At 46.2% G+C, this 69,106-nt stretch overlaps 16 protein-coding genes across 16 annotated transcripts; 11 read left to right on the top strand and 5 right to left on the bottom strand.

Moving 5' to 3' along the window:
* Positions 1 to 1,299: 1,299 nt before the first annotated feature.
* AOL_s00097g415 (uncharacterized protein) lies at positions 1,300 to 3,274 on the bottom strand (the record flags this gene model as incomplete). Its single annotated transcript, XM_011126248.1, has 3 exons — positions 1,300 to 2,406; positions 2,464 to 3,085; positions 3,150 to 3,274. The coding sequence occupies 3 exons, from the start codon at positions 3,272 to 3,274 to the stop codon at positions 1,300 to 1,302; spliced, it is 1,854 nt and encodes a 617-aa protein (XP_011124550.1).
* Positions 3,275 to 7,178: 3,904 nt separating this feature from the next.
* AOL_s00097g414 (uncharacterized protein) lies at positions 7,179 to 11,142 on the bottom strand (the record flags this gene model as incomplete). Its single annotated transcript, XM_011126247.1, has 6 exons — positions 7,179 to 7,271; positions 7,406 to 7,540; positions 7,620 to 8,192; positions 8,257 to 10,431; positions 10,493 to 10,849; positions 10,918 to 11,142. The coding sequence occupies 6 exons, from the start codon at positions 11,140 to 11,142 to the stop codon at positions 7,179 to 7,181; spliced, it is 3,558 nt and encodes a 1,185-aa protein (XP_011124549.1).
* A 489-nt stretch (positions 11,143 to 11,631) lies between these two features.
* AOL_s00097g413 (uncharacterized protein) lies at positions 11,632 to 13,978 on the top strand (the record flags this gene model as incomplete). The annotated part of the gene is made up of 3 exons (XM_011126246.1): positions 11,632 to 11,773; positions 11,835 to 12,002; positions 12,060 to 13,978. 3 exons carry the CDS (start codon positions 11,632 to 11,634, stop codon positions 13,976 to 13,978), a joined length of 2,229 nt encoding a protein of 742 aa, XP_011124548.1.
* Positions 13,979 to 14,231: 253 nt separating this feature from the next.
* Positions 14,232 to 15,485, bottom strand: AOL_s00097g412 (uncharacterized protein; the record flags this gene model as incomplete). Its single annotated transcript, XM_011126245.1, has 5 exons — positions 14,232 to 14,651; positions 14,742 to 14,958; positions 15,041 to 15,084; positions 15,161 to 15,210; positions 15,302 to 15,485. 5 exons carry the CDS (start codon positions 15,483 to 15,485, stop codon positions 14,232 to 14,234), a joined length of 915 nt encoding a protein of 304 aa, XP_011124547.1.
* Positions 15,486 to 16,966: 1,481 nt separating this feature from the next.
* AOL_s00097g411 (uncharacterized protein) lies at positions 16,967 to 18,064 on the bottom strand (the record flags this gene model as incomplete). Its single annotated transcript, XM_011126244.1, has 4 exons — positions 16,967 to 17,125; positions 17,211 to 17,398; positions 17,660 to 17,873; positions 18,008 to 18,064. 4 exons carry the CDS (start codon positions 18,062 to 18,064, stop codon positions 16,967 to 16,969), a joined length of 618 nt encoding a protein of 205 aa, XP_011124546.1.
* Positions 18,065 to 18,556: 492 nt separating this feature from the next.
* On the top strand, positions 18,557 to 19,746 carry AOL_s00097g410 (uncharacterized protein; the record flags this gene model as incomplete). The annotated part of the gene is made up of 4 exons (XM_011126243.1): positions 18,557 to 18,701; positions 18,821 to 18,832; positions 18,869 to 19,627; positions 19,688 to 19,746. The coding sequence occupies 4 exons, from the start codon at positions 18,557 to 18,559 to the stop codon at positions 19,744 to 19,746; spliced, it is 975 nt and encodes a 324-aa protein (XP_011124545.1).
* A 1,903-nt stretch (positions 19,747 to 21,649) lies between these two features.
* AOL_s00097g409 (uncharacterized protein) lies at positions 21,650 to 22,986 on the top strand (the record flags this gene model as incomplete). Its single annotated transcript, XM_011126242.1, has 3 exons — positions 21,650 to 22,191; positions 22,287 to 22,677; positions 22,747 to 22,986. 3 exons carry the CDS (start codon positions 21,650 to 21,652, stop codon positions 22,984 to 22,986), a joined length of 1,173 nt encoding a protein of 390 aa, XP_011124544.1.
* Positions 22,987 to 24,378: 1,392 nt separating this feature from the next.
* Positions 24,379 to 26,190, top strand: AOL_s00097g408 (uncharacterized protein; the record flags this gene model as incomplete). Its single annotated transcript, XM_011126241.1, has 6 exons — positions 24,379 to 24,497; positions 24,579 to 24,634; positions 24,792 to 24,905; positions 24,979 to 25,127; positions 25,189 to 25,926; positions 26,017 to 26,190. 6 exons carry the CDS (start codon positions 24,379 to 24,381, stop codon positions 26,188 to 26,190), a joined length of 1,350 nt encoding a protein of 449 aa, XP_011124543.1.
* Positions 26,191 to 27,121: 931 nt separating this feature from the next.
* On the top strand, positions 27,122 to 35,017 carry AOL_s00097g407 (uncharacterized protein; the record flags this gene model as incomplete). The annotated part of the gene is made up of 3 exons (XM_011126240.1): positions 27,122 to 31,105; positions 31,752 to 34,880; positions 34,958 to 35,017. The coding sequence occupies 3 exons, from the start codon at positions 27,122 to 27,124 to the stop codon at positions 35,015 to 35,017; spliced, it is 7,173 nt and encodes a 2,390-aa protein (XP_011124542.1).
* Positions 35,018 to 47,893: 12,876 nt separating this feature from the next.
* AOL_s00097g406 (uncharacterized protein) lies at positions 47,894 to 49,860 on the top strand (the record flags this gene model as incomplete). Its single annotated transcript, XM_011126239.1, has 4 exons — positions 47,894 to 47,997; positions 48,083 to 48,385; positions 48,459 to 48,692; positions 48,765 to 49,860. 4 exons carry the CDS (start codon positions 47,894 to 47,896, stop codon positions 49,858 to 49,860), a joined length of 1,737 nt encoding a protein of 578 aa, XP_011124541.1.
* Positions 49,861 to 53,517: 3,657 nt separating this feature from the next.
* Positions 53,518 to 55,076, top strand: AOL_s00097g405 (uncharacterized protein; the record flags this gene model as incomplete). Its single annotated transcript, XM_011126238.1, has 5 exons — positions 53,518 to 53,559; positions 53,908 to 54,002; positions 54,127 to 54,370; positions 54,437 to 54,464; positions 54,550 to 55,076. The coding sequence occupies 5 exons, from the start codon at positions 53,518 to 53,520 to the stop codon at positions 55,074 to 55,076; spliced, it is 936 nt and encodes a 311-aa protein (XP_011124540.1).
* Positions 55,077 to 55,638: 562 nt separating this feature from the next.
* Positions 55,639 to 57,550, bottom strand: AOL_s00097g404 (uncharacterized protein; the record flags this gene model as incomplete). Its single annotated transcript, XM_011126237.1, has 6 exons — positions 55,639 to 56,046; positions 56,130 to 56,500; positions 56,572 to 56,835; positions 56,906 to 57,089; positions 57,191 to 57,317; positions 57,453 to 57,550. The coding sequence occupies 6 exons, from the start codon at positions 57,548 to 57,550 to the stop codon at positions 55,639 to 55,641; spliced, it is 1,452 nt and encodes a 483-aa protein (XP_011124539.1).
* Positions 57,551 to 58,748: 1,198 nt separating this feature from the next.
* AOL_s00097g403 (uncharacterized protein) lies at positions 58,749 to 60,213 on the top strand (the record flags this gene model as incomplete). The annotated part of the gene is made up of 2 exons (XM_011126236.1): positions 58,749 to 59,375; positions 59,494 to 60,213. The coding sequence occupies 2 exons, from the start codon at positions 58,749 to 58,751 to the stop codon at positions 60,211 to 60,213; spliced, it is 1,347 nt and encodes a 448-aa protein (XP_011124538.1).
* A 1,797-nt stretch (positions 60,214 to 62,010) lies between these two features.
* Positions 62,011 to 63,048, top strand: AOL_s00097g402 (uncharacterized protein; the record flags this gene model as incomplete). Its single annotated transcript, XM_011126235.1, has 3 exons — positions 62,011 to 62,355; positions 62,436 to 62,615; positions 62,683 to 63,048. 3 exons carry the CDS (start codon positions 62,011 to 62,013, stop codon positions 63,046 to 63,048), a joined length of 891 nt encoding a protein of 296 aa, XP_011124537.1.
* Positions 63,049 to 64,395: 1,347 nt separating this feature from the next.
* AOL_s00097g401 (uncharacterized protein) lies at positions 64,396 to 65,697 on the top strand (the record flags this gene model as incomplete). The annotated part of the gene is made up of 4 exons (XM_011126234.1): positions 64,396 to 64,534; positions 64,597 to 64,724; positions 64,847 to 65,452; positions 65,557 to 65,697. 4 exons carry the CDS (start codon positions 64,396 to 64,398, stop codon positions 65,695 to 65,697), a joined length of 1,014 nt encoding a protein of 337 aa, XP_011124536.1.
* Positions 65,698 to 67,181: 1,484 nt separating this feature from the next.
* AOL_s00097g400 (uncharacterized protein) lies at positions 67,182 to 68,238 on the top strand (the record flags this gene model as incomplete). The annotated part of the gene is made up of 3 exons (XM_011126233.1): positions 67,182 to 67,349; positions 67,606 to 68,075; positions 68,145 to 68,238. The coding sequence occupies 3 exons, from the start codon at positions 67,182 to 67,184 to the stop codon at positions 68,236 to 68,238; spliced, it is 732 nt and encodes a 243-aa protein (XP_011124535.1).
* Positions 68,239 to 69,106: the final 868 nt, after the last annotated feature.

Below are 69,106 nucleotides of genomic sequence, written 5' to 3'. Positions count from 1 at the left end.
CGCAAGGCGAACTCCGATGCTTCAAAAAAAGTTCGGATGAAGACTACCTCAAAGCCGGCTACCGGAACCATAACCTGCGAATCGCGAAACTTCTAACCAATTAAAATGTGTCCTTTTGAAGTGGTTTTAAAAGATACCAAAAGGAGTCACGTCACAATAAGGTCTGGCGTCTTCCCGAGTGGCTGGCCCCATTCGCTCTCGTCTCGCCCATGGCTCTAGAGCGAGGGTCGGATGGGCATCAGCTGGGCAGCCAGGCTTAGCGGGGTATGGATACCCCGAGGTATCCTATCTACCTTAAAGCCAGGCTAAAATCACATAAAACAATGTGACCGAGGGGTGGTCACGAGCTGGTAAATGTAACATTTTGTTTCAGCCCTTTTCTCATTGATTCTCATACTATCTCCATTCGATGGTACTATTTGACGGAAAGATTATGGAACAAGTTCAACCGACGAACCCCTATAGGTTGGCTTAGTTATCCACATTGAAGAAAATAAAGCAGGAAAAATTGCCACATTTTATTTTTATTTATGCATAAAATGCTAATCTTTACATAGTAGGTTAGTTTCCCACCGCTATAGACGTCGACGAAAGAGCTGACAGCTAGGATTGTTATGGACCCACTTATAAAGCTTGGCCCAGAGCGCCCTCGGTTACACACGTGAATACTCTGTGTATTGTATACTTTGTATACCCCGCCGTAGAACTCCGGGATTTCCGGTGTCTGCCAAGTGGTGATATGCATGTTCGTTTTGATGAGTATGAGTCTATGACTATGGGATCCACTACTTTGCAGGTGATAGACATTGAAAGTTCTGAGAATTCCAGGTTTTGATCAGTAGAGTAAAGGTGTTGGCCATATTGCGTAAGGTGGATTCAGTTAGCACCAGTTAGAAGTTTGGGGGGTCAAAGGTCCGTTTTGGTCCGTTTTGATTCGTTTTGATTCAGTCCGCTCCAAGGGAACCTGGAAACAGGGGTCGTAACGCTAGTATAACCTACAAATGGAACAAAGCTAAATGGATATACAGATTAATGTGAAAAGTTTTTTTTTCCAAAGAAAGAGGCTAAATAACATAGTAAGAAAAATAATATACATGAGAAGGCCAAGCCGAATTTTAGGTAAGGAAAGATGCATTGGAGGGATATCGCTTGCTGTGCTGGAAACAACAAATTCGCCTAATAAAAACTCCGTAGAAAAATCACTATTAAACCCGATAAAATAGACAAGGTCCATGATTCCCGAACAAAAAGGTATTAAGAAGAAATTAAATCGGGGCTGTAATCGAAGACACTAGTAGTTTACCAGGTGAAGGATTCTTCATAGAAGTCCATCTCTACTCGGTGTAGCTGGTTGCGAACGGCAGCTCTGACAGAGTCCTGGAAAGGGCCAGGTCCGCAGACAGTTGCAGCAACGGTTCCGATGCTCTCTGCAACCTCGGTATCCATGATCTGATCGAAGTTTGGTCGTCCTGGTCGCAATTCCACAGAGCCAGTAGGCGAGACCTGAGTAATGTCTGCCTTGGGCCGTGTAATATAAACTAGGACCTTGAGAACTTCTCGTCGCTTGTCCATCGACAGGATCTCGCGCATGTAGGGTTCGATCCATTTAACTTGGTCGGTTGTTTTGACGACCCAGATAAGTGTGATCTTACGGGTTGCACAAGCGCCTGCCTGATATTTTTCGATAAGTTGTCGTACGTATCCGAGTTGATGTGTGATACCAATACCGCCGGCGAAAAGTAGTGTTGTACCATAGGATTCGAGTTGATGCATTCCTCCATATGGTCCTTCCACGAAGCCTCTCAGGGTGATAGTCCTATTTGGTGCAGCGTTGGCCTTCTCATAAAGTGTCTTAGTCATTCCTTCTCGGCGAGCGACAAGGAGAGACATCTGTGTTGTGGTAGGTCCGATAGTTGCATTCTTTTCGTCAATAGGGAGATCGCCCGATGCATAACCTTCCTCGTGTAATTTGTTCTGAATAACACCACCCTGTTTCGACACGTTCGAGCTCCAAGCGAGGGAGAATGGATGTGATTGCCAGTAGGAAACTGTCGGGAAGTAGATGTAGACATGTTGGCCAGGTTTGAAGGTCCATGGTCGGGCAAGTTCAAAAGTAACTCTGCAAGCGTCGCCGTCGAGTGCCTCCACCTTGACCTTGGTCATGCTCTTTGTAGAGATATTGCGATAGAAAACTCTAACAAGTCGGATGAAGCGGTCGAGGGACCAGAAAGCAATGGCCAAAATAATATATGGCAGTTGTGGGAGGTTGTCGATCTTTAGATGCATCCAGACGGTATAGAGAATGAGAATGGCCAATCCAATGTGAAGGACAAGGAATGTTTCATAGAAAGCATGTCGGACTGGTGATGGAGTAATCACGAATATCAGCGCAAAAGCGGCGACGGCCTATGCTCGAGTTAGATAACGATTTCAATGGGGAATTAAATAATATAGGAGACTTACGATCATTCCATAAAGAATGAACTCACTCTCAACCAAGCTCTTCTTCACACCCTCGAAGCCTTGGGCATCAACTTTGTTGATGAGCCAAGCTGCGGTGTGAGCAACAGATTGCAAAGCTGCAAGTCTTCCAAGACACCTGTGGATGATGTTGTACGTATCAAAGGAAATCTTGAGAAGTGGAATCAAAATGTTGTTTCTTCCGGCAAGCAAGAAAAGCGGAACCATGTTGACGACTGCTAGAACGCCAGTACGTCCACGGAATTCTGCAACTAGTTCACGCTTTGGCTTACTATAGTCAAGAAGCAATGTGCAGTAGATCACATTGGAAATGACATAGATACCCAAGATAACAGCGTGAAGTCTTGTAGGGAGAGTTCCAATAGTAATGGCCTTGCTTAGTTGAATTTCTGTGTTATGTCTGTGTTTCCAGATTGGTGCAAACCAGAGGTACTTCTTCATTTTCCAGCTAAAGGGGCTGGGCCTTGACCAGTATCTCTGGCTTCTCTGGCTGTTGTCTGTAGACATCAGGACAAGCAGTCTTAGATGCCTCATGGCATCCATAGATATTCTTACAGCGAAGAAGAATAGCACAAGAATGCATGATGTTGTGAATAAACCCTTGCTATAGGCAAATGTTAGATATTGCAACACGTTGATAATACTTTTGTCAAATGCAGCCAACTTACCTGAATTCGTCGTTCCACCACTGATTGACGCCATTAAGGCCCCATGTGTAGAAGTTGATATCATCGGGTGTGTCGTTTGGATCCTGGGCATCCCATGTTGTATGGCTCGCTCGTGGGAGAATCATCTTATACTATAGTAATACGACCCTTCAATGAGGTCGTAACTTGAAGGACTTGAAGTATGTATTTGGAAGGTTGATTGATGAGTCCAAATAGATATCTTGTTGCGAGAGCTAGAGTATTTATGCTTAAAAGGGATTGGCTTCGTCGTAGACCCTTATTGTATTGATGTAAGCTGTTTGATATGTGTAGACGATGTCGAATTGAAATAAGCTCTATCACAAAAGAGCTGCTCCAGGGATATATTATGGGGTCAGAAAAAAAGTCGGAGAATGGATGTGGAGAAATAAACGGGGTAAGAAGCTATGCAGCAGCACAGCGAATATAAGAAAGAGAGGGTGTGACCGTTAGGAATAATAACATCAAGGATTGTAACCACAACGGGAACAAGGTTTACTATTCTCGTGAGTGAACAAAACCTGACGATAAGACTAGAATGACCTGATGACGTTAGGGACGAATTCAAAAGTGGTGTCGAAGTGTTCCCAGAATAAGTTCTAATATCAGACCGTCTTGGAACGGGGTGTGAGAGAATGAGACAAGCTTAAGCTTGAGGCTGGGTGTTAACAATATGCAATCTTGCCGCGGGCAAGATCTTACGCAAAAAGAGAAATGGTCCGGAAGCTCTGCCTCCTTGCAAGTGTATATAGAGAAAGTATGGGCAAAGACAAGAAGTGGACTCCGAAGGGACAAGAGAAAAAGAAAAGATACTTTCAACGTCGAGGGGAGAAAAGAAAGGTCGACAATATCAAGTCGAAGTGCAAGGTTCTGCAAGACGTAACGCTGCAGGTCGACCGGGACCACGCTTGAAGGACCGAAAGAGTGGGACTGCTAGGTGCTTGTGCAGTTCATGCAGGCAGGCAGTGTTCAAAAGCGTGGGCGGAAATGTGACCGGCCTGTCGCGATAAAATAGCTAGTGGGAATGGAATACCAGGGAGCCGAACAAACACCAAGGCTGAACGGCGAGAAGTAGTCTAAATCCCCCCCTTGGCAGATACACAGATTAAGCCAGGGCCTTTTTCTTAAGGGAAAAGATCACCCGCAGATGCCGACAAATCTTTTAAAGGGTAAATTGACTGTCTGTTCAGAAATATATTAGTTTTCTTGGGCCTGTCCTCGTAAAGAAAATGGCGCCTGGGGATAAAAACATCGGAATGTTGACTGCCATTGTTGGTAGCAGAAAGCTTGAAACAACCGGCGATTTCTCTGGGTGGTCAACCGCACTGGAATGGAAGATTGGTACTCACTGAAAGAATATATAAGAACAGGTACGGTCCCGCCTGGATCAAAAACAAAAGCAGATGCAGAAATGTCCGATAGCAAGTCTTGAAACCAGATGACCGATATATCCAACTCTTGTACTGGGGTAAGTCGGTTGGTTCCGAAGAGAAAGGATTGTCGGTTTGCTATCAGGTATTGATTGATATCCGAAACTTTTGATCGATTTCAACGATATGGTGCTCGAGAAAGCCGCACTGCCGCAATCTTTCCTTTCCTTAAATTTCCTTCTTCTTTTCAGATGCTCTCCTCAAGAGTGCCCAATAAATTCTATAATTATGCTGTAGTGAATGGATAATAACCTTGAAATGATCAAATGATTGAACCGACGAAGTCTAGTCGAAGTGTCGTGGGAATAAAAGGAATGCGATCTAGAAATCAACTCTCGATAGAGAGGACAGAAAAAAATGAATGTCTATAGAATGAGAAAGATGCAACTAACGAGAATAAAAGAGAGTCAGAGGAATTGTCGTGTCCTAAGCCACGTTCTATCTACAACGTTAACGTTCGAGTACCACCGCACTAGAACTGACGTGTGTAGTGTCAAAACAAGAAAACGAGAGAAACGTATGAGAGTGGTGTTCTCTTTAAGGTCCGGATTTTCAAGATCCATTCACCGGCCCCGTAAGCTCCTTGGGAGCCCTGATTCGAAGCGAAGGTACCCCTTAATGGTGTCCACCAACTACCAACTCCCAACCAATAAGTGGAGGTGTCTCTTTCATGCGCATGGATTGTTTAGCACGTTGAGTGGCTACTAAGCCACTACCGGAAACCCCAAGCATCTCGACAGGACTAAAGGCGTGATGGTGAGATGAGGTACGGTGAAAGGAGAAACTTCAGTATGGCTAAGCTCTTGGGAGGATCTTGGGCGAGGGCAGACCATTGTCGACGCAGGGGCAAGATTCGTGTGCCCGTAACCCTGGTGGAGTCAGCATTTTTTTTTCATCCAATCACTTCGGGTGCACCGCTACAGCACCAAAAAAGTGACTTCGAGACACGCCGTCGATTGGCCTGGCGCTCTGGTACCTGCAGCTCCGAGACAGAGACAAACAGGGATCCAAGATCTTTGGTCCTCCACGCCTTCCCTTTATATTGCGGCGCATGCAATCTGAAACGAACCGTCACCAAATGCGGGCAGCCGCTGGTTCGTAGACGTATTTTGACAGAAAGCAGCGTAGTATTTTCGAATTCTATTTTAAAGATGTCCCAAAAATTGCACAATGTTATCGTACCCGGGCGAAGCCGCTCGCAAATTGTTGGTTCCATCAACAGGCGACTTGAGTATATTATACCAACAGAAAGTACCCGAAAATACTCTTAGATTTGTTTAAGTTTATTTTCAAATACAACTGCTCCATCGGTTAGCTATCCAAAAGTCTCAAAAAAAAAAAAAAAGGGCCGTCTCGTCGCTCGACACCGAAATCGATATCGTCTTGCCAAACACTCCTGAAATCAAAGTTTGCTTTTCACATGGTTTAAGATATACTGTGTATCGCCACCAACGGCACTGAAATTGCCCAAAGGAGCATTGGCCGGATCTTCCTGCGTGATAACACGGAAAAACCTTTGTCTTGGGATCTCGGGGGGTTCGGGCTTGGCTATTGATACGAGACTTGGCCGTATAATAGCATTTGAGAAACGGAAGGTATAATCGAGAGGCCTGGCCCTGTGGCGGTATGGCCTGATAAACGTGCCAAATATTTCTGTTCTTTGGCTCTTTTCCGAGATCTCATTTTTGCTATTAAAGGACCCTCGAGTTTCATATTAATCGGTGTTGACGCCTTCGCTCGTGTTGATGTGGTTGACCCACGCTGGCCCAGATATGTTTCGAAACGCCAGTGCAAGCGGTCAGACCACTTCTTAAATTCGGGACCCACTTTCGATCTCAGTGCGCGTCCTGATTCTTGGGAATCCGGCCATATCTTCCAATATATCAGAAACAGTCCCACAAATCATAGAATGTTCTTTTTCAAGGACCAGGCAGGTGCGCTTCTTCTGACATACATAAACAGGATCTAAGTACGTGGCCGGCGGGGTTACGACGATTATTCCATATTATTCGCGGCTCGCATCAGCGGAATGGTCTCAAGTGTATTCATGATGTTGTTATCAATCGACTATCAGACGATATTCGACATTCAGAGCGGGATTCTAAGAATGATTGAAGTTGACCGGACCGAGATTCTAGAGAAACGTCAAGATAAGATCGGAGTGATCGGATCTACGCCACCATGTCACAGGCGAGATGAGAGGTGGTTCGTGCGTGCTCGAGATCCCATGATGAATTCTGGTTTGCTACTATGAGGCTCCCAAAATGGGATACGCTCCCGTCGGCTCGTCGGGAGATTTTCCCTGCTGCGAAACAGCCTCATTCCCCATTTTGATTTCATAAGCCTGGTTATCCTGCCCAAATTCATCAACAAGAATTTTCCTCCTTCATTCAAAACACCATCACTAAATATTCGGATATCGTCATCCACCCGAAGCTACGCCAAGATGATAGTGCATACGAAGCAGATCCTGAAAAAAAAAAAAAAACTCATGATCTTGCCGTTGCATCAGCAGCTACTAGGACATAGCCACGACTGCTGACGATGTAGCTGTTTCGTAGATTTCATTGTATCTGCCTGCTCATGGCTCCTCAGGAGCTGATGATGTCCCCGCCTCTGCGGACTCTATCCTCGGCCCTATTTCCTCACATTTGTCGATAAACTCGCCATTAACCTAGGTTATCCACAATTGAAATTGGATCAGTGACCTGCCGCTTCTTGGGATGTGTCACACAAAACGCCGGATATGCACCGACATTGAGTGGTCTCCACCCTTGGTGGGGGCGAACCATGGCTCCAACCACATACCTTGACATTCAACGTCTTTAGCAACGCAAGTTCAACTTTTTTCTCGTTTTTGACCCGAACAAGATCACGTAAAGCACTGATAAGAAACCCAGACAAAATTTGAACCGACCAATTGTCAGGGATTACGTTAAGCACCTTTATAAGATATTGGTCAGCCCATTAAGAACCCACTGGTTTGTCAGTTTCAGTATAAGCTCTGGGGGAAAGTGCTCACATGTTGGACGTCCAGCCAGCCTCCAAAACGGTCTAGGAGTGAACTTGTCTGTTCTAGCCGAGCTTCATAGTCACTAATATTTAGGAACTCCACCAGCAGTATATTCAGCATTCTGCTCTGTTCGTCCCGTGGTAATGGTTGGATCGAGCCTGATCTGGACCGTTGAAACATAGACAGCGCTCCGTACAAGCAATAGTTGATGGCGGTATCAAAATCCTTCAGCGAATGACACAGCATCTTGAGGACCTCCTCGTGGTTCTGTTCCTTGCTGTAAAATATGACCATCTCCGCAATAAGCACCTCTTTCCACGGTTCCACCTTGGCTGCGACTTCTGCAACATTGTAGGGGGTTGGACCACTCAAAAAATCCAATAATACAGCTCTGTTCCGCCACCACTCTTCCCCTCTCGCATTGTCATTTAGAAATTCGCTGTATGTAGGCTTCGGAGGATGTAGAGCCCGATAAAATTCTGTCGTCAGGTGCACATCCTCCTTCAAGTTCGGATTGTTCTCCAGGTCCGCGATCATTTGGTCAAGGAAAAGGGAAATGAAATCGTTAGCATATGCAATATTCTAATTTTTCGTTAGTCTATCGTCCTTATTGAGATGAGGAAATATGTCTTGCCTTTTTTTGTACCACAAGGTACTCCAAGTAATCCTTTACTGCGTATGGTGCGTCTGCCTTTAGTATTCTTAAGACAGTTTCGGGCGAGAATTGTACTTTGTTCGTCTCGTCTGTGAAGAACTGCACACCAAGTTTGGGATTCCTCCTCGCAAGCCATCCACCGTACTCCTCGACCAGCACCGGGTCCTTGATCCTCTTCAGGTAGTCTTTGACAATTAGTTCGCCATCGGGGAACTCTCCGTTCTCCGTCCCGTCTCCCTTAGCTAAAATTCGTCGCCACGTTGCAAGGACGTCTCGGTATTGCTTCTGTTTTGCGTACAGCCTACTGAGAACAAAGAGGCGCCCGAACTCCTCGAGAATAGTGATTGCTTTAGGGATATCGTCGACACCAGAATCTACTAGTCCATATAGATCTTGACGGATGGCCCTCTCGATACCTTCCAACGCAGGCGTAGGCTTTAAAGTCGTCTGGTCGAGAATCAATAGTACCCGTAGATACGCCGCGTCGATGGTTGCGAAAACTTGCTCCTTGTCCTGTACACTCTCCAAGCCTTTCTTTTTCCTCCAATCCTTAAGATATCGACTTAAGAAATGAAGCGTCCCTCGATCCGTTATTGAGGTGTTCCTCTTATCGTATAATAGTGAACGTAGGAGATCTTGGATACCGCCGTAAACCCACAAACCGTTGCTCTTCTTGTCGATGACGATATCCCTCCGGAAAGATGGCCCAAAGAGGGCTACAACGAGTCGGGGATCGACACCACCCTGCCGAAGTGCTTCATCTGTTTGAGAAAGAGTATCCTCGGACACGCTACTCGCAGACATTAAACAGATTCCTAATAGTAGAAGCCCTAGCTTTTGTCTTATAAATCCCAGCTCATGGAATCTTGCCTCAGTCGTTGGTTCCATGCTATGGACAGCTGCCAAACACCTTAGAATTACAGGGACATCTCGTGTTGAGGCTGCATCAATTGATTGCGGTAATTGTGAATCCATAAGGAGAACCATTGGCGTCTCAAGCATTGAGTAAATCTTGTTTCCTATTGTAAGGACGAGGTGAGAGGACGTAGTACTTATACGGGTAGCAATAGTTTCTTCTTCTGCATTGCGCTTTCGATCAGCTTCGTCCGCTGTGGCCTCATCTGAGGACAGGTAATCGGATGTTTCGCCAGCGGCGTCCTCAGAAGTAGAAGGAGGTTGAGGGTCTGAGTCTTTCGGTGTTTCTTCAACTTTCCCGGATACTTCTGCCTCGTCGAAATCTTCCGCAGTGTCTTCTTCTGGACCAGGCAGTTTGGTTATCGTCGAAAGAGGCTCGATCGGAATGGCCGATCTCTTCCTTCTCGAGGGCTGTTTCTCAACGATGTTCAACTTGACTAACTTGAGGAGACGGGCGACTCTCGGGATACCACCGACTTCTACACCGACCGTTCGGGACACCCCGACTGATGAAGCCTCAAACTCGCTCGGGCTCTCTGTTGGAAGTGGTAGGACCTGCTTTATAGGCCCATACACGCCACCAGACGGCGCTGCGGCCTCTTCCAGTCGATGGCATTCCACTGGATGCTCACCCCCTACAATCGCAACTACCCATGATTGGTCTATCAAAATCTTGTTAGGGTACCTGGTGAATTCTAATGTACCACGAAGGACAGGTTCGCCATTGATATCGAAAAACAATCCAACAGCTGCCTCGTTCAGTTCTGTTCCGGTAGTCACTAGAAACTCGTTCGGGCTTGGAGAGGCTATATTAGGACTTAGAGTTGGTTTTGGAGTGGGCGGTGGGTTTTGCACTGTCGGTTGAGGGGTCCCCGCTCTCGATCGTGCTTCTTCTTGTGATGCTCTCGGGGCAGGCGATCCAGCCCTCGAGCCTGTATCAGATGGCACGGGACTATGGCCGTGAAGGTCCGCAGAAGGCCTCCTTTCAGCCGCACCAGCTGGAGTCAGGCTCCCAGTTCGGGAATGGCTTCTCATGGAACCCCCAGATTTCATTCGCAGGGAGCCAGTCGGAGGATTGGGAGATATAGATCGCATAGGCTCTGCGTCGATGGGAGATGTTGTTTGCCTTATTGGCGGGAGGGGAATCATTTTGTTATCATTGATATCGACAAGCGCATAGCTTTGATTGTTCGCAAGGCATGCACGATGCTGTCGTAGCGAACATTCTAAAGACTGAGGGAACGGAACATCCTATGTCATCGTGAGGTTAGGTGGGAATAGTGATACTTTATCGCCCATGCAGTTAACTTACCCTTATGAGCCGCACCTCAGCTCCAACTCGAAGTAATCTAATCATCCGCCTCTGCCCTACAAAGACTACCACACCCCGAGGATCTCTAATTTCAGCCTCGCCTTCTGCTAGGAGTCCTCTGAGGGCGAGATCGTTCTCGTCTACTGTAACCCATGAGACCTCCTTTAACTTTGTCGCAACTGGCGATAGTTCTGGGAGCGTGTAGAAAGATAGCTGATTATTACATATAACAGCCGCTCGTTCAACCGGCCCAAGCAATAAGATTTTCTGAACTCCGGGCGGGTTCTCTAAGTTTGCAGGCGGGGGTGAGAGGGGTAATCTAAATGCAAATATGTACTGGGATTGCTCTCCAGGCTCCTAAAAACAATGTCAGTAATGTCCTAAGTCAGATATCTAAGATCTAAGTAGCATCGCCATGAACCTACAGCCGGAATTTTCATAAAGTGTAATATCTCTCCAGCCGATGTCCCCACATACAGATGATCCCCCCAGATATCGACACAATTGACTTGAACATTCTGCTGCTCCCCAGTATCCAGTGGCAGGTCGTCTACAAGCTTTTGCAGTATATACGGCGCAGCTCGTTCATTGGCGCCCACATCGCCTGCTACAAGGGACGAAGCTCTTGGTGGAAGCGCAGCGGTCTCCATAACATCATGTCCCTCGCTATCGGCCGGTCGGAGAGTTTACGCTCTTATCATGCTGCTTCTAGCAATATTCGGGTATATGCGACCGGTATTTCTTAGATTTCATGCGACGATATCCGCCGTTGGTTGAGAGGTCGGTTTTCCAGGTTCCGGGTCCGGGTCCGTGTACGCGTGGAGGCAGTTGGAAGGTTCAAGTTGTTGTGTTTCGTTAGTAGCTGCCATATTTACCATGGCCTTTTCAACCCCAACTTCCGACAAGTCCGTCGATGAGCTGCCCAGCGGCCACAGTCCCAACACCCAGCCCCTCCGAAACACCACATTAACGAATCCATCGCTGCACGAGGCAGCGAGCGACTGCGGTCTCTGAAGGATACACAGGTTTATGGGGTTTCGGGCGTACCTATAAGGCCTTATTATTTGACAGTTCGGGTAGTAAAAGGAGTAGGAAAGCGAAGGGGTGCTACGGAGTTACTAGAATTATAACTCGTCGCCATGTCGCAATCAGGGTCACCGAACGGAACTCCTAGGAGTAGCCAGGACGGAGGAGCTTCGGATAAGGCCCGATCCTCTCTCGATGCTGCAGGCGCAGGGGATGCTGAAAACGCCTTCCAGAAGGCGATTGCGGTTTGGAGGAGTATGTCCTATCAACCATAGCGCGACGCTTGCCGTGCTACTTTATGCTGACTATGAGGCAGGCATCGATTTATCATCACTCCAAAAGCAGCTCGACTCGGAAGCTAGTGAGATAATTACGAATCAACGGGACGACTTGGTGGAACGGAAAGAAGTCGCGCAGAAAACGAAGGACTTCCGTAAACTCAGCGATGCTGACAAGCTTGCAGAGTATAAGGGATTGCTAAAGGGTAATTTATGATATCAGATGGAGTGATACATAAAGCGTCTAGCTGACATTGATACAGCGTATCAGCAGTTTATCGATCACATATCCAATCACCGAAAGTCTACCGAGTCTCTATTCTTGAACGTGTACAATCATCTCTCTGAAGCGCCCGACCCATATCCACTGCTGGAGGCGACAATTGATTCCCTTGTCCAATCGGAAGACGTCTCACGGCTTACTTCCGAGAATAATTCGTTACGTACGACGGTCTCGCGTCTTACATCACAGAATCAAAACCTCGAGACACGAATAGATGATCTAAAGAGGGAAGCTTCAAGAAAAGATAATGAAGGAAATAGAGCTCTAGAAAAAGCAGAAGAGGGGTTTCAGGCAGTCCTAGAAGAGAGGACAGCCAACTGGGAGGCAAAGGAGCGCAGCTTGCTTGAGAAAATTGAGCACCAGGAACGAGTAATCAAGGAGCAGAAAGCAAGCTATGAGGCCAGCTTGCGGATGGGCAAGGTTGCGGAAGGTAATGATGATGATGTCGGTGGAGCTAGCTTGGCCGAGCTCGAGATTGTCAGCAGTGACCTTGAACGAACTACCATGCGGTTGACTGAGATGGAGCACCGGAATGAACAGTTGAGGGCACAATTAGCACAGGCTCTTTCAACCCAGAACAGCGCAGGTGGAAAATCTCAAAAGGAACAAGATGAACTTGATGAGGAAATTCAAAGATTGGAGAGTGTCAACTCAAATCTCCTGAAGAAAATGGATAACCTAAAGTCAGAGAATGAGGATAAATTCAGGGACTACGAGAAGAAGGAAAGGCAACTCGAGCGCGAAGTCGATATGATAAAAAAAGAACGCACCGTACTAAAGGACAAGGTTAAGGCTTGGAGCGATTACGACGAGATCAAACGAGAGCTCGAGGTTCTCAAGACAATTGAATTTTCCACTGGTGATGACGACGAAGATGGTCACGCGGACGAAGTCGATGTAGCTGGCCAAAACAAAAAAGAGAGCCTCGAACAGTTACTCTTAGCCCGGAATAAGAAATTAGGCAATGAGCTCACCGTTCTTCGAGTGTCCCACCAGGATCTTAGCAGTCGTCTCTCCGATCTCCAAAGGCAGCTTGACTCGACCTCCAAAGACCTTGCTGAATCGCGAAACCTGAATAACCAACTCGAAGACGATCTCCAAAAAGCTCAATCCCAGACAACGTATGCCAACCCTGCCATGTCGGTAGCAGGGACATACACATCCCGCTACCCCGCTTCACAAGCGGGTCATTTTGGACCACGCGGCGGAGGTCGCGTCTCCCCTACTAGTTCCATTATATCTGGGAGAACCGGCCAACCGAGTTTCGATCAACTCCGCGCCGCAAACGCCGAGCCATCATCTGGTATCCTTCCCATGCTCACTGCCCAACGAGACCGTTACAAAGCCCGCAGCTCCCAACTCGAAGACGAGCTCTCACGGACGCAAGAAACAGTGACGTCTCTCCGCCAGGAGATTGCTAGTCTCCAAAAGGATAACCTTCAGTTGTACGAGAAGACTCGTTATGTATCATCATATGGCCGTCCTGGGGGTTCAAATGGTCGAACAGGCGCTGTTGGCGTACATAATAACCCGACTACAAGTTCCGGATTGTCACTTGACAGATATCGCGCCGCATACGAAGCGAACCTCTCACCCTTCGAGGCATTCAGGACGCGGGAATCTGTAAGAGCATACCACCGCATGGGGGTTCTCGAACGGTTGATGTTTAGCCTTACTCGCATGGTAATGAAAAATAGAATTACAAGAAACCTGTTTGCAGGCTATTGCTTATTCTTGCATTTGTTTTGTATCGGAATCCTGTATTGGGCAGGTATGGGCGAGACGGAGAAGTATGGCGGGGTATCAATGAGTGCTGGCGAGACTATACCTGGCGCTGTGGGAGGGGGGTCGGCGGCTGGGGAATGGAAGGCTGAGGAGGCACCTAATCTAGGGCCGTAGTTAGGTATCGTTTGATTGAGTTTTCTTTGTCTTCTTTGTAAGGGTTCAATGCTAGCGCCGCGCCTAGCTGTCGAAAAGCCGGTGTTTTGATAGAAGTGTATTTTTATGCGCCTATGAATTTTTCACTTGATTTCTATAGTTGGTTGGAGAAAGTAGAATTAATGCATTGGGAACCCCCAAAATAATAGTATACAAGCTATGGGTATCTATCTCCTATATATACATACAGAACACCCTTCACTCTGAAATACGCTTAAGCACTGATTGGCTCCAAGGTAACACTGCCCGCGCTGGTATCCTCAATGAAAATACCACCGTAAGTCAAGCCTTCATTTGGTCTCTTGCTCTGATATCCCTCCTTAACAACGTTGATACCTGCTGGGCCAGTTGGCAACTTCAATAACCCGATGTGGAACTGCCCCTTTCCGCTGGCATCATTGCCAACCGGACCTACAACCTTCGCAAGTGGGGAAAGTCCAGTGCTGTAATACACTGTGATCAGATTGTTATCCCAGTCGCTTTCGATGGCGAAGTTGTGCCATTCATCTTCGGTGAATGGGACATTGAGGAGCTCAGATGGTGCAGAAGAGGTGGAAGAGGAGTAGAGGCGGAGTGTTTTGGCGTCAGCGAGTGGCCATGACTCTGCGAATGGGGTACCAGTTTTTAATTGCCACTAGATTGATATATTAGCTACCATTACGCATCGATGCGCATACCAGAGATTTTGCTGTGCATTAAGACCATAGATACTGAAAGTACTTACAACATGGGAGGAATAGTCCTGTGTCTCAATGAAGACTGGTTGGTACTCGTGGGTGTAGTTCAATGGTCTGGTAGGATCGGTTCTGATGGAGAAGTGGTGGGCTGTAACTCCATTGTTGGTGGCATCGTTACCACTGTTCACCCCGGGAAGGAGCTCGGAACGGCGGAATCCAGTTTGCGCATTCTGTGGACCGCCTGGAGCGAAGATGGACTTGTTACTACTCCAAGTATTAGTACGGTTACCGAAACCGATGAGCTCGAGATCGAGAGCTCTAGTCATCTAAAGTATAGTTTACGCACTTGATCTTTACGATCAACGACTTTCCGTTGAGGGGGACGTCGAACTATTTGACAATGTTAGATATCTATTTTACTACCATATCTGAAATATTGGGCAAGGTGTCTTGTGGATTTCCTTACGAGAGAATCGGGGATATTTGGGAATTGGATAACTTTCGACCATGGTTCCTCTATATAATCGAAATAGGTGTTAGCACGATTCCTGGCTGGGAACATTACATGTATACAATATTGACTGATACAAAGATATTTATTACTTACGTCCCAAGACATATTCCGCATTATATGGACTTGTAGCATAGCTATCGAACTTGGCGGCTCTGAACAATGGTGGAATTCTACCGTCAAAGACGATTGGGTTCGCGCCAATTGTCGTCGTCGTCTTAGTCGTCGGAACGGCCTGCGCAACCGCCGCGAAAATAACTGCTGCGATGATAGACACCATCTTGAAGTTTTTGTTTATCGATACCAACGGTAATTAATTTGCCAAATCGAAAAAAGATTACGGTCCAGATAAGCTTTTCCAACAGAAGACACCAAGAAAAGGGGAAGAAAGATCGAAGAACACCTTGGAACGAGAAGTGGATCTTTTGTATCTCCTTTTATAATCCCTCAACTGTTCCTTAATAAAACCCGGGGTAGCGTTACAAGTGCCATTGGACTAGGGCTTTTACCTCTAGATTTCTGATATGTACAGTATCATAGGCTATAAATGAATCCCGGGTTGACTCGACAAAAGCGGGTATGGGTATGCATCGTGTAATAGACTCGAGATCTCGCATCATATAGCGAGGAGATTTATTACTCATAACCATGATAAAAGAGGGGTTTCTCGGAAAAGAGAAAACCCACGAACGCAATTATGCAAGAAGGAACGTGTTAGCTTGCAGCGAATATATTGATTCGCGAATTCCGTGATGGAGGTTGGGGGATCGGATAAATTGGTGACAGGCTGAAGTTTCTAGATGTTTACTGGATGGGGTAATTTACCGGGATACATGGGTATCTAGGAGAGCTTTGAGAGCGGACCGTAATACCGGGAGCAAATGTACTGAAATATGGGGGGTTGGAGTCATATATAATCTAGGGGGAGTTTGGAATTTGCAATTCACGATTAGGAAGTGTGGAAATTGAAGAGTATGCCATTGTCAGAGGTTGGAGGTTGCATTACATTGGAGGTGTTGCATGTTGCATGTTGTGGAGATCGAGTAAGGTTGTGGCGATCTGTGTAACAAATGTGGCGGTGTATGTTCTACAAAATTGGGCTTTAAAGCTATAAAGGGCGAATTCATCGGTCATCTCGACACAATGCAAGACTAATCAATGCACCCCAGGTTTCTTCAAAGCTACGAATCGAAGGGATGGGCTGCGCAAGAGGCAAACTGCGGATGGTATATGTGAACTTTTTTTGAGGAGTGAGGTCGTGAATCGTGAATCATCTCCATACTTTTAAACTCCTATTTAACATGAAGATAATACCTACTGGGTGTAGTGCTGCGCTACATCTCGAAAAACGTAATGGTTGCTTGGATGATTGTATCATATTCGGATTCCCTCATTCTATAGCATCTTTGCCTTACAGAAAAAACGTCCGGAATAACCCCGAGCCCCAGAACAAAGAAAAATATACAACATGACCCATCAGTCACCCCGTCGCAATCCATAAAAGCGCAAAGACGTTCCAGAAATCGGGTTGGAAGGATCATAAGACCAGCCCTGCTGAGCACTCTCAAACCAGGGTAATACGGGAGCCAGAGTGGATTAAGGTATAACGGGTTGAGGTGGTGTAAGAGATGGTTGAGGAAAAGAAAAAGGTGGGTAGCGGCAGCCATGACATTATATAAAAAAAAGTGTGAGGAAAAAACCTAAAAACACAAGGGACGAAAAACACCCAGGAAAGAGATGCTAAAAGTTAAATCAACATGTTTACGACGAGGTGATCTCGTGTCGCTTGATGTTGGTTAATCTGCCGCGCTGTCTGGTGTTAAGTCTGACGATGGCCTGTTCCTTTGTCTTCTCGACGGACTCATCTTCCTCGGAAACGACAACTTCGATGTGGCAAGGGTTGGACATGTATGGATTGATCTACGATATTATTAGCACTCAAGTTATAGAGAGCAACTAGCCCAATATGTTGGAAGTTGTCAAGCAATTAGACGAGGCGACGTACTCTTCCGTGGGCTCTGTATGTCCTTCTGCGCTGCTTGGGGGCCTGGTTGACCTGAATGTGGGAGATGACGAGCTTCTCGCCGTCAAGACCTTTCGATTCGGCATTGGCCTCAGCGTTCTTGAGGAGACCGAGAAGGAACTCGGCAGACTTCTCTGGCCAGCGACCGAGAGGGGCACCGAACTGCTTGGCTGTACAGTGACAAATTTTACAGTCAGCCAGATTCCCCAAAAATTGTTGCAACTAGCAAATAGCTTCTATATCCCATTTCCAAAAATAATGAATAGAAAACTCCTCCACAGGCCAGTTTCTTGAGCATGAGACTACCAGTTTCCCAGACCGATTGATGTTGTGTAATTGCATTCGTATTCTTATTTTACCCCCCTCTATCCCCAATCTCGAATCCCCCCAGCCTTCCAATAAACACAACATCAAAATTTCAAATAACTAACCTTGAGCGGTTCGACCAGTGCTGCCGTTGAATCTTCTCATTGGGATACACTCCTTCTTCTCCCTGACGTTCTCAAGGTAGACAAGGGCACGAGCGAGCTTCATGCCATTGACAGCCTGAGCAGTCTCACGAGTGTTCTTGAAAGAGACACGGAGGTAAGAACCGCGCGACTTGGCGGACTTGGTGGGGTTTTGGGGAACGGCGGCGTAGCGGACCTATAAGACGAAAAAGATTGCCGTCAGCATGGCTGTCCCTTCGTATATTCGCGGAAATTTCGAGATCTCGATGTTGAGGTATCATGTCGACGGCGGTTGAACGAGCCAGTTCTATCGAGCAGCTTCGGACGCACGCCAGTCGACAAGATTCCAGCATCGAGCATATCGAGAGCAGCAGCAAGACTGACCATTTTGTCGGTGATGGGTGATGTCGTAAAGAAGACCGGGGTATGAAAGTCGAAGTATGTCGGATGGAAGTTGTCGATGTCGTCTGTTTGGCGCTGTTTCTTCTTCGACAGGCGAAAAAATTGGGAGCACACACATTGCAGCCAAGGTGAGGCGTTTGTCCAATCAAAAAGTGTTGTCAGGGCTTCTAACCCTCACAACGCGCCAGTCCCAAAGCGGTTAGTATTGGATTTTAAGCCGCATTGGGCTTGGCAAGAAAGAAAAAGTAAAGAGCATTGGAAAATTTTTGGTTTCAACATCGCGGTAGAAGACACTAGACCTCCCAGCCATCCATCCATCTTTCTCTTCGTCACAACTTTTTCAACCCCAATTCGTGACGATAGACTTAGTTTCTCGTTGCTTTACTTGAGCGCGTGTCTACAAAGCTTGTATCGCATGCTGATACGACAAATACGCAATCTTTTTCGATAATCTTTCTTCACATACAAACCGAATAAATGGCGTTCACACCTAGAGGAGGTCGTGGCGGCGGCGGCGGCGGTCGAGGTGGATTTGGCGGCCGTGGTGGTGCCGGTGGTCGAGGTGGTGCCGGTGGTCGAGGTGGATTCGGCGGTGGCCGTGGTGGTGCTTCAGGTGGAAGAGGTATGCTTTCGCAACATTGTATCCTTCATTTATCGTGTGAACGGTTGATGGTCATTCACCATCGAAGTCTTCGCATGGTATGTTTTTACTCGGTAGCTAATTACAATTCTATCTACCAGGAGGTAGAGGTGGTGCAGGCGGTCGAGGAGCTCCTCGTGGTGGCCGAGGTGCTCCCCGCGGTGGACGTGGTGCCCCTCGCGGTGGTCGTGGAGGTATGAGTGGAGGCGCCAGAGGTGGTGCTAAAGTCGCAATTGAAGTTCACCCACGTCATCCAGGCGTCTTCGTTGCTAGAAGCACTAAGGAGGATCTCCTTGTCACTAAGAACTTGGCCCCTGGAGAGTCCGTCTACGGCGAGAAGCGTATCTCCATCGACGCCCCAGTAGAGGCTAATGCCGACGGCGAAACTGGCGTCCCAACCAAGGTCGAATACCGTGTTTGGAACCCTTTCAGATCAAAGTTGGCTGCTGGTATCCTCGGTGGTCTAGATGAAATCTTTATCAGACCTGGTGGGAAAGTTCTTTACCTTGGTGCTGCTTCTGGTACCTCCGTTTCTCACGTTGCCGATATTGTCGGCCCCACTGGTTGCGTCTATGCCGTCGAGTTCTCGCACAGGTCCGGACGTGACCTCATCAATATGGCAAAGAAGAGAACAAACGTTATTCCAATTATTGAGGATGCTCGCCATCCAATGAAGTACAGAATGCTGGTATCAATGGTCGATGTCGTCTTCGCCGATGTTGCCCAGCCAGATCAGGCCAGAATTGTCGGATTGAACTCCCATCTGTTCCTTAAGGACAATGGTGGTGTCGTCGTCTCTATCAAGGCCAGCTGTATCGACAGTACCGCTGCGCCCGAAGCTGTCTTCGCAAACGAGGTCAAGAGACTCAGAGCCGAGAGAATAAAACCACTAGAACAATTGACACTAGGTATGTGGCCCACAATATCTTTTCTTGGTTCAGGTAAATGATTAACATCCTTGTCTATAGAACCCTTCGAAAGAGACCATTGTGCTGTCGTCGGCAAGTACATTCGCTCGCAGTCTTAGGCAGATTATTTACCCGTTAAGCTCTACAATACCCTACTCATCCACGATAACGCGGCTGCCTCTATCGGCTCTGCAGTCGGTTCGATGACCCTTACGTCGCTTTGTTAATAATCTACCTAAAACTCGGGAGTCCGGAAATCCGTTGTGTCGCCTAAAGTTGAATTCAGGCGACAGGTAGTCCTCAGGTTGTCGAGGATTTCCTACATCCCTCTTGCATAGTTTAATGTCCTCCCCATGTTCTAACCAGGAGTTTGGTTCCTAGTGGCTCTGCTGTTTGTTGTTCTCAGATCTGCCTGTTCGTTTCTGCTTTGCCCTTGCGCTGTATATTATGAATGTACTCTTACTGGAGGTCTAGGATAGCTGTATCAATAAACCTTGATATCGATAGAAATCGAATTTTTAGAGTGCTAGAATACCCAATTGTCCGCCCTTGGAGTGTATTTAACCATTGGGGACTGAAATTATGACCGGGGCCTTGGCTTACCGGTCCCAAAACATTACAATGCTTGTTACAATGCTTGTTAAATCTTCTAACACCAATTAATCCGGGGACATTCACCTCTGCCTCAAACACCAATGTTACTGAATCAAGCTTAGACAGGCCAAACTCGAGCGATATTTATGTAATTACTCGACACCAAAAATCCAACTTGTAGCTCCGCGGCTACGGCTCTAGCGCAGCCCGGCTAGCTTAAGCTTCCACGAATGCGGTTTGATCATGATCCGACACTACAAAAATTGGAACTTTTGCTTGGAGACTATCTAGGTCCGTATTTCCAGTGCTCAGATACTATTTTATTCTACTCACACACCCGGATCACCCCGTCGAAGTGCTTGAAAACTACCTACTACTTATACATTCGAATTCACATGCTTGAAACTGAAATAGGTATGCTTCTATACATGTCTACCGGCTACCGGCCCTTTAAAGGGTTAAAGTTAGAAACAGTTAGCCTTTCAACTGCAATTGTAATTGATGAAAGTGGAGACATGCAATGTTCACAAATTCAAACAGACAAGAGGTATCTGACAGGGACAGGGTTGTGTTATTTCGCATTCGCATTTCTGGTATATATCACAAACACCTCTGTTAACTGGTTTGAACGTTAATTAAACTGCCACCTAATTCCTAGGTTATATAAGTATATACTTCATCCACATATTGATCATAAGTCCAGATATTATCGATCATATGTTTCAGCCCAATTACAAGGGCCAGATGCAATACATCCCTTTGACGTCGGCGAACGCGCGAAAACGGCCATGTAGCCAAGGTCAGAAAAAGCGGCTGAACACGCCAGATCCACGTCCAGAATTCCACCCCGTTTGCTGGCACTCTAAGGAATTGCCATGTTTGTTGCCGATTGGCTTGGTTCAGCCCTACAGCTCCACCCCGTCGCCACCTCCTAGCGAGTAAAAGACGGCTCGAGCACTCCCACCTGGCCAATGCAATGCATAATCAGATTGTTGAATGCAGAGCAAAAACGAAACTCAAATTTTGGGGCATTGGCACATTTGCATGTTTGTACGAATGGCACGTTGCAGGCAGCGATTGATAGTCTTCGGCGCGATATAGGTATAGTTCTTTTGCCATTATTGACATGGGACGAAAAAGCAGATTGCACCTTTCTCTCGGACAAGTGGCTCAATATAGGGAGGTATGCAGTACGGCGCAATGGTAAATAACTGGATTAGTTTTGTCTTTGGTGGAAACTACGAACCGAAATAAGGAGGGCCTGTGGGCTGCCCTAACTGCAGACCTCTATAAAAACAGGCCTTCCCGCCTTCGACAATTTACCGTAGAACAATATTTCGGGAACTTAATCTTTCGTCCTTCGCCAATCTTTCGATCCGATTTCACTTTTGGTCGGTGTATACTTTCCGGTTCCACTATTCTCCCAAGATGCACACCAAAACTTTGTTTACGGCTTCTTTGTTAGCGGTTTCTACAATAAACGCCCAAAGTTTCCTCGAGGTAGTCCAAAAGACGCCAGAGCTCTCATTATTCTCCGCCATAGTCGCTAGTCTCAATGATACTTTCACCGACCTCCTAAAATCCGTCGGCCCCGACGATGCTAGTCGCACGATTCTTGTCCCGAACGACCAGGCCATCCAATCTTTCATGGTGAATAACAACATCAAGTCACCTGCTGATATTCCTGCCGAAAAGGTTATTCCGTTCCTAAGTTATCATGTACTATTGAATAACGTCAGTAGTGCGCAATTCTCATCGCCAGGGGGCGCTGTTGTAGAGACGAAGTTGCAAGATGAACAATACGCGCTTCTACCGAATAACAGTGGACAAGTTGTATATGGGACACAGAAGGCTACTGAAGAGAAGAAAGCGGCGGCGATTGAAATCAAGAGTGGTGTTGAAGGTGGTGCTGTGCAGATTGTGAAACAGGATGTGACATTTAATCAAGGCCTTATTCATGTGGTTGATGGGTGCGTTATAAAGTTCTCTTTCATTGGCAATCGGGATCATGATATCGTCTCAATTGAATATTTATACTAACGATTCCTATTAATGGGGAGAATAGATTCTTGACCCTACCGACGAACTGCTCGAAGACAATTCAGCACCAAGGCGCCGAACGTTTGGTCACATATATTAAGCGTCTCGGCCTTTTGAATACTCTTGACAGTTTCCCCGGTGCCACTTGTTTTGCCCCATCTGATGCTGCAATCGAGAGGGCTCTCCCAGTCCTAATGAATATGACCGATGCCCAATTAATCGATGCAATCAAATTCCACACCCTATTGGAAGCCTATTATACACCAGACTTGAAGGATGGCCAAGTCATTGAAACCTCCTTGGCGGGTGCTTCTATCACTGTTAACATTGTGGATGGGGATTATTATTTTAACGGTGTTTTGGCCAAGACAACCAACGATATTGCAAGAAATGGTGTGGCTTATCTACTTGATGGGGTATGTGTCCTCCCATGTGGTTCGGATTTTCAAAGTTTTACAGGTTAAACAAGTTATGCATGTGAATAGATCATGCCTACCGTATTCAATGGCACCATAACGCCTTCCAAGTCGACTACCTCTGCTCGATCCACCTCCACTACTCCTCCGACTGGCACAAACACTGGTGTAAGCGGAGCTAAGACCACTGGCGCAGGAACAACTACGTCAGCGCCGACCGCTTCCGGTACTCCAAACGCTGCGGCCGCCTTTATGGCTGGGGGCTCGATTCTTATAGCTGGAGTATTGGCTTTGCTCGCAGTTTTCTAAACTAGGGCTAAACACTGTGGTAATGACAGTATATTGTACTTATGGCAGGCACGATATGGATCATGACATCATGTCAACGACATATGGGAACTGGATATATAATCCTCAGTAATGCGGACTTTGAATATCTTTGAAACAGCTTACATATTCTTATAATTTCTGCTTTTTGTGCTATTAGCCTTAGGTATATAGTATAGTACTTTTCTCTCGTAAACCAGACCCGGGGATCCACCGCATGCGCGCAGATAGTATCTGTCAATAAACTCTTATTCACAATTTTTTATCTATATATAATTGCCGTAAAATCGATATATCAATACCGATAACTGTATATAACAATATCTTCTTGTTCTAGCTGCTTCTGCACATCTGATTGCAATTGAACCTATGAATACAACGCAAGGAATGTGTGGTATTTTGTCTTTAACTCGAATCTGAGGTTTGTATGAATATTGAATCCAATTCAACGTCTACATATTCTCGGGATTCGATTCGGCGGGTGTGGACTAGCCTCGAATCCAGGGGCCGAGGCTAGGTATGGACGATCAAATCAAAGTTTAGTACACTAGCATAAGTCAATAATGAACAATACTGACTATAGTTTCCTTAATTACTTACCTACTTAGTCTAGTTTTAGCTACCTACTTAGGCAAGCGGATTATCCTGGGACAAAAGAAGAGTTTTTACATCCCTACGGTTTTGCTGACAAGGTGGCTCGTGAGTGAGCGCTGATGGTTATGGAAAATTCAATTAAAAGCCAACGTGAAATGCGTATGTGCCTAGGTACCTTCCCCAACTTAGGTAGTATTAGCTGAAGAATTTGAGTGGAGTGCGGTAAGTCTGCAAGTCTCAAGTTTCAACACTGCAGATGGTTGTTGCATTGACCCAAGGTAGGTCTTAGCTCAGTTTGGTGAGAATCATAATATTAAATAAGTCTGGAGGATAGGTACTCTAAACTGCATTGAAGTAAGTGAATGCTCACGGCCGGGCACAAGATCATGCCATCTAAAATGTTCAATCTTTCAACATTCAGAGAGATGACGTGACGTCATAGCAGAGGCATCCTTAGTAGACCACGTGATGATGGCATCTCACGTGACTAAATGGTGAATTGAAAGGTGGTCTCATCAAACCACAAAAACTTCATTTAGCTTCATAATATGCACAGTTTAGTTACGAGACTGCTCAATTTCATCAAAATGACCTATCCCAAAACTTCTAGTAACCTTCAAGATTGTAATAGCTTTTCAGTGTGATTTTGGTGTATGGGTATTGAGGGAGGAGAGTTGCAACCAGACAACACGAAGCGAGTTCCCCAGATTCGCGAATTCGGATGTGTCACTTGACACTTCGACTTCGTCCAGACTTTCAACCCTCAAATCCAAGTTCAAGATGTCGACAGAAATACCAATTGCACCGCCAGCGAATCCTCAAGATGCCACAGTTGGTATCATAGGTATGGGCGACATGGGCCGTCTATATGCCAAGACGATATCAGGAGCAGGGTGGAAGTAAGTGCTTTGATCTTGCATTGCATTGCACATCCCAGCTCAGCTCCCGAAATCGGCCAATGCTCACGATGCCTCATCTAGGGTCACTGCTTGCGACAGGCCCGACAAATACGAGGCCCTGAAGGATGAATTTCAAGGTATAAGAGCCTGCCTATCCGTGTTCGAAGTAGTATGACACAATGCGACAACTTCATGTTGCACAAATTGTTCAATACTGAAGAATTAGAGCCCAGGCTAAACAACAAATTTGAATCCCGGACGGCCCCGGATTGTTCGGTCTTTTTTGTGTCATAGGTAGTTCTGTCACTATCCTTGAGAACGGACATTTAGTGTCACGATGTAGCGACTACATTATTTATAGCGTCGAGGCGGAGAATATTGATACGGTGGTGAAGCTCTATGGGCCCTGTAGGTTTCTAAACCCCTAAAAGTGCTGTTTGTGCTTGAGTGCTGATGAGAATACTATCTGTGGAGCTTATAGCTACAAAAATGGGTGCTATCGTTGGCGGACAAACAAGTTGCAAGGCACCAGAGATTGCAGCATTCGAGAAGCATCTGCCTAAAGATGTAGAGATCATTAGCTGTCATTCCTTGCATGGGCCGAAGGTCGACTCCAGGGGACAGCCATTGGTAATCAGCTCCGGGTTCCATTAAATATCTTTGTTTGGTCCTAAAATCTAGCATATGATAGGTGATTATACCCCATCGAGCCACGCCCGAGGGTACGGCTCTGATCACTCGAATACTCTCCTGCTTCCGCTCAAAAACAGTACAGCTTTCTGCCCAGGAACATGACCGGATAACGGCAGACACGCAGGCCGTCACTCATGCGGCATTCCTCAGCATGGGCACCGCGTGGCATGCGAATGCCCAATTTCCATGGGAGGTTGAGCGTTATAACGCTGGAGGCATCGAAAACGTGAAGATCAACATTATGATGCGGATTTACAGCAACAAATGGCACGTTTACGCTGGTCTTGCGATATTGAATCCAGCAGCAAGGGATCAGATTCGAGCTTATGCCGAAAGTGTGACTGAACTCTTTAAGCTCATGATCTCACACAAGAAACAAGAGTTTTCAGACCGAATCATTGCAGGTGGAACCGCTGTATTTGGCCGACATCGTGGCAGTCCGCTACTGCTAAGGGACGATATACTCGATCAATACTCTTTATCGTCGACCCAAATCCCTAAGAGCGAGAGGCGACTTAATAGTCATCTAAGTTTGCTGGCTATGGTAGATTGTTGGTGGAAACTGGGAATCGTGCCATACGACCATATGATCTGCGAGACACCATTGTTTAGACTATGGTTGGGAGTTGTGGAGTATGTGTATCGGGATAGGCGGCTTTTGGAAGAATGTATCGAAACAGCGATGGAAGATGATACATTTAGGATGGATGATATCGAGTTCACCTTTGCGGCTAGAGTCAGTAGTGCACGCCCTCTTTGCCCAATACCTTCTCTCTTCCCGACTACCTAATTGGATCGTTGTTTTGCTAATATTTTTGGAACATAGGGATGGAGTGATGCGGTTGGCTTTGGGGACTTTGAGGGCTATAGGAAAAGATTCGAAAAGGTTCAGACATATTTTGCGCCGAGAGTAGCCGAAGCAACGAGGTTGGGCAATGAAATGATTGCGAAGATATTTGAAAAAACGAAAGATGATACTACTGAGGGAACTAAAGCTTGAAGAGGAGGACTGTACATATGGCAATGTATTGAGTGGTATTATATTCTGGCATACATGCTTAAGTAAGTTAAAAAGGATCATGATGCCTCTGTGAAGAGGCATTCGAGCTCAAGACAGCCGACAAGACCTCAGATAGAGGCGGGCATGATTATTAGAGGTTGCCTCGGCAACCAGCATATAGCAGAAGAAACCGATGTCGATTCTGAGGCATCTCAAAGGCCATTGTTCGTCGCAAGAAATGTAAGCATACTCGTATACCATCCATAGCCATGAGGTTCGAAAGACAGCTATCTAGGAAGAAAAATATGGTCCCTGAGTTGAGATTGCAAGCCAGGGCCTAGGAAGTCTCCGTGGCGGAATGACCAGGGTTGTTGATGTTGATGTTTTGGGACAAGCGAGAATCCGAAGTCGAAGAGCCCCACCACCATGCACCGGCCATGCACCAGCTCCCTCTTGATAATTTCCCCTCGTCATCTTACCCTTCCTCGTCTGTATATTGCTATCGCTGTCGCAAATTCTTACCGTCTACCAGTTTATTCTATGCTCGTGCTAGTCGCTCTGTCCTTTGCTCCTAGAAAATATTATTACACCAGGTTTGCTCCCCTGACTGGTGTGTGCGGCGCACAGACCAATCCCCGTTATCTCAAGGCCAATATCGCTAACCGCCTCTCTAAATGTAAACATCTAGGCCAGATACCCCTCGGCCACTTTAATCCTCCTGTTACCTTCGACTCATCGCTTCGGAATAGTTAAGGCGCTTGGGAATATCACAAAGATGATATAGTTTTGCTGTGCAATACTATCTTCGTCTGACATCTTATCATTTGCACTTGCATTCCTCGTACGGACCCGAACTTGCCGAACCTCAGCTGCACATATTCTTCCCGCTACGACCAAATTCCCAGTGCTTCTGGACAGATAGTCGCAGAAAATGGCATCGACGGCGCCTAAGCGTCGTCTTCGAGACCCGAACGACATATTTGCTGCTCTAGATCGCCCTACCATCAATTCTGGATCGCCTCCAAAGAACGATAATCCCATCACGGCCTCCTCTCCATTATCATCCCCTACAAAATCCGCTACGACCACCACAACCATCAATGCTGCCACGAAAACACAATATGTCACAAATAGTACAACTCGTTACACAAAACCTCAAATCGGCACTACTCGTCGTGTCATGTCGATTTCCAAACGCTTCATGGGAACTACTGGCTCCCTTCTACGCCGTAATGGATCTCCACCTCGCGGTCGCCGGTCTCCACCTCCCCGTCGGGCGTCGGTTCGTAAAACCAGTGGTGGTAAAGGCGGCATAAAGCCGCCCTTGGATCTTGGGCCACAGCATAGTCCTTATGATACGGTTAATGTTCGTGAGAGGGTTAGGAAATGGCAGGCTAGCGGTGGCGGGGTTATTGAAGCTGATACGTCGGCTTTGGCACCCCCACAAGCTATCAATACTGGCGACAGTGCTTCCCGAAGCGGTTCTAGGATTCCCGAGAAGAGAAAGACAATGTTGGCAGACTATACCGTTAACCATAACTTTGATGAACTCGAAACTAGCAGTGCTCGATGGGGGATGGAGCCGTTGGCTTTACCTGCGCCGCCAGCATTGGCTGGTTATGGTTCGAATGCCGGGTCTTGGAAAGGGAGCCGGCCTTCCTCGGTCATCAGTGGCGGTGGGGGTTTGGGCGAGTGGGAAGATGCTATGAGTGGAGCGGAGATGAGTGGCAGGGAGGATAAGAGTGCATGGAATAGTGCACCTGAGGACAAGAAAGTTGTAACATCTGGAACAAAGAAAAAGAAGAAAAGAGTACCGAGGGAAGGTATGGATGTGGACGGTATGCGAGCGAGGAAAGAGAGGCGAAAGAAGAAATTGATTGCGGTTTCTGACCATGAAAGGGAGATGGAAAGAAGTGTGAGGGGAAGAGAAGAAACACTTGAAGTGGAGGTTATAGAGACTTCTAGTGTTTTCGAAGTTCCTGGCATAGATTTGGAAGCAACTGAGGACACAGCAGTCGTACCTATGGCGGCAATAGATGATGCACCGCCACCGTTACCCCGACATGCAGGTTCTATGCCTGCTCTTAAGGCTGCTGCCAATAGTATGAAGAGTATCGAAGATTCTCCTAGCCTTAACTCAAAACAGAGTGTCAAGAGCTTGGGGGGGACGCCGGCGAGTGTTATGTCCGACCCGATCAAGGATGAAACCGCTACTAGCAGCCTTCTAGACGACGACGGAATCAGGGTTACAGCAATCCGCAGGAGGTTTACGAAGGCAGAAAAGCGCGAAATACACAAACAGCGGCAGGCCGAACGAGAAGAGTTCCTAGAAAGGGAGAAGAATAGGATACGAGAAGAGGAAAGGTTACGGTATCAAGAAATCGAAAGGATACGGGAAGAAGAGAGGCAGAAGGAGATTGAAAGAATAAAAGAGGAGGAGCGACAGAAGGTCCTAGAAGAAGAGGAGCAGCGGGAGGAAGAAAGAAGAAAGATCCGAGAGCTTGATTTGAAGGCCTACCGAGAAAGAGAAGAGCAAAAGAAGAGAGAAAAGGAAAAGGAGGAACGACGTCGGCAACGGGAGCTTTTACGCGAGCAAGAGCGACAGAGGGAGATCGAACGAATCAGAGAAGAAGAAAAGCTCAAAGTAATCGAGGAGATGCGAATTGAGCAAGAGCGGGAACGAGAAAGACAGGAACGGGAAAGGGAAAGACTAGAAGAGAAGCGTCTCGAACAGGAACGGGAACGGGAACGGATAGACCAGGAGCGCGAGCTGGCTCGCCTTGACGAGCAACGTCGAATAGCCCGTGAAGAAGAGCGACACCAGGAAATCATGTCAGAGATCGAACGCGCAACCCAGCGAAGCACTACCAGAGCAAAAAAGAAAAAGAAGGAGAAAGAAAATTACATGCTCGAGGAAGTACAGAAGAGGGTTGGACCTGATGCTCTACGGTCCAGGGAAGAAATGGCTTCGGTTATTAAAGCCACTGTTGTCGAAGTTATGGGCGAAATGTTCGGCGAAATTATTTTCGAAGACGACATCAAATTGAAGGAATCGAATGACAAGGCGTTTTCATCATCAGTGACTACGGAAGCTACATCGAACGTTGAGCCAGATTACGATACGCGAACCCGCGAAACGACACCGGAAACACATAAGAGTCCGGTGCAGAGAGCTAGAAGAATATTTTCACCGCTAGAAAAGCTAGAAAAGAGTCCACCTCCAATGCCCCCAGGTCACAACGACATCACATATCGACCTGTTGAATTCAGGAAAACGGTTCCCGAGATTCTTGAGTTCAAAAGACCTTTTCCTATGGGCATTGGTTTTAAACGCCCGTCCCACCAAGCGGCGGAGCTCAAGAAGCCCACAACCGACATCGTTGAATCTAAGAAATCAGTTCCCGAGATTCCCGAACCCAAAAGGCCGGCTCCCGAGGTTCCCGAACCGAATCGAGCAGCCCCTAAGACCCCGGAGCCCAAGAAGGCCGTCCCCGAGATTGTTAAGCTCAAGAAGTCTATTCCTGAAATCGTTGAAGCTAAGCCGCCAGCTCTGGAGGAGACTAATTACAAAAAACCTGCTGTGGAAGCAGTTCCGGAATCGCCTCCAGAGCGTATCCCAGAGCCAATCCTAGAAGAACCAACCTCAAGTCCACCAGGGTCCCCTGAAACCCCCACGAAAGGTGAATCTATTGCGCTACCCAAGCGACGCATAAATCTTTTTGGCTCGCAGTCAGCGAAACGTCGAAGAAAGCCCTTCCAAGCTACAATACCCGAGGAATCTGCATCACAATTGTCAGTTGAGTCCGAACCTGCATCACCGCCACCTGTTGGCCGTCGGGACTTTTCGTTCGCTCCCCGTACTGCAGCTGAGCCGATATCTCCTCCAATTACTCGACAGGTATCCGCCGCGTCACAATCTGCACAACCTGCAGATGCAGTGTTACCTCCTGCAAGGCAACTTTCCGTGGCCTCCCGCGCCTCTCACCACTCTGATACCTCAGACCACTCCATTGTTTCTGCTTCTCAAATTCACCGCAACCTCCCTAAAGATGAAAACCTTGATCTACCGAGCGAGAGCCTATCAACCGGGCTGACTCGGTCTCTGACTTCTCCGGCAGCTCACACAAATCTCGCAAAGGACGAAGACCCGGGTGATGAGTATTTTGTATCGGTTAACGAGCCGTTGAAGGGTTCTGGAATAAAACGATACAAGAGCACGGCAGATCTCATCTCCCTTTTGTCAGAACGGCGACCGTCGTCCACGCGACCAAAGAGCATCAAGAGCACGAGGTCTATTCGCTCTGTCAAAAACAAGGTTGTCGTGGGAACTCTGACACTCAGAGACCTACTCGTGGAGCTCGCCACTGAGGAGCTATCATATACAGAAGATCTGCAGCTTCTAGAGCACAGAATTATACCAGTCCTCCTGGAAGCCAAACTGGCGAAGACAGATAAAGATGCAGCAGCCGGAAAACGAGCAAGCCCGGAGAAATTGATGGAAAACAATCCGCTCAAATCCATCGTAGATGTCAATATTGCGCTGAAGCGACTGAATGGTGTTCATGACCGATTGGCAGACGCAATTAAAGCTGCGACGACCGATCAGGCCGACCAAGTCGTCGCAGTACCGAACCCAGATGAAATTTTAAAGTGGGCACAAGCAGCAAAATATGTCTATGAGGATTACATCACTTACTGGAGAATGGACTGGGACGAAGTCGTTATCAACACAAACGTGTTGGAAGCCATTGAGAAGAAAAAAGGAGTTAGTAATGTGGGATCAGCGGGTGGCGTGGCTGGCGTCTTAAGCGGCGGCGTTTCGGCCGGGAATGGGAAAAACGAGGGGACAATTGATGTGGGTTATTTGCTCAAGAGGCCGTTGGTGCGAACGCGGGTCCTCACAAAACTGTTCAAGGTATGTGCCATTTTTATATCAACTATCTACACTAGGCCGTCGGATAAATCGGAGCACCCCAACATGGGTCGGAAAAAATTACCCTCCGCCAGCTTTAAACTCAATTGCTTCAGAATGTGTTCTTTCGAGTTCCCCAAATATTTCTGGCCTTCTTTTTTTTCCCCTTGACATTAGAACATTTCAAGAACCCGCAAATGGCGTTTCCAAACTTGCATACATAATGCTCTCGTTCTGGCGACAACCGAAACTAAAACCCTCTCCGAACTCTCACGGACTCTCATGCCCTCTTTTGAGCTCTGAGGTTTTGGGACTCGGTGTCCCCAAACATTCTATGTATAGCCTTACACCCTTGTAGCTTCCAATCCTTACGTTCCACTGTTTCCGCCACCCATTCCTGCGGACCAGTTCTCTGGTCACTATCTGGTTATACAGGAAACGCTCCCTACCTCTCTCTTTTCCGAAACGGCTTCATATATGGCTTTCTAAAAGCCATATCTAGTTCGAATCCTTTTCTTCTCGACTTATCCTTCTATATGTTTTTCTTGCCTTCGTTCTCGTTGCACCTTTTTTTATACATTCTATTTATATAAGCGAAGACAATTTACTGATGACATGCACGCTACCCATGCACTTCTTCGATTTTCAGAGGATAAACTACCTCTCCCCCAGCCCGCTCGCGGAAGAAGCCTTTGTTTCTTTCCAAACCCTTGTCGGCGCCGCCCGCCACAAAGTAGCTGAAGAACGTGCACGCCTCGAAGACGAAGCAGCAGCTTGCATCGATGCCTCACGGGTTCGGGATCTCCAAACTCTTGAAATTTGCTACGGCGTCGTCATCGAGCCGAACCGCAGAGTTCGGGCTCGGGACATCTTTGAAATGACGCTAAACCATTCTCTTGGGAAAGTGTTGAGAAAAACCGTGGAGTTATATTTGAGGGATGAAGGTAAGGGGAGGACCAAAAGTGAAAATGCCGAATTGATGATTTGCGAGCTCTCGAAGGATGAAGAGGAGAGAAAATGGCTTGCATTTCAACCCTTGCCTGTCAAGTGGATATGTGCGAAGCAGGGGCCGGATGAAGGAGACTTAGTGTTGGAAGTTGATGCAAGGTTGAGCGATGGGAGTAGGTGGCGGGAGAATATGATACTCAGCGCGGACCCGATGATAAAGATGGAATGGTTGCACCTATTAGGTGCTGCAGCGGATGAAGTTTCCAAAGCGAGCCGGATGCAGCTAGAGAACGTAGGGCTGCAACCCATGGATGACCAGAGTGATGTCGGAGTAAGGTCAATCTCAGCGGAGATAGAGACGCAGCTAAAGAGTTTGGGAATTGATGATTCGTACTCTGAGCCCCCCACGCCGGGTATGAGCGTCATTAGCGAAATGGACAGGTTCCCGGACTCGGATGCTGCGTTGATGCCCGAGAGCAAGAAGCCAGGAAAACCGACTGTCGCAGTGGTGGTTATTCCCGGTCTGAGTGATCTTTACGATGGAGGACCGCTGGCGGTACCGGTTTATGGGGAGCTACCACATATTGTGCAAATGATGCCGCACTACGTTCATAAGAAGCGGATTGTGAGCCCACCACCATCGACCATCAGTCCTATGAGTAGTGCATCGTATGGACCAGCCAGGCTACAGAGACGAAGGACAAGGCATGAACAAAGAAGAATGGCAGAGCTTAAGAAGAAGAAGGAAGAGGAGGCCAGAAACGAGAGGGAATTGGAGGCGCAGAAGGAGAAGTTGGTGAAGGCGAAGAAACTACCCGCATCCCCACCTCGGCAGCGACAAGTGCAGCCAGTGGATGTTCAGGAGGAGGAGTCACCAAAGGTTCGGAGACGTTCTCCATTCAGGTTGCGAAGCCAATCGCCACCAAAGAGCCCACCAAAGAGCCCCCCTAAGGCAGCTAGCTTGTCATTCAAAATCGCTTCACCGCCAACATCACCTGGCCGACGTGAAGGAAGCAGCAGAGATGACGATGATGATTTGTCGGCCGATGAATCCAGTATTGTTTCTTGGAGTGACCATGACTCGAAATATAGTCACAAGTCGGGTAGATACAATGCAACCGAAGGGGCACGACGGGCAAGGAGTGAATCCGAGAGTTCTACCGATACAAATTCAACTGCTACGACTAGTTCGAGTAAGTCTTCCGATACAAGGACTGGGGATCGCGCTAGGAGCTCTGCTTCGTCCGCTAGATCTCGTCAATCTCGTCAATCTCGTCAATCTGGCCAGTCCGCTTCAGCACAGGAAGAAGATGATTCACCCCCACCGCTGCCATTGCACACTTCCTCCTCTCAGGACTCTCTCAGGAGCAGTAGCTCAGCTTCATCGGGAAGCACTGTCAGAAACTCGAATGTGGCACCACAGCCAGTTGCAACATCTAACTTGAGAGGAAATCTAAGACGAAGGATTTCCTCGCCTTTGAAGCACGAGTATGCTCCTTCAAGCGCAACCGAGTCCTCTGGCAGTAGCAGCACTATAACCAATTCGGACACCGAAAGTCCATCTGAATCCGAATCCGATCCTGAGGAAGAAGTCGAAGAGGAAAGATCCGACGATGAACTTTCGGAAATTCTACATAAGATTGAAGATGAGGACGGTGATATCCCGGGACCTATGTTTGAAGATATGATCGCTGGACGCAACCTCCACTCCGCGGGGCGCAAAGACGGCCCGGCAACGCAATTTGAAGAGCTTCCACGCAGAAGCACGGCCTCTCCGAGGCACTCGGCCAAAAATTCAATCACGGGATATACCGCCACCGCGATGGTTTTTACCTGGAGTCCAAAGGGTGCCTGGGAGAAAATCTCGGAAAATGAAAATAGAGTTGCTCTCCTGGATAACTTCATTGAAGTTTATAAGACGGACTCGGATGGAGCACAGGGCAAATTGTTACTCAGTTTCGAGGTTACTCCAGTAACACCGATAAGACGGGGTACGGCAGTTGATCTCTCAATTCGTGCAGAACCCAGGGCAAAATTTCAAGGTGGGACGGTGATGTTCAGAAGCCGAACCCCGCAAGAGTTGGAGTCGCTTTATAATGCAATCAACACGGCCAGAATTAGTGCTTGTAACGGATTCGGTGGGGCAGGCAAACTGGGAAGGAAACAATCAATTGGACGCAGTGGGAGCGTTAGAGGTTATCGCGCTACAAATGTGGATGGCCCTCATGGCGGAATTGGCGCACCTGCATTCCAGGGCGAAGCTGGCAGCATCATTATGAGTGAGGGCAGCAGCTTGGGCTCGTTAGGAAGTGCTTTCTCAGCGTTCAAGGGAAGCCTTAGAAGCTCGATATTCGGAGGTACAAAATCCTCTAGCGGGGGCAGTTGGATGAGTTCATCGAGTACCTCTAGCGGATTGGCGGGGCCAAGAGGTATCATTAACCCTCTAGGTGGAATTCCTATTACCGGTATTGGTGGTGAGGCACCCTACCAAGGTACTGGTTATGTTTCGAATCTCAAGGTCAAGCTGTGGAAGCGAGAGGGGCCGACTAAATGGGCTGATCTGGGACCTGGGCGGTTGAATATTATTACGCCGCCCCCGGGACACGCTGCCCGAGGTGGAGGCGGACTCAGTAGCAACAATGAGAAGAGAATAGTAGTTCGAGATCGCAAGGGACAAAATACGCTATTGGATGTCATACTTGGAGAGAGCTGTTTCGAGAGGGTGGCGAGAACGGGTATTGCGGTTCACGTCCCAATGGAAGATGATGGGTTTGTGCCGTCCTTGGTGATGGCCGGGCTAGCGGGCAGAAGTAGTATTTTCATGCTGCAGGTAAGTAACAACCCTATTTGTAGGAGAGTATACGGATTTTCCAAAGGATCGATCACTAACATATTTCCGGAATATAGTTCAAGGGCGAAAATGAGACGAAAGAGACGTTTAGGGTTGTGGGAAAACAGAAGTATTAGGCGTCTGCATCAGCTTCCTCATTAAGAAAAAGATGTCGGGCCGCTTCCTACTCAACAACCTCGCCACAGTTTTTTAGCCCAGTCCTACCCCGCAAGCGGGCGAGGCCATCTTCCTGCAAAACATTTCTTTGGTTTACTGTTTGTTGGAGTTTTCATGGAGGGGCGCCAGGTTTGAATTATATGGAGCCATGTGCATTTGGGTATGGCGTCTTGTTTTATCTCTTTAATTCTGTGTCCTGCATGTCAGAACACCTCTCATACATATTTATACTACATAATGCCTCATTCTTCTTATTTTTATCAACCCCTGTATAGCTGTTTCAAGCGTGGGTGTATGTTTCGTTTCCCTAATAGTTCCCAGCATTGATAGAAGATAGCAGGCATATTTCGGAGTAATAACATCGGTATAACATTCACCCGTCCAGAATCCCCAATTGTTATCGTAATCGCCCGTCCAAGATACGCTAATGTATTACGTACTTTGAAAAAGTCCCAATTAATCCAGAGCTAAAGTGGCTGTTGGACTTGGCTTCAGTGAGGGCATGTTGAAACGTATGCCTGTCAGATCTGTTGGATCCTCCGCGCCAAAACCAATAGACGCCGATCTAGTATCATAAACGGTGCAGCAAAACCACCTGCATTGAACCAAGTCCATGGATCACGAGATCTAGAAGAGATCTTACGGCCGAGAACTAAATAGTGGAGAATGAATCGCCCATATCATATTAGATGTGCATGGTGGTGCATTATAAAACAAAGAACCATGCACGCCCACTGGGGCCCTCGCCGATACGAGAATTGGTCGACTCGGCGCGCAACTGATTTGGTTGGACTCGATCTTCCTTCATGTGCAGCTGTGATTATAATGACCTAGCTAGCGTGTAGTGAGGTAGGCCTGGTACATGTATATTCCCTTAGGAGCAATTGCTAGCTGTGTAACCCGAACTATAATCTGACGTTCGATGCATGCATGTATATATGTATGTATGTAACGGGAGGATCATATAATCTTATACTATAAGATTTAGGTACCGCGTGCCATACTAGCTATTGCCCGTCGCCGCACGCGCGCTGTGCGACTTTTGATGGGTATCTGCCGATAGGTTCGGAGATATATGGCTGACTTAGCTTACACTGGTAGTTGCAGTCATGTCAGACCACAGGATCGGATTGAGACATCATATTAGTTGACATCATAACGTTGTGCGAAGTCCAAGTCTTATAGTGAGAAGATTTGTTTTACGTCGCCGTGGTGGGATTTTATGTCAAATCTATTACTTGATATTATTGGCTGATTAAAGAGAATCCATATGGGTATTACTTCGCAATTGGGTAATATGTAATTATAAGGCGAAGTTATAAGTTCAATGCATGCATCTTGGATTCATGAAACATACCAGACAGCGAATGACGTAAATTTATACCGAATTAATGAGGTTATGTGTGGCTCGATTACATTTTCTAAGGTTTAATTAAGCATCATTGTGTTATCAATATAATTGCTCTAACATGCAAGGCAGTTCAAACCTAGGTCCTTGCCCTCGGTGTCGGTCCCGAGACACCCGCCTGCGCAGCTGCTGGCAGAAGGTACTAGCGCAACTAGATATTATGGTATGTGAATGTCAGAGAAGACGTCGACCTGGCGTTGAGAGTTACTCAATCTAGACCCATCTTCTTCGCTCCTTAGCTCTACAACTGGCCAATATTTTGTTTTATATTTCTTACTGATGTATAATTAATTTATTTATCTCGTATCCAGTATTTAATATTTGAGGGAGGTCCTATATCATCACGAAGTTCTATGACTATTTAATAATTTTAAAATGATCATAGATAATTGGGGAAATATTTTGAATATTGGCGCAATCAAAAAGGGTGTTTGGCAAATAGTTCTCTTTTGGATAGGGTCGCCCGTCATCCGAGGGGCACGACTCGACTCTACGTTCAGTTGATAGTAAGCAGAAAACCGTATGCGTAGCAAGCTTAGACACATACTTCAACCGCCTCGCACCTTGTTAACTTTGAAGCCGACTGGCCGTGGCCCGGAAAGCTAAGCGGGATCATGCCTAGGACATGGGGAGTAAAAAAAGCCAGGGAATCACTTCGGCTCAATTTCCAACTCCAGGATACCAGTGAAAGAATTCCAATATAACAAGCAAAAGAGTTAAGAACGACAGCAGCTTCTCTGATTCTTCCACAGACAGTTGCCTCAGTCGCACTCGCAACAAACTAGGAGAAATTAGCATCGGCACGCTTAAACCTAGTCATGATATAGTTACATTAGCCAAAGGAATACATGCATAGGCCGCTTGCATGTCCTAACCCAAAGGATTCGATGTCAACCTTGAAGGTTGTATCTATAAAACAGGCTATGGACTTCGAGCCGTGGCAAGCAAGGAGTTGTGGGATAAATAGATTAATCGAGGCAAATCGAACGTATAAAACGTAAATTATTTCACATTCCATGATTCAGGGTACCAAAAAAGTCTGGGGAATAAGGACAGAGTGCACACCAATACCGCAATGGAGGACGGAGCTAGGCGGTGGGAGGAGGGGTCCACGTATATCATAGGGGGGGTTGAACCAATAGGCTATTTGTTAAAGGACTCCACTTTCTCCTCGTGCGGGTTACCGAGGCCAATTCTGCAAGATTTTGGGGTTCATGGAGTACAGGAGTTGACGAAAACTTGAAAGTTGGAACTTCAATGTGGGGTGTAGTGGCCGAGAAGATGGATGGTGACATGGGCATAGGGCTATTATAGCACCATTCTCTTTCCGATAGAGCCGCTTGTGATCGACCATGCAAGAAAATGTCTCGTCAAGCTCTAGGTGTGGGTCCTAGCTAATCCAGAACGGGTGACCTTGAATGAACTGGAGTACTGGTTCCCTCGAGGTATGTGACATGGCCCCCATGATATGTGGGTATCTCAAAAGGTATGGAGCTTGAACCATACTTCTGCAGCGTTCTTCAGACTCTAAACCCCGTTAAAGTTTTCCAGAGACATTTTCAGAGGTTTCTTTAGTGGAAACTTGTTCCAGGCGACCAGCTATCTTGATAAGAACCATCTTGATAACCAATAATATACCGAGTTATGAGCCTCTATTTGTCAAGATATATACCTTCTTTGAATTGACTATATAGTCACCTTCCAGGCAGCTCAGTATATTCTCTCTTCCCTATAAACCCTAATATTTTGGATTTGAAAACCAACCCTGGGACTGAGGGTAGTGGAGACTGCCTAGATGCAGCTTGTGCGGCTCGCTAGGTTCGGTCAACCTGCGTGGTTAAGGTAACTACCTGCATCGACTAGCCCATGCTGCGGAACAACGGGAAGTGACAAGCAAGTCTTGAGGGAGCTAGATAGACACTGGAAGTGATTGCCTGGAGGCAAATGACAGTTGGCACATGCAGTCCATACAAGGTTGAGGAAGAGCGGACCGATCCCTGGAGGGTGGACTTACTCGAGCACGGAGCTGCGCGATATTAGCGGATTTGAAATTGCAGCATTAGACTTTTTGAGGACAGCAAATAGGGAATATCTAGACGAGAGAGGAGGGCCTTAGTTGCGAAGGCGTAATCATCGATGCAAAGATAGGAAAGAAATCTGGACCCACCCGTGATCTTCCGGCCAATTATCTGCTAGAGTTGGATACTGGTCACTTGTCTGTATCAGGTTATGGCACGGTGGCCCTGTAGGATAGGATAGTGCAAGATAGACGGAGCTGGAAACGGGACATCTAACCTAGGTGTCCCCCGTGCCATGGGCTAAGGGTCGGGACACGTCTAGCGGCCCTCGCCTCTAATATCTCATTGTTCTTTCATTATCCCGGGCACCATATAAGAATGAGAATACATATATATACATACGTATAATATTTACATGGACAAGGAATCGAATGAATAGACTTTGCCTAACTTTATCATTGAACGGGATCTTCATTCACCGATGTCACATGAGATTTAGAATAATTGTAAGTATAAAGTATAAATTTAGAAAATAGTAATACACATCCTCGAAGTATCTTATATTTAGCTTTCGCTATTCCCTTGGATGTAATTTTTTATTGTCTTGGGGGCCTTTTTTTTCTCTCTCTTGAATTTAAAGCCATTAGTCAATACATTGTAGTCAGCAAAATTAATTGCAAAACACAAAAACAGGCAACTAATTTTATTCCATTCCATTCCATGATGGTGGGGCGTGCTTGCGAAGTGGGGAACAAAAACATGGCCTTTGAACCCGGCACAAAGGTTTAGAAACCGATAATTGGGTAGCGGGAATACATGTGTCTGCCCGCGACCATGACAGCCAGGTGCGCGATAGAGAGGTGTGCCGGGTATACGAGCCTGGACGAGCCTATAATAGGACACACCAATCATGTTCGTAAAATATAGTATTATCTAGCCTAAATCTTGCATTTGGATCTGCGGATACAGCGCCAATAAAACAATACTCGAATTCGGCCCACTGAGCCTCCAAATATAAATGTCAGAGTAGTAGATACCTAAAGTATTTTCAGTTGTCAGATTCAATCTTGTAGACCTTGGCTCTGGTTTTGGAGGCTCTTGGACAGGGCGATTGTGTTGTCCGTTGTAAATGGGTTTTGGCGTGGCTTAGCTAATAAATTAAGCCTGAGCCGGATTAACAGGGCATGGAATACGAGGGTTCCAATAATAGGGTTTTTATGCTATGCCATGCTGAGGTTTTGGGATAGATTGGACATGGTCTCTTCCGCATCAATTTTCTTGTTTATTTTGGTCTGTGGTTTACCCTGAAATTTTAGGCTCGATTGGATTTGAAATATTATTGTTGAGGTAATCATCATGCGACCCGACCAGACTAACTGACTGCTACCGCGCGAATGCGGCAGGGAGCACTAGACTAAATGTATGTACAGATCCATATCATACTATAGGGCTCGAGTTCTTGTTACAATTACTCCACAGTGGTTGACTTATTATTACAGTTGAAATGCCGCGCTGCCGCACTACCCTGGAACCAGACCTTGGCCTTGTCTGTAGATCCTAGCACGTGCACAGCACGAGGCCAGGGGCACCAGTTTTGCAACGTCGAATTTGTGTTTTGGGTTTAATTATACCTATGGCCACGGCTTCGAAACTAGTATTATACCCGTACTGTACTGTACTGGTTCCATATGTTTTCGCATATGCAACGGGTTGGTCCGCAACCGCAGTCATCGTCAGTGCGTAAGAGTTTTCCTACATATCTGAAAATACCCACGTTTGAGACTGGAAGGCTTTGCCGTTTTGCTACATAACCAGAATTCTTCCGTGACTGATCATGGCTTTAGAAGTAATAAAGGGAAAGGAAGGGAGAAAAAAAAAAAAAGAAAGAGAGAGAGAGAGAGAAACTTAACTGGACTGCACAATCGGATCGCTACGAGTCAGTCAAACGGTTAACCAATGCTAGTTCTTCCGACCAACTAAGCCATTATTCAAATACGAGGTGAAGTGAAAGATTTTCGGGATTAAACATGGCACAACGGAACCGTAGCGCTATAAAATTGTGGAAGTACATATACATGTCGCGCGATATATCAAAAAGGCGGTTCAAACATCCCGCGTTTCGCAAAAAAAGCACTTGGGTAGCGATGATCTACGAATAAAACAAAATTCTGGCCAAGGGGTCTTGGACTAGGAGGCCATGCCTTATGGATCCGCAAAGTATATTCCCGACCGTTATTCATCCGATGTCACGGAAATGTCTAGTTATCGTGCTAACACGGCATACTGCACTGCGCAGCAGCGCAGCTGCATGACCTAGAGCTTGCATACATATGCAGAAGCCGATTTTGTTCCTCATCAAAAGGATCCATTTAAGTCGATCAAAATGCATAGTTCCCAATATTTCCTTAGGCTAATAAATCCTAGGGAAAATCATTTACCGGACATAATATGCATTGGAAGGCTAGGAGTATAACTGGTCGGTGCCCCCGTGTGGGATCACAGTCCGTGCAAAAGTTCACGTACATACATCGTACAGCTGTGCCATTTCAAGCTGGACACGTTTGGAAGCCTTTAGCCAACAACGCTACAAAACCTAACTTTGGGGGAAGCTCGGTTAAACGGCTTGGGGGACCCTCGAAATCGACATTATCGTGGTTGAATGGACATGCCAAAGAAGATGCCTAGCCAACGGCTGTAGAAACCCCTCAATGTTGCGGGTTATATAGGGCCGAGAGGTAAGTACAGTCTTGTCGGAGGGCTTACGGAGTACTTACAACCAAAGATAAGTTAAGAGAGGCATCTCTACCGGGGGAAAACTTTGATGTAAAAAGAGCCTGTTGAGATGGGGTATTCCGAAGTTGAGCCGCAGAAAGCGAACATGGCCATGGCTCGAGCTCCGTCGAGCACATACAACCTCTCGGGTCAGCTTGGTGGGTCGTATTGTGCAACACGGGCTGCACTGCGGAGCGTGCACGGAGTTTGATGATGGGGTAAATGTTTAGTGAACTCATCAGAGGCCCATGCAGACCGATTTGGGAGCTTAAGGGGGGCTGAATTATACCGGGCAGATAGCACTGGAAATCTTCTTTAGCAGTTCATGAAGCATGATCCCTGCTGCAAATCTCCTGCAATAAGTTAGGCTGCATATCAAAAGTTCCGCGGATTCGGTTGCTTCAAAATCTACACGGTGTGAGCTTTGTATCTGCTTGACAAGGTTCCTTTCTATTAGTACGAATGCCTACGTAACAAAGCGGCAGGATATTAATATAGGAAAGGTTCTACGAAGTGTTTTTACTAGGAGGGGCAACCGTGCGTGAGTTAAAGCGGGCCAAAATTTGCTGAGGCTAGGTTCGTGAGAAGTCTGAGTGGATCTGACATTTTGAATTCAACCGTGTGCCAATGAATGCCCCACATATTGTCTTAATTCTCATGACGTGAGTGATGGAAATCGTAGTTTAAGTTCTACCGCCTTCGACGCCAGCCTCCTCTTGGACGCGAAAAACAAGCGATTTTACTTATGGAATGACACAAAATTCCCATGTATGAGCGTTTCTCGGAACAGGAGTTGTGTATCTTTCGGTTGACGCTCTCCTTTCTTCAATACCTCCGATGCGAGTGGTGTAGGAAGGGAATCCTTGCGAATGAATTAAGTACTCGGATGTGGAGACGTCTTTATTACTCTGCTTTAGTATGTGGACCTGTATGTAACGTGGGAAATGTGTGAGCAGTGGAAAACCTTTAATTTCGCAAAGAAAAAACCGGCGAAAAGTTGACAAGCAATCGACAGGCTGCCCTTGTACCGGTACGTCTCGGTACAATACGCGAGAGGGAGAATTGCCCAAAGCAGCTTTCCGACATCTTTTTCCTTGGGAATGCACCTGCACCTCGTTTTGCGGCATGGAAGGCTTCTAGAAAACGTCGAGCCCCGAGACCAAGCTCACCTAATTGGCCAACGGACGCACAGACCGTCACCAAATTAGCCTAAGTTCCCCCAAATGAAAATCAAGATGCGGCTGCATAGAACACGAACAAGTTGTTCGAGAAGGCCCGTAAGATTCTCGACGTGACGATAAATTACATCGACATAAGGTGGGTACGTATCGCGCGCCACAGTTCTTAGTGGACAATATCAGTTGCTGCAAGAATCCTTCTGGAAGGATGCATAGAACATGCGAGGGGATGCATGCCGGCTCATCGAAATCTCAGAGCCAATGAAGTTCTAGCAAGTGAGACTTTGACACAAATTCGTGTCGAGGTCAGTGCTCCTAACACTCAACTTTCGACCGCGTTTTCGAGGATCATGGGATAACTAGGATGCTTTATCCTATTGCATCGATATGGCGGAAATGCTGCGGATCCAAAGAACCAAATATGCACCGTCGATCATAGGCTTGAGCGGGCGCCATGGCTTGAGCCTGGTAATCAACTGCCATAAAATTCTAGCTCGATATCGTTGTATTTACCCCTCTCATGGAGACGACCGCTACTAGCCATTCGGTGAATTTGGGGGGAGCTTGCGTCAGTTGGATACTAGCCACCAACTTTTGAACTTCACCTCCAACACAAACTCCGAGTTCCCACTGACACGGGAGAACGCCGGATAGAAAACCGATCCGGTCGGTTCCCTTTTCTTTCGTTGAGTTATTTCTTCTCGTTTATCCTCATGAACTGGGCATTTGGATAGCTCTTTTTTTTGTTTTGTTTTGCGATCAATCTCTTCAGAACTTGCAATGTGGGAAATAACAGACGAATACGAGGTCTTCGTCCAATTACGTCTTGAGCCGGTACTTGGTTGCATTAGTTTTCCAGCTTTCAACCAAGGGAGGAAGAAGCAGCCAGACGGGTGAGGGTGACATCCCGATTCGCTTGACTTATCAACTAACCTGCACTAATAAAGCCGGGCGTCAAAGGAGTATTAACTAAGATTCAGACAATTTTTAGGCAGGAACCGTTGAACCGGAAAAATTGGTGATAGTTTTCTTCAGAGCTGAAAATCAGGTGAGGATTGTGGCTGCCCCACCTGAGGGGCCGGTTCGAATTCGCTGTCAGTCCAAAGAGGTTTGGCAGCTGTCCCTGATGATTGCAAAGTCCCACTTTCAAGCTCGTCTGCAGCCCACGCACGTGCGTAACTTTGAATAGTAAGCCAGTGCAGTGCATATTTTCTGCAGATATGAGGTTGGATTCTGTTCAGAAAACTTCTTCAGGCGGGCTACACAGTCGCTTGCAAGATTTTGCTGTATCACAACATATACAATAGTATGTGTACTGTGCAACGCGATATTCGGAAATTTTTTTATTGTCCTTATGATGGCACATGCTTTTCGCTCTGCAAATGTTAGTCCAGTCATGAAGTACTTAAATAGATTCTTTTCTTCACATGACATGGGGAAACGTCCTGGCATAGATGCCGCTAAGGTCCGGGAAGAAAGACAGCGCACGGGTATGGCCGCCTTGATACACGATATCATACGTTCAAATACCCCACTGCTAACTTTCTCTAGGTTAGCTAGGCCTTAGGCTCATGTTGGGAACTGAGTTTTCGATCGATGACGAGAAATCCAGATGTACTGATCATGGTATCTTACTACAGAACATCGTATACCCGAGAATTATTCCAATTCTTGCACCTGCATCAGTACGATAAGGCCCTGCGTGCCCGTCGAGTTTAGAAAGTCCTCAGCAGAAAACGTTGGACCGGTGAGATTGTCTTCACAGAACCACCAGCAATTGCGACTCGAATCCCGGTTCGATTGCCAGGGTCGACCCAACAAACATTTGAAAGGCGGGTTGAGTTGTCAGATACTGATTTCTTGATGTTAAAATTAGCAGACTGCATAGTATAGACCAGTTTAAGAAATCATTTACATCCCCAGCTTATCGCGGAAAACATCAGGAAGTGACATGTAAGTATGTATGTAAATACGTATGTACATACTTACGTATGAAGGCCCAAACTCGATTTGTTACTAAGATTGAGGACATTTGTATACGAATACCATACCCTTGTTTTGCAGATGTCTTTCAAGTTCAAGGATATGCTCCGGTGTGCAATGTATGTAATGTACCTATCGCGAAAAGTATCTAATTAGTCGGTGAGATCCCAGGATAGATCTTAGGAGAGCCCTGAGCCCAAAACAGGCAAACATATATCTGCATATGCATACCATCGCTTGTATTATGTTGTTGATTGGAGTCACAGTCGTCATCCTTCGAGCTCGGTGCCATAGACATTGACATTGACCGATCCGACTACGTGTTTGGATGGGTAAACTAGAATACGAGTTGAATGCAATGCTTGTTGCATGTAGTTTGTATCGTTGTTTCGAATGCAAATGTCCGACACTCCGACAAGACACAAACCTGCGTGGGGGATAGATTACGCCATTGTCTTCGCGACTGCTGGTTCCGACGATAGTGGGACGGGCCCTGAGGCTCAGATACGGAGATTAGTTAGTCATCTGTATGGTGGTATGCGTATAGGACTGGTCATCGAGATCTGACTGGTATGGTATACTAATAAATCGGCAGCTGCCAGCTGCCAGCTTGTGTTGCTGTGCTTGTGCAGCAATTCTCAGGTTAAACAAGGAATAGTATTACGCAGCCACTTAATTATAACTTTACTTAACATACACGGTCGTCTTTCATGCTATTTCAAGCATTCGAAGTCACAGATCCGATTCCTTTGTTCTAGTTTGTATGATATACCAAGAGCCTTGACCACTTTGCCTTCTACTGCTCGTATTTCCAAACGTAATTTTGAGGAGGAGGATTGCTGCGAACATTGCTTCAATCTGGCACATGGCTATGGCCATGGAGATCGATGTCGCACAGGCACGGCAATTCCAAAGCCTCAAACCCAAAAGTGCATCTTCGAATGCGCGCTTGATTGTGCTTCAGAACAGATGGCTAATTCGAAGGTAGAAGAAGAGCCCGATGCCTCAAGCGCAGGCTATGCATATTCGTAGCACCCAAGTCAAAGTCTAGCCAGAAGTAGGTCTGGTCAATTGATCGTTGACAGATTCCGGGACCATCGCCAATCCGGGTATAATCCCCGTGATCCATTGACACATTGAGTAAGTTTCCCTCCCCCATGACATATGGGCTTCATGATAGTCACTATGATAATTAACAGGGGAATCGGGTTTAGGCGAGGTTTTGGGAAGATTTGGAAGATTCATCAATTTGTCCCGACTTGCCGTTTCGAGTCGAGTGATTCGGAATCTACATCGTGAATTCCTGGAGCCTCAAATTACCAAATTGAAAACATGGTCTACGACCGTCTGGGGAAATGCATCTGTATCAACATCGAGGTTCTATTTCTGGTGTTGTATCATCAGAGCCTCAGCCTCTCGGGAAGGACCAGCCAAGCCTTTCCCGGGCACCTTCCACGCTTGCTTGTTCTGGAACCCTAGATGATCTGACCGCAAATTGTTCCCGGTGAGCAGGGGTTGCTGGTGGGTATTATGGAGGCTCATCCGAAGCGATCTATCGGCACAGCTTACAGCATGCGCATGCATTGAATTGGCAGCAATACATACAAAGCTCCAACATTGAGTTTTGATCTAGGGCCATTTGATAGAATGCTTCAACATTTATCGGCCCTTCCTCGGCCTACCCCGTCGCTTGCGAAAGCAATCTAGGAGGTTGACGCGTCGTTTGCATGCTTTTTATGGTTATCGGTACGCAAAACGTCGTCATACGGAGCAGATACCTGAATCAGTGCGCTTGCTCTACACTCGCAGTTTGGCCTGGATCTGGCCTCGTGAATTCAGGCTCGAAGAAGACCTTCCCGATGAGATCCCACCCAGCGTTGCATCTTCAAAATACCAGCCAATCCCTGGTGGAATGAGTCGATGCGTCGTCGATTTACAGCATGCAGGATCCCTGAGATCAACCCCCAGGCTTTGCTAACAAATATGCCCCCAGGAGGCGTTCGATCAGGTCAGCTTCCCGGAATTGCGCCTCCAAAATGTCATCCGGTTTGAGCTAGAGATGGCCTCCCTGACCAGCCAGGGAATTCCTCATCCGGAGGTATTTGCGATAAGTGAGATCTTAAAATTTTGGGCGTAACAATTACAAAACTTGCCTGACAAAGATAGTAATCGTGTCATTGAAAATGGATAGAAATCGCGCTCCAGGGCAGGCCGGAACCTCCGTCTTTTTGTCAGAGTTGCGACCTGGTATTAGAGCCTCCGCGGCAAAGTCATGCTTTTTTTGCCCTGTTCGTTGAAAACCCGCCCTCTCGAACTTTACCCTTAACATCTCTGCCCATGGCCCTGAAATATTGGTGTTAGGCCTCCAAACCTATAAACAACCGTCAATCCAGAAAAAAACATGCTTTGGAGCGGAACAGTGTGCACCGCCGCCCTATGATTTGGTGCAGGGCCCCTGTCCTTGACAAACCATGCAGGCGTCCCACCCATGCGCAAGCAGCAGGCCACACATATATGCTGGTTGATGTGGTGTGTGGTTAACATTAGTGCCTGCAGGACCAGAAATGTTTCTCCAAGAAAACGGTTCTCAATCTTGCGTGTGCTGGGGTCAAAAGAGATCAGTGATAGTATTTATTTTTTTTCCTTCCCAGTTCTGACATTGACAAGCCTCTGGCCACATTGCAGAGGCCCTTGGTGCCATATGCTAGAAGTGGAACTGCAGCACTGTCCGCTGTCCCAAGTGGAGATCTTGGGGTTCCGTCGAAAGTATGTTCACTTCACGAAAAAGAACCGTTTCTAAAAAGCAACTTCACACACCCTATATTAAACATGATCTATCCAGAGAGAAGTAGTAACCGGCGGCGTAGTTCTGCTGGAGTACAGTACATTATTTTGACATTACAGATGATGCAACGGCATTGTCCCCCACATGCATACATCCTCGACACAGACGGCCCTCTGTCTTTCACCCCCTTGGCCCTTCCCCTCAGACTCTACCTTATATGTACTGCGGAATAGAACTGACAGGATAGCTCGAGTATGACTACCAAATAAGAAGTTACTACTATCGAAGGAAAGGAGAAGCATATAGCTTCGCCACTTGCCGTTCGGTAGGCTTGAGAGCTAGAAGGCCACGGAAAATTTTATATAACTACTCGACTTTCGCACATCGCAACTCCAAGCTTGGACCCACAGGTCTCACCTTACCTGACATCTTACACTCTCTTTAAATACTTGACAGGCCCTCGATTGCATACACCCTTATTTGATAGAGGCCTCCTCCACCTTTGATCTTATTTGTTCATTGATTTCTATCAATTTTATCTGCCAAACGTCATTTGGTTAAACAGCATTTATCTGACCTCTATTCCAAACCGATACCCACTTGCACCATACGAAAATTCACCCCACAGCTATACGGCTTTTCCATAATTTTTGATATCTACGACACGGGTTCGCCCTACAAGTCTTGCAAATATGGGCGGACAAAACCCTTCTCGAAAGAGCCACACGAAATCGCGTAAGGGCTGCAAAACCTGCAAACGAAGACATATTCGATGTGATGAAACTTTTCCACAATGGTATTAACATGCTCGTTCCAACGATTTGCTTCGAAGATGAGGCTCTTCCTCGATCGTTCTTGCTAATTTAGCCTTTTACTGTTAGCCGAAACTGCACCAAGCATAATGTCCGTTGTGATTATATGGATGCGCCGCCACCATCAGACGATAGTAATTCATTACCACCATCTACACCTGTCTCTCCTGAATACATGTCGCAAGATCTATGGAGACGATCCCAAGTTCCAATGCTACGAAGCACAACTCACCTTTCACCGTATGATGCTCCAACAATGAGGCCGAGATCATCGCAAGACATGCGGCTCCTTCATGATATTTCCCGAATAGCCTCCCATATGCAGATGGCAGACCCTGTTCTGTATAGAGTTTGGGCGCGCGAAATACCGCTGTAAGATTATTCTTCTCGATTACATTAAAACCTGCTCCCCGAATATCTGCTAATATTTGGTTCGTTATTATAGTCTCAAGTTTTTGAGACTTGCTGTTCGTCACGAGTTCGTCATGGAAGCGATTTTATCCTTGTCCGCAGCCCACCTGGCCTCGGTCTCTAGCACTACAGAGAGCCGACAGGTTTCATTCCAGCATGGAGGAATAGCAATGAAGGGTTTACAGGATGAGCTGAGCAGATTCTCTAGATCAAACGCAGATGCCTGCCTTGCCGCATCTGTACTGCTTTCATGGCAAGCCTCAGATTGGTAATAACGATATTCTCGTAATTTTTTTTTTTTTTTTTAAAAAAAATAAGCTCTAATTTCTGGATTGCCTAGGAACGCCTGGAAAACGCTTATGGAAGGAACTACTATCATAATTCAATCGATGCAGTCCTGGAAACATGAAAGCGAGTTCAGCGAGTTCATTGCTAGCCTCGAAGACGCAAATTCCGGAGAAACATTTTCGACAAGACCAAGCCTAACGGAGCAACGACAGATAGTTGCAAATGCCCGAGCATCACTCGAGTTTCTAGAAATAGAAGCAGTTAATAAACCTGTGGAGCAACAGGCTCTCAGCACGCTATTCTCTTTCCTCAATAATTTGGAGACACAGCTGCCAATGTCAAATCACGATCACGAGTACCAAATGATCCACCCTTTGGCATCATGGCTCTTTTTCCTGCCCTTGTCATTCCTACGACGAGCGAAATCCGACCCCATGGTCATGGTATTCCTAGCAAACTTCTACGGACTGCTGTTAGCGATTGAACCATTGTTCCCAGCCGTCGACTCGGCATACTTTGGCGCGTTATGCCTTGGACCAATTGAACAAATTCACCGTCACATTAGATACCAAAGAAACCATGCAGCTCTGTTGCACCCATCGATGCTTCTTTCGGACTACAACGTGGACTATGGTCGGCAACTAAATTGTCTACAGTTCCCGATGGACCAAGTGCTCAGATATAGAAATCGACACGGCTGGGTACCTAAACATATCGACGAGTTTGATCTTGAGGCTAGCAGATTATATGATGCTCAGATAGACTTCGAAATTGTTATGAACGAAACCGCTGCCCAGTGGTCGCCTTATGACGAGTCGAGGACGTTTGATCAATTCAAACAGTATCCCAACTACAATACAACGCCATCACCAGCACATACTCCTGTACAGGCACCTTATCAGAACATGCAGTACCAGTATCCATTCGCCACTCGCCAGGGGATGCAACCCAAGAGCCACAGTGAAATGGACCCGTCGTTCGTGAGCCACTTCTCCCCTATTACGTTTCATTTGCTGGAAATGAATATTAAGATCGATCTGGATTCTAACTCTTCAGAAACAATATTAGGGCGAGTACGAGTTCTTCTGCAGCAATGTACAACAACAACATCAACAACCAATGATTTTGAATTCAGCAAGCTCTGCTAGTTCACCAGAATATATGTGGTTGTAACCCGTCATTTTCAACTTGCAACTGTTGTGAGGTAAGCTAGATGTCTGAGACATCTCCCGATTACTCAAGAGCAGGGACGAAAACTCTCATATCCTTGAGGTTCCACTCACCAGCTCCACAATGAGGGTCAATTAGCCTGATGCCTAAGGGGCGTTACATTTCTCCACGGAAATCCCCACACATACAAAGTTGACATTGCCATGGCACTGTCGTAGAGGAAGGTGCTGTCAGACCTGGTATTGTCTTCAAATTTGACTAGCGAGATATGGATACCACACGGCCGCGGCTCAAGCATTCCCTTCCAGAATGGCTCCAACCTTCTTTATCGCTTTTCTTATTTGTTCCTTCATTGTACATTGTATTATCTTTTCTTTACCTTTTTCTTTCTTTTTTTTTTACATTATTTTTATTTGCTTTTCACATACCCCATTTTGTTGAGTTTGAAGAGGAGGAAAACTAAAAGCTGGTTGAACATTGAATTGATATTAATATTGGGCTTGTGTTCTTTGTCAAATTATGTGTTGGTTTCAGATTATTCTCTTTGCCACGGACATACCGCAGTAAGCTGCTGGACGGTCTGTGCCTTACCTCAACAGTAACATGCAGCTGTCGACGTAGACAGTCGACGTTACGGTTGCTCTTTGGGGGGAAACTGGTTTCATATGGCTGACGGTTGGCGGATGAAGGCAAAATTCTGCAACAGGCGTTTTTTTTTTTTTTTGCTTCCCTCTCTTTCCCTCCATTTGTTTTTTTGATATGGTTTCTGTTGCGAGATCTCACTATACCACTTTTGCTTACCGAGGCTGTTTCCCCCTTACACAACTTTTGTCGTGCGATTATCCCCTTACTGGAGTAAGCTGGCTTCTTGGTTTCCTTTGCATGTAATTTGGCGTTATCATGGTACTTCCGCTTGGGAATTCTATCTGCAAATTTACCAAAGCGCCTGTACTATCGGAAAAACTTCTTTTCACAGTAGAATGTCAACTTTTAATTAGTTGACCTAGAACCTCTTATTCATATACCACGGACAATTAAATTTCTACTCAAGAAGTTGAATTACTGTATATTCTCTACTGAACTGATTCTGATATTTCTTTGATGGATGCAATCCATATATCACATGTCTCTGTGCAATATGCGAACGGGAGGCACAGAACCAACCGTGCAGGCAAGCCCGCCAATACTTGTCGCTTTTTCATTGCGGTTTTGTAGATTCTTATCACAGCCCGAATACAGATCTGACCGCTAGGCGGCTAGATAATTCTAACCTATACTGATAGATGCACGGGTACTTAAATGTACATAAATGTATGCGCATGCGTGCGATCACGATCGCAGGAACTTTCTGCTGTTGACACGGTTCAGATTCTAATCACGGTTTAAAATTTTGTTTCATGATTTGTCTTAATCTCATCCGATTAATTGGAAATGACAGGCACTAGCAGTAAGCAGAGAACCCTTCTTAGCTAAATAAATAAGAAGGAATCTCTAATATTGTGACTTACTTTCTGTCTTCAGGAAAGTCATATACCCAGCTAGCTGGTCGTATCCTGGTTTTCCTTCGGTTTTTTTTATTTATTTCTGATTAAGCTTCATGGCCAACTGACAAATTTGCGCTTTGGAAAACGCTCCCAAACCGGTAGGTACCAGTACTTCGGCTACCTAACGAAATGTGCAGCATGCAGAAATCTTCATTGGGATATCTGAACACTGAAATTGAAGAAGTGGGGAACTTTTTTAGGCGGACTTAATTAGCTTCAAAAGATGTAGTGAATTATCAGTCGTCCCGCTTCCGCTGCGAAATGCATCGGGCGAAAGGCTGAAAATGGCAGGCTGAAAGCTGGCAAAAACTGGAGTCGAACTTGCAGGAAACTACAGCTAAATATAGAGAAAAAGTGACCAAGGCGGTCTGAAAGCCATATTCGAGTTGCCGTCGGTGTACGGCGTGTATTGCCTGTGAATATTTCCCAAAAAAGTCCGATTTCGACAGCTATCAAGCTCAAGCTACACTTGAAGCTTCGAAAGGTGCATAAGGTATGCAGCCACCAACAAAAGGCGGCTAACGTTCCACCAACCAGCAACCCCTTTCCCCAACCCTCAGATCCGTGCCGCATTTGTGGACCGTACATATGGGTCATAACGGACTCTGATATTGACAGCTATTAATATTTCCCAAAGCGTTCGTGCATCGAGGTCTATGCCCGTATGTTCGAGGAATATATGGCCAGGATCACTTGGGACAACGGTCGAAAAACACTAGTTCAAGGTTTCCGGCACGAGGCCATCGATGTTCCGAGCCTCTTCCCATTTGCGATTCCATGTCCGTTACAGCCAGAAAACTTCCCACATGATGAAATCACGCACGCCGACGTTCTGTAGAACGGGTCAAAAATCCGTATATACGGAGCGATTTCAATTAGCCGGCTCAACTGTTAGTCGTTTAGATGCAAGATCACGTTTTTTGTATGGCTAAGGCAGATCGGAAGACTTATTCTTCTGAGGGGTCGACATCTATTGCCTAGAAAGCGGCTCCGGTTTGGGGCATATATGGTTATTTGCCGACAACTCGCATCCCTACTGTTATTGATATATCTCCACTCGTAGGTCTGGGGTATGGTTATTGCAACTGTGGGGACAGTAAACCAGGCGCGAAATACTAGAGAGTTAGAGAACAGCGGTCTGCACCAGGCCGAAGGGCTCTAAATTGACAAGTTCAACTTGTACTTGTACTTGGCACCATGGGTCAGGCCGACGCCGACACCCGGCATACAGGGAATTTTGATATTAAGGCCCAGGTACGGTGATTCAGGTGGATTGGGACGAATTCCCACCAGCACTACCACCATGGCCATACGTGGAGTCCCGTGATGCTTCCTTTTCGCACTACTCTGCTCTATACCCTTGTCATCATCGAAAGAGCGGAGTTAAAAATGGTGTCCAAACGGTCTTCGGGTAAACTTTTGAGGTGGTTGTTCGCTTGAGATTTTGAAATCAAAATGCATGTTCTCCACTCACCGGCGAGGTGTATACGTATAACATCTGTCAAGTTACGTACTACAGCATGATGACCTATATGCATTAGGTCTGCCGGAGTACTACGTCGATGCGTCCAAATGCTGCAATCAGTTCCATCGCAATTTTTTGTAAAAGCAATAATACAATTGGGTGAAATAGGCGCTCGACGATGCCGTCGATACATAGCCTTCCATGATCAATCGATGATTTCCCTAAACGGGTGTCGTGCGAGGTCTAAATATGCGTAGCCAATTACATAATGACAAGCAAAAATAGACCGGCGAATAAGCAGGAAAGGAATGTCAGAGGCCATTCTCATTGTAGTTTAGAGCTATCGTGTCGTCTTTGTGGCGTGGTTGGAATGTTGGAGAACAAACCTCACAGAAAGCTTAAGCTTAACGTTAAAAGCGAACGCCGGGCGCCAAGAAACCAACGCAGCCCAGAACAACCTTCGACGCGACATCTATCAACCGCCCGCCAGCGTATAGCCTAGATCGACGGACCGCCGGCTTCTATATCGAGACCTCTAAAAGTTCACGTGTAGTCAGCCGAGATTTAAGCCGTCATTCTCTCGCAGGAACACTTGGGCGGCAGAGACTGAAAGCTAGACTATCAACATGGCTGAGTCAGGCGGTTGGCACACCATCGAATCCGATGCTGTATGTTAACCCACTTCCTTGCTGTATGTCCCGTCGATTCGGGTCGTTCGACTGCGCCTTTCCTCCTAAACTAGATTTTTGATCGGAGAAACACTTGCCAAAATGGCACGGAGCTTACAGGAGGCGATACAGCTGCTCCCTTTACCAGGGCTACTGGTAATTGGTGTCGGGAACTGGTCTCATTACTCTGGAGGCGAGGGGCATTGTGGTGATCCTGCTCTGATGCACCGATGGTTCATCGGTTGTGATCTTACACCCTTTTTAAATTTTAAAATGATGTTATATAGCCATGTGGTATAATTTTAATTCGGCTGACAAGTGGGTCTGGTACCGTGTGTCCTTTTTTAGGGTGTTTTTACATATTTGATCGAGAGCCTCGGGGTCCAGGGCGTGCAGTTCGAAGAATTAATAGCATTGGAGGCCGATTACCTCAAGCAATTATCGTATGAATTCCCATCATGAATATCGCCCTTGTTAGAGCTTTGTGTTTTGGTGCAGGGTTCTCTTGAATGATGAGATGAAGCGATTGAGGCGGTGCTAATTTTGATGTGCTTTTGAAACGCTTAGGCCAGTCTATGGAGTAATCTTCCTTTTCAAATATCAGATGGGCAAGAATAGATCTGAGGCTCCTATGGATGGTAGACATGACATGGATGCTCCAAACCACATGTTTTTCGCCAATCAGACCATCCAAAACGCCTGTGCTACTCAGGCGATCCTGTCCGTCCTCCTCAACGCTGACAAGGAGCAAGTTGACATTGGCGACTCTTTGCGGGAATTCAAAGAGTTCACCAATGGTTTCCCGTCCGATGTAAGTACTTTTATAACTCAAGTTCTAAATATTAAAACCGAACATATTACTAATCCATGCTCATAGCTTCGCGGAGAGACATTATCTAATTCAGGTAGGGGGTATATTTAGCCCGCGTCTCGGAGTTGCCGACGGGTCGGGGGACATGCTGTTTCGAGGAAGCTAACAATTTATCATAGATTTGATACGCGATGTTCATAACTCTTTCTCCCGTTCGAGCCCATTCGTTGACGAAGGCACTCGACAGGCTACAGAAGAAGACGACCTCTACCATTTCATTGCCTACACCCCTGTCAATGGTGTTTTATATGAGATTGACGGTCTTCAACCCGCACCAATTGCGCATGGGTCGTGCACCCAGGATGAATTCTGCGACAAGGTGATTCCGGTCATCCATCGACGTATCGATCGTTACCCCCCGAGCGAGATTCGCTTCAACTTGATGGCTGTGGTCCAAGACCTTCGAGTCAAGGCCGTTGAGATTGGGGACGAGGAAATGCTAGCCCGGGAAGAACAAAAGCGGAACGATTGGGAGACTGAGAATGAACTGAGGCGTCACAACTTTGTTGGATTTATCCACGAGCTCTTGAAAGGAGTGATCAAGGAGAAGATCAAGGGTGGAACTTATGACGAATGGATCAAACAAACTAAAGACTTGAATTTGCAGAAAGCCATTGCTGCAAGAAAAGGCGAGCCAGTAGATTAGTTGTCGATGGAATAGTACTGATCCCAGGGTCGATCCTTGATGTATTGTGACTCCACGAGGATTACATCTATTTACATGTATAATCTTATCAAAAGCATAGGGTTCTGGAATAGACAAAATTCACTACTTGAGTGCAGACTTTTGCTCGTGGTAAATCCACTTCTTGACTGGCAAATTATATTTCGAAACGAAAAAGAAGAAGAAGAAGAAGAAGAAGAAGAAGAAGAAGAAGAAGAAGAAGAAGAAGAAGAAGAAGAAGAAGAAGAAGAAGAAGAAGAAGAAGAAGAAGAAGAAGAAGAAGAAGAAGCTCCTCTCTCGACATACCCGCTATCACAATCATTGTATGTATGAAGGTTTAGGAAAGCCTCAATTAAGTGGAGCTTTCAATGGCCAATGTTTCACGCGCCACAGCTCGTACACCAACTGCCATCCTATCGATCATGATTCTTGTTTGCTATTACAATAATTCAAAGATTAGCGTGTCTGCAATAGCTATCTCTATAGGATACTGCTGCCTTACCTTGCGTGAAAAGCCTTCTATTTCTTCCACGGAGTTGGAGCACTACTCTTTAAATTCAGCAAGCTGGAGGGTATATTCCGAATGGCTGAGGTAAGTTAAACCCTCCATCTTGTTGATCCCCGGTTTTATGTATAGCTTGCTAATGCTGACGTATACTCCAGCTACATCGCCGATAATGCTCAACTTACCTTGAAGGCGTAGAGCAGCTTGAACTAATTGCCCCTTGTTAACTTGATCTACATTCAAATTTTCAATCTTGTGAGAACCCTTGCTATTCCCTGACGCGACGGCAGCGTTTTCGATCTTAGATAAAAACTTTTGCATTGGACCATCCATCGTGTTTTGAACTTCTGTGGAAACCTCTTGGAAGAATCCACACATATCGTCGACGTACCGTTTCATTTGTTTTAGAGACTTGATCGAGGACTCTATGATGGCGAGAATGTCTTGCTGTATCGGGTTGTCAGTTACTATTTCTTGCCGGATGGTTGATAACTCATATCTCAGATGCTCAGCAGGAAATTGACACTTACTAGCTCAAGCTTCTCATTTTTGAGAGCTTCAAGATCCGCCTGCGAAGCATCTAGATCTAATTTTGCTTGTAGATGTTGCTCTGTCGTAACCCTGAGCTGTGTCTTTGCACGCTCTAGATTCGTTTGTACCATCTCGAGGGTCGTTTGAGCAGTCTTCAAACGCTCTTGAGCCTCCTCTTTGGCTACGTTTAGCTCATATTGCCGCTGTTGTAGCAACTGCTCAAGTTTTTCGTCATACCGAGCCCTTTCATTTTTCTGTCGTTTTTCGTGATCTTCTTTGGCCTCCATACGATCACGTTCTTCATTTGCTTTTCTTGATGCAGACTTCCCGAACACGCTGTGCTTGAAACCTACGGCATAGCCAACTTTCTCTATTTTTCGGTGCGATGTTAATGTTAATTTGTCGTACCGAACTATTCGGACTAAGTATATGTATGCGTACCTTGTGGAGCCTCATATTCTACCTCAGGTTCTTTAAAGATCACTTCGTCATCTAACCTCACAACAACATCCAATGAAGAAACTAGGGCAAGTAAGTCCACCCCCTCCTTTGATTTCCGCCAGTCGTCGTGTGCAGCCGATAATTCATCTTGCAGCTTCTTCACTTCTTCTCGACAAGACTCAATGTGTGCGATATGTGCTTTTCGCTCTTCGTCTCTCCTGCGAACGTGGTCGTTGTTCTGCTTTTGGCGAGTTTGGGTGTCATCTATTTTGTATTTTAATAATCCGTTTCTTTCTTTCCCCCTTACTGCTTATCGAAAAAGGCCATGACCTACTTTGCTTCTCCATCGCGGTATTTTGAAGAGCCATGATGAAGTCCAGCAGCATCTGGAATTTTCCCTTGATGGAATTTATTTCTTTTTTGCAACGATCCGCATTTTCTTGGAGATCCTCCATAGCCATTCGAAGGTTATAGCGGGCCGCGTCTTCATCCTCAAGCATCTCGAGAATGTTGGATATCTGGTTTGTAATAATTGCACCATATTAATTAATATAAACTACCCTGGAGTTCTGGATGTAAGGTAAGCAGAAGGGGATACAGGTAGTGAAATGGTACTAACCAAGCCATCTGTATCGGTCATATACTCAGCATACCCTCGTAGGCGGTGCATAGAGTTCTGTGCCTCGGAAAATGCGATTCTGCCGAGGTCGCTGCAATATTGAAGATTGGTGCTCAGGTACTTGTGCCTATAATTGGACCAACGGCAAGTTAGCTAACTGGAGGGAGAGGTTTAAGTCCGAAACAGGAAACTTTTGGACACCCCAATCGGGAATGTTGCACAAGCTTATCGACGTCGAAAAGCAACACGTTAAACCACCTACGGAAGTTTTATCTCTTCCCCACTAGGTATCACACTAGTGGGGTTGACTTCAATAGCACCTGCAACCTTTGAAGTTGAAGCAACAAGACATGTTGCCATAACCGATACTGCGGCAGGAGCAGCTCGGAGAGCTGGTGCCCAGCTGTTGTTTGTTGAGGCTTCTTGGGCTATTTTTTGGATTAATTTGGGGAGAGATTTTGGATCATGGAGTTGTGAGGATCTCCGTTTAAATTGGAATTTTGGGCGGGCTTGGACTCGCGATTCGACGAGCCAGATTCATCTGACATTGTGGATGGTATGATCGAAGATCTTTTTTGATGATAGGAGTGGATTAAGAAAGGAATCTTGGGTATTAGACTTCTTGTAAGGTTACTATGGTTCGATTTATAATTTATAAGGCAAATGAGAATCCAGTGTAGAATCCAGTGGGAACTCACCTGTATTTGTGAATTAATTGCGTTCACAATGGTTGAATTCATGAAAGGCTTCATTCATGAAAGAAAAAAATTTGAGCTTCGAGAATCCTCGCGGCCTCGTCGAAAGGATTCACGGCCTTGACCGTACGCGTCAGTGCGCTAGCCTCCGGAACGGCCGTGGACCGAATACCATTTCTTATCGGTAGACGATACGACTATTTTACTGCAAACATTGCATCCAAAAACGGATTTGTGGCTTTTTTCCAACATCGCGACGTCGTAGTTCGCGTAATTTACCTCAAGGCTGTTGGAATTTGTCCAGCCTGGTTACACGACAGTATAGCGACGGGATATATTTGGCTAGTCTGGCGGAGCTCCATACTAATGTTTGGCCAAAGAATCATGTTTCTCATGCAGGCCTAGCGACGAATCATGCATCTCAGCCGTGTTTTGAAGTCGTGCAAGCTGGGCCAAGCAAGTACGGTGTGATAGGGTTTATTTGTTGTTTTAATTTGGTCACATATCTTGATACCGTATGATTGAGGTATTCGGCGGTCATTTTGTTTAAGGCTGAATGATTTCACGAAGATTTCGGCTTCGCGTCGGCGAAATTTACAAGAAGTGTGGGGAAAATCGACTAGCCTATGCAGCCGTTCCAAAGAAGTAGGAGTCCATGGAATTACCTGTTCCCGTCTTTACAGCAGTATACTGCAGAGCTGACCGATACCGCCCTATCCATTATCTTGTAATTATAACGTAAAATGAGAAGTGGGGTCCTATCGAAAACGGCGGGAATATCTATTCATTATAAACTATACTTCGTAAACTAGCTTCGTCCGACACAAAAACGATAATTTATATGCTAGAAAACCAAAACGCCAATGTCACTAAATTCAGAAGTCGCCAGGCTCAAGAGTAGACTCTATAGCGCCTCAAACAATCTCGATTCTCTTGAGACAGAGTCAAAAGATGCGATCGATGCCGAGCTATGGATTCTCCAATCCGCCCTTCAAAGGGCCGCAACTGATACTGTCCATCTGATAACCGAATCGAAGAAAGGCAGAAACCTTTTGCTCTTCCGAACGGATAAATCGATTACTAGACAATTAGCGACTCAACTAAATGTCGTTATTCAAAGCCTGGACGCATCTATCGCCTCAAGCGATCGAGTCCTCAACCTCAGTATGCTTCATAACAGAAGAATTGAAGACTTTAAAAATGAGAGTCTTCAACCTATAAGACAAAATATTAAAGTGACGGTAACTCGGGTGGAGCATAAGAAAGCCACAGCGACGGCAGAGCTAAATGCAAAACACAAGGAAGCCCGTCGGGTGGCTGTTGAGTTGAGCAAGGCATCGATTCAACTCGATAAGAAGCAGACGGAGCTGTCTTCTACCCGATCTCGCCTATGGTCAAAACAGCGAGACGCTAGAAGTGCAGAGGAGCGACAGGCGAGTTACGAAAAGCAAGCTCGAGAATACCGAGAACGTGCGACAGCCGCATCAGAGGTATGGAGAGTTAGCAAATATATTTTCTATAACTACATCGATCTTGATGTTAAATTTGAATTTGGCCAAGTGCAAGCGCGCATATACTGACAAATCGATCTCGATATTCTGATAACAGAGGGCTCGCAGACTCCGAAAAACTGCGGTCTGGACGGCTGTCTTAAGCCTTGGACTCGGCATCGTTTTTGCGATTGCGGATGCCTACGAGGCATATGACCTTGATACAAGTGCAAGTAATTTTGCGAGTGGGGCTCAGAGTAGTGCTAGCAGCGCCAACCAGCTTAGGAGCACATGTGCTTCTATCGAACGACAAATAGGAAACTTGGAAACAGAGAGCCGTGTTCTAGAGTCCCAGAAGGCCTCGCTAGAATGGAGGAAAGAGCAGCAACAAGAAGAAGTGGATACTTTGCAATCGAGCATCTCTAACTTGAATCAAGAGGTTGCATCTGCAAATACCTTGATTTCGGGTCTAGAATCAGTGAACAGGAAGACAGATGAACTAGTGGAGAAAACGAGATTGTTATCGAGAAGTCTACAAAAATTGAAGGCGGATATCTCGAATTGTTTGGAAACTTTGACAGAGCAACGAGAGTTTGGAGCATTAACCGCTCGTAAGGCAAACAAAGCCTACATTTCAGAGGAGAAGAGGCTCCAGCTCTTAATGGAGAGTGCTGGGGAAGTTTTACCCCAGATTAACCAGAGTCAAAGGATGCTTCTAAGTATCGATCGGACCTACGGCGAAGCATGCTCGTCAGCAAAAGAAGTCAGGAAAACTCAGAAAGCTCGAGAAATAGGCATGATCCCACCGGTAAAAGGTTTGAATGCACATTTGAATTAGGCATACAAGTACGATAATTTTGTTAGTGACTTGTTGTAAATTTGCTTACATTATGTTTTATAATACATGATATGTAGTTACAAAATGGAATATACAAAGCCAAGATGTTGAATCCGCCTTAACATATCAGGCTGATCAGAATAGGAAGCCAAGGTTGTACGTAACCATCTCCAACTTTCGCTCTATGAGATGAGTTCCAATTAACCAATTCGGATGAAATTCGAACGACTGAAAATACCTGGCGCAACTAGCTGGCTCGCTCGTGGCCGATGCATTTAGCCAAAAAGGCCATCCGCGCGATCTCCATACTACCAATGCAACGGCGCGGTTGATCCAATCTAATGCCTGGGTAATCGAATTCTTGGAATTAGAGCAAGTCAGCTTCCAAGACTTGATATACAAACGTAACTATGATCAATATAATTATAGCGCTTCGGTTTACTCGAACTCGAGCCGATTATGCCCACCCCCAACATGTGAGAACAAACACTAGCGCACTTCATGTGTGTTCCCTATAAAGTTTGTTATATGAGAAATAATGTTCTGGAACGGGCTTTCCATGGTTGAGTTACCCACATCTCAGAATATGGTTCCGATATACGAAGCCCGCAAAACGAGAGACAGTGCGACCTAATAGGCACCCGTTTACCTGGGCTTCGTCTTCGAAACCAAGTGCGCCAAGTATATCAACGAAAATTATTGTCCCAGCTTCCAGACAGCGAAGTTAGGGAAACGACGCGCAGCGTCCCGCTCCTGAACAGCCGTACATAGTACGTTACATATACAAGGCAGGTGGTCAGATTCGGACTTCTGCGTTTCACAAAAACTCAAGCTCTATTTTAGGTGGGTCCTCTAGCTTGATGTGTCCTGCGCCCCGACGATGTAATGTAGATGTCAATCCATTTAGCCTAACTATGCCTAAATTGCCCCGGTTTCAGACCACAGGTTCGTCGTCCAAAAATTACCGATACATGGACAATACCCATCGATCTATACCAATCCAAGTAGTAATTCCAGTGGGATCCGGGCCGGTCATGTATTTTCATCTGAATCTTGCAGGGTCCACCCAGGTTAAGCATCCATTTCCCCACACGCTCAACGCAAAGATTTCGCACATCTTACCCGAAGCCTCCATGCACTGCGCTTGTTCTCAGAGTTCTTGCATCATATAACCAAGGCTAGCTGCGTCGACAACTCGCTGTGACATTCTCGCTTGGCTAACATGCCTGGCTGTTTCTATAGTTTATAATACATTTAAACTTCAATCCACGGCGAACTCATCCCATAACCTGTCCAGAAACGGAACCGGCTAAAATGGAACCAGATGTATTCTGCACACGCTTGTACATATACGCATAGCGCTGGAGCGGAAGGGATAAAAAGTTCCTAATATCCGTACATAAAAATTAAAACATGACCACACGTGGGAGAAAGCTTGCTCGCAAGCTTCTTTCTCTCGGCGGAAAGGAAGGCATAGATTGGCTGGATGAATACGTCAAAATACCCTGGGTTATTTTCCAGTTTAATGATGCAGAAAGAGGCGACTTTGATCCGAGGATCACGGTTCGTCAAGGCTAGGGAGTGCCGGGTATCAAAGGGCCTTGTCATCCCTACCTAGTTGGCAGAAACGTACGGGAAAAGTCAAAATATAAAAAGGACCTTAGCGGCCGCATCCAAAAGATCTATCTCGATCATCAAAGCATCAAAGCACCACTGCGAAGATACCCACGCGAAGCATACCTGAAAAGTTTTGTTCAATATCTGAGATATATAAAAACTCATCTGCATCCAATCAAAATGCTTTTCACCGCAGCAACCCTTGCTCTCCTCGGCCAGCAGGCTTCGGCTTACGTCCTCGAGCCCCGTCAGAGCTGCCCCAGCATCCACATTTTCGGAGCTCGTGAGACCACTGTTTCGCCCGGTTACGGTTCCGCTGGTAGCGTTGTCAACGCCATCATTCAAGCCTTCCCCGGTGCTACATCCGAAGCTATTAGCTACCCAGCTTGCGGTGGCCAATCTAGCTGCGGTGGTGTCAGCTATGCCAACTCTGCTCTTCAAGGAACCCAAGCTGTCGCTTCTGCCGTTAACTCCTTCAACACCAGATGCCCATCGACACAGATTGTTTTGGTCGGATACTCGCAGGTATGAGGACAATGCAATCCAGCGCCCTTGAGTTTGATATTCGAGAAATATCGAGATATGCTAATTGGTGACGAAAACAGGGTGGTCAAATCACCGAAAATGCTTTCTGCGGTGGTGGTGATAGCAACATTGGTCTATCCAACACTGCTATCCCAATCCAAGCTTCTGCCTTGACCCAAATCAAGGCCGTCATCCTCATGGGTGACCCAAGATTCACAGCTGGAGCTCCATACAACGTTGGTAGCTGCACAGCCAAAGGCGTAAGTAGCACAACAATAATAAGTACCCGCACGCCCCGAAAAATTCGGCTAACCCCATGAAAAACAGTTTGCACCCCGTCCAGCTGGGTTCATCTGCCCATCTCCAGACAAGGTTCAGTCCTACTGCGACTCCAGGGACCCGTACTGCTGCACTGGCAATGACCAGAACGTCCACCAAGGATACGGTAGCCAATACGGTACCGCCGCTCTCAACTTCGTTAAGAGCAAGTTGAACGGGTCCACCAACCCTCCCACCACCACCGCCACCCGCCCAGGAACAACCGCAGTCCAAACTACCACTGCTAACAACAACAATGGAAACTGCTCGCCTAAGTGGGGACAGTGCGGTGGTATTGGCTGGACCGGAGCTACCTGTTGCAATTCTGGCAGCACATGCCAGGCCGGAAACGCCTATTACTCCCAGTGCTTGTAAATTAGCTTAAATATTCACAAGGAGAGGGTGTAGTATAGTTGAGGGTGTGTGTATATATGTTGTGGAGCTATCTAGGGCTCGATGATTGTAGGAGGTTCGAGTTTTGATAAAAACGAGAGTGGCTTGTATATACTTACTACGTCTAAATTGTTTCCAGGTCGGAATGGTTTAGCAAAACTGTTATATAGCTGACTACGCATGCTATCATGATTTCGGTTTATTCCCTAGAGGAATTCAGATAATCGTTCGACTTACGTCTAGAGCAGTCCTTCATGGATATTAAAACTTTACTATCCCTTCTAGTGTGCTAGTCTCGTGGAATTGACACCGACACCCCGGAATTGATAGTTTAAATTCGATGTTCGGCTGGAAGGACTGTGCATCGGCTCTGGCCTGGCACAGCTGGTTAGGCCTGGCATCGACTGGTGTTGTATTTTAACTCAACAACGCACTTTTGCCCTCCCGGCTAGCCGCTGCCCGCCCTCACACGGTAACAACCGACGAAGCTTATTAGCCTCTTAAAAAAAAAACCAACATCTTTTTTGACGGAATGAAGTAATGAATCCTGAATCCGTTCCTTAAGAACCATTATTACCTAAAACCCTCCCTAGTTCTAAAAAAAGTCTCCGCCTCAAGCGTCTTCTCTGTACCCGCCCATAAGAGAGGGAAAGACAAAAGAGTTCTACTAAAACTCTTCAACGACATCATAGGCTCCACACACCAACGGCCGCTAAGCGAGTTTCTGCAGGGGTTGTAATCATACTCAATCTTTAACTGGTCCTTTACCTGATCCTGTAACTTGTAGCTAGAGCTAGTAGACTAAGGAAGCTACTAGAGTGGTTGCTATTATGTTATGACAAGTCGGCATCGACCGACTTGGGGCGGCTTGGGAGCGTTTTATTGAAACTAAGTTAGATGCGCCGATCTCTTGGAGACGGTGAGCTCGGTAACAATGCAATGGAGTATGTCTTGCCAGGATCCGTATATCCGTTCGAAAGTTATTTTGACAGCTGTCGCCAGGAATTCGGAGTCTTTAAGGGAGACTTAATAAAATTTTATATTTTAGAATTTGGTCTGTAGAACTAAGCTAAGGGGTTAAATAGTGAGGTGGACCCCACTGGGATTTTGATCGAGGAAGTAAGGTTTTTGCCATAGCTACCCTAGCCTGCAACAGATTTAGGGTTCGTCGCTTCGTATATCGTTGAGCTTTGGTATTTCTTGAATCTTCTTTCTATTTATTAGCTCTTTTGGGGTTTCCATACCAGTTCGTTCGTTTTTCTATTTATTTAACTTAATTTCCTTCTTTAAATTTGATAATTCAGAATTGGCATATTGTCCGGAATAACAATGGTGCCATCCGAAGAACGTCCGATATTTGTGGCTACACATCCTCGAAGCTGCAGTACAGCTTTCGAAAGGGTGTTTATGACCAGGGAGAAGGAATTATGTTGCCTTCATGAGCCATTTGGCGACGCATTCTATTATGGTTGGTGATGGTGTCGATTTTCTTATAGCTTAATCTGGAAACAGAGCGCTAACGAACTGTAGGGCCCGAACGACTATCCTCTCGATATGAAGGCGACCATAACGATGCCATTGACGACAGAGAGAACAGCGGTTTCCATGAAGCTACCTACAACTCTGTTTTAGAAGAGATTGAAAGAAGCGGGAAAGAGGTACGATATTCGACTATATAAGACCGTACCAGAAGCTACCTAGTCAGCCACTGGCCCCTTTAATGCTTCCTGCGGCCTATTGAAGATCTGATATCAATTGTTATGTTATTCGCAAGTTATAGGAGAAACGAGTATTCATCAAAGACATGGCATGCTACCTCGTTCCACCTTCGGACCATCCAACTTTCGATAAAGCAATTTTAGCTCCATCCGTCACTCCCTCGGCCACATACAATGGAAACGGTGTATCGACACCCGCCAAGAACCCGACTGTTCTACCACTCTCCATCCTAAAAAGGTTTCAATTCGCATTTTTGATTCGAAATCCTCGAAAAGCCGTCCCATCATACTATCGATGCTGCATCCCACCGCTGAACGAGATGACCGGGTTTAAATACTTCATGCCGAACGAAGCCGGATACAGAGAATTAAGAGTCCTATTCGAGTATTTACTCAAAGAAAGGGTGATCAAACACCCTTCCTCGCAGGCGGCGAACGGAGAAACAAATGGAGAACATTCGGTCTATAACAACGTCTGCGTGATCGATGCAGATGATTTACTAGACAACCCCAAGGGGATTATAGAGAAGTTTTGCGAAATGACCGGGTTGGAGTTTGATGAAAAGATGTTGGAATGGGGTGCTCATGAAGGATGTGAAAATTTTGATAAATGGAAAGGGTTTCATGAGGATGCTATTGGGAGCTCGGGATTGAGGCCAAGAACAAAAGTATGTATTCGATTGATTAATTATTCGTATCTATATACATACGTAACCCAACATGGGATGTACCCTTGCTAACCATCTATTTTTTCCACCTTTCTTTTAAACAGAAGAAATTCAGGACCACAGAAGAAGAAATGCAGGAATGGTTAGAGAAGTATGGTGAAGAAGCCGCGGCGGTTATTGATAGGACGGCAGATGAGAATATGGAGGATTATGAATTTTTGAGGCGGTTTAGAGTTGTAGTATAATTAGTCGGGCCCGAAAGTGAGAGAAGTTTAAATTGAAACGGACAGCCCGTCGTATTTATACTGATACCTAGAAACCTATTTAGTAATACATACTACTTAAGCAGGTACAGATACGTGTACAAGCAAGCCAGTTTAGCCTTGCAAGCTTGGAAAGTAGTACGTATGTGCATATATGTTAGGGAGATAAGGTATCCAGACCGAGGAAAATTAAAAAGAAAAAAGATGAACAAATGACGAATCTTGGTGTTTTTAACAAGAATTTACCTAGAAGTTCTTGGTATACTTGGACTTCAACCGTTTAATAACTTCTGGCTTTTGCATGAATCGATATATTAAATTTAATCTATCCGTGGTTGCATCGATAATGACCCATGTCGGCTGGTATGTTAGTACGTACTCTGGTGGATATTTTCAGTGACGATATCGACCTTGGGCTGCAAAATAAAATTAAAATAGAAAATAAAAATGATAATAAAAATAAAATAAAATAAAATAAATCCAGATAGAATAAAAAATATCCTACCGAGAGTGTTTGAAAGAAAAATAACGTTATAACGTCACGGCGAGGGCAAGGCAGGTGACGATGTTTTAGATTGTCGAGGCCAAACGCTGCTTTGTGCCATGGCATGACCGCCACCATATTATTGTTGTATGTACTATGTACTCAGGTGCTGACGCTGAGCATTCGGCAAATGTATTACGTACTACGACCCGCCGCAGACCATCATCATCATCGTGCCTTGCCTTGCCCCGCCATACGTACCATAATAACTGTTCTTTGGTGTGTATACTAGTTAGCTGTCTAATTGATATTGCAATCGAGTGGTGAGTGGAATGTAATTAAACGCAAATGCGTTGCTGACGACGGTTTCTGTTAGTCAGCCGGTGTGGGCAGCGTGGGCAGTGTGGACCTGCTTAGAAGACACGCTTCGCAGCAGAACAGCTTGAAACATCGAAGACATATCGGCACCAACAGCCCTCTCGGTCGACACCGGATCCAGACGAACCCTTCGAGAAGCTAACAACTAACATTACATTAAATACCAGCTATAGCTCCTCTTCTCCCGGTATAGGTATTCTCTTTCATGAAGCCCCGAGATTACTGACATCGTCTTCGAATCGTTTTGTGCTGTTAACTTGACAGGTTTTCCCCCCCTGGAGACATCAAATCTCCGGAAGAACGCGATTCCGAACAAATTAGCCAAAGAGAGATCGTTCTGAGAGTGGGAACACTGAGAGGAATCAAAGAGAGAGAGCGAGAGAGAGAGAGAGAGAGAGACAGAAAGAGAGAGCCTCATTTGTCATCATCGGAAGGTCTCGTCTCCTATTATTCTTATTATTATCATTCCAGTTCCTCTCTTCTTCCTCCTTGATCCCCTTCGACCCTTCCGACCTTCCATCCTCCATCTTCGTCTGTCCCTCCCTCCCTTCATCAACGTCTATCTCCAACTCCTTCATCACCGACCGGATCCGGCAGAGCAAACATGCGACCAACTACGTCACTGTCACTGTCGCTTTTGTCGACCCTCCTGCTACTTCCCATCTCCACATTAGCTGCCTTTACTGGTGAAGCCGAAGCCGATGGCGTCAAATTCGACTTCACCCAGCTAAAAACACATTCAGTAGTGGTGGAGCATAAGCAGGACCCCTCTGTAGGTTTCTTCTCCCTCTTCACACCACAAACTGGCCATTTTTGCGGATAAATATGCAGAATCACTGGCAAGCTATTATATGCGACACAGGACAAGGGCTAACAAACCGGTTTTCCCCGGAATTAGGTACTCAAGTCGACTTACACAATAAATCCGGCTGTAAGTATTAAAGCCTTTTATTTGGTTTTATGTTATTGGACCCAAGTATATTTGATTAACAACCCGCTAACGTTTCGTTTTTTTTGCCATTTTAAAGGGTAAAATTGAGTTGAGCAAAGATGAGAAGGAAGACCGATGCCCTGATGGGACCCAAGTCTGCATGATCTCCCGTCTATGGTACGGCGACAAACCCGACGAACATGCCGCTCAGATCATTTCTTTCGGCAATGTCGAGAGTCCGAAGGACTCGGAACCGGAGTACACAATCATGAGGGATGAAGAAAAGAAGGTTCTAGGCCTGAACGTCACATTCCACGGTCCCGAATATGGAGAGAAGAAGTTGAAACAAAATGCCATCGTCAAATTTCTGTGCGACCAGGAAATGACTGGCCTTGAAGAGCCGGATAAGGACGGAAAGGGCACCAATGCCTTGAAATTTGTCGCTTATGAAGGCGATCAGACTGTGACCTTGGAATGGAGGACGAAGTACGCCTGTGAGAAGCCTCTCGGCGAGGCACCAGCTCCGAGTCAAGGCAGTTGGGGATTCTTCACCTGGTTTATTGTTATGTGAGTCGGGAATATGGCAGTCAGTATAGTGGGTTTTTGGTAACTGGTACTAACATAAATGGATAATAGTGTCTTTTTGGTTGTCGCTGCGTATCTAATCTTTGGATCGTGGCTCAACTACAATAAATATGATGCTAGAGGGTACGTCCAGCTACCCGTCTGAAGGAGAGAGCAGTCGTCACCCGACAAGTCATCGTCGTCGTATATCAAGAGTATGTTGAACCATGATGAAGAACTTACTAACATATAGATATTTCCTTTTTTGTACGAATATTTTCTACAGATGGGATCTTCTACCTCACAGCGATACTTTGCGAGATCTTCCGTATCTCATTAAAGACTTCTTGAGAAGGGCGGTGAATACCTTTCAAGGAAGCGGGGGTAGAGGTGGGTACAGCGCAATTTAGATGTCAGCGAAATGCTTTTTTTGCCTTGGTTTCTTCCTTTTGGCCCGGGTTTCATGTCCTACTACTCCCATCACCATATATACCCTTCACCCTTTCCTCTTCAATATCTTCTCGACACCAACTTTTTGTTCTCCTCTTTATTCCTCTTCTCTCTTCAAATTTCTTTCCCCGTTTATTTCCTTGAGTGGCTCATGTTTTCTGGGGTGAAAAATTATAGTGCAATTGTAATGATCGTTATTCTTATCGATGTCAATGATGTTGGTTGCACGCACACGCACTTTCACGATCTTTTTATTCGAGCGGCGGAGGTAGTTACGAGGGAATCTATGTCAAATGAAGGAGTACGGTTTTCAATTATTTCCCTTTTCAATTCTTTTTTCTTCTTCATAAGCATGCCTTTGTAACTGGAGCTTCTTGCTAGGTCTGAGCAAGACCAGGTCAATTTTTCTTCTTCTTCTCATTCTTCTCTTTTTTCAAGCTTTCTCCCCTCAATTGTACAACGAACCATTTTTACTTGTTTCTTTTGATGGCCTTTTGGGGTTCTGGACGGGCTTGCGAAAGCCTGTATTGATAGCCTTAGTTTACGGAACCATGCTAGATACGATATCCAAATTCGATTTTATA

This window comes from Orbilia oligospora, assembly GCF_000225545.1.
Source record: "Orbilia oligospora ATCC 24927 unplaced genomic scaffold scaffold00097, whole genome shotgun sequence".
NCBI lineage: Eukaryota > Fungi > Ascomycota > Orbiliomycetes > Orbiliales > Orbiliaceae > Orbilia > Orbilia oligospora.
The sequence above is the reverse complement of the archived record's forward strand: the minus strand, read 5'-3'. Positions and strand labels throughout refer to the sequence as shown.